General features: G+C 47.0%; 4 protein-coding genes across 10 annotated transcripts in view; all 4 read left to right on the top strand.

The window, feature by feature from the left end:
• The window catches only part of Csf3r (colony stimulating factor 3 receptor), a 16,710-nt gene extending 5,231 nt beyond the window's left edge, over positions 1–11,479 (top strand). For 2 of the 3 annotated variants that reach the window (XM_048434447.3, XM_048434446.3), the window contains 13 exons: positions 1,330–1,453; positions 1,599–1,786; positions 2,994–3,163; positions 3,250–3,403; positions 3,489–3,568; positions 3,958–4,171; positions 5,200–5,373; positions 5,741–5,842; positions 7,367–7,513; positions 7,623–7,763; positions 9,724–9,817; positions 10,005–10,086; positions 10,575–11,479. In XM_048434447.3, the coding sequence (XP_048290404.3) occupies positions 1,330–1,453; positions 1,599–1,786; positions 2,994–3,163; positions 3,250–3,403; positions 3,489–3,568; positions 3,958–4,171; positions 5,200–5,373; positions 5,741–5,842; positions 7,367–7,513; positions 7,623–7,763; positions 9,724–9,817; positions 10,005–10,086; positions 10,575–11,051 (2,147 nt within the window). In that variant the 3' untranslated portion in view covers positions 11,052–11,479. The remainder of the gene's footprint in view (positions 1–1,329; positions 1,454–1,598; positions 1,787–2,993; positions 3,164–3,249; positions 3,404–3,488; positions 3,569–3,957; positions 4,172–5,199; positions 5,374–5,740; positions 5,843–7,366; positions 7,514–7,622; positions 7,764–9,723; positions 9,818–10,004; positions 10,087–10,574) is intronic. The other variant, XM_048434448.3, reaches the window with a different exon arrangement.
• A 5,610-nt stretch (positions 11,480–17,089) lies between these two features.
• Mrps15 (mitochondrial ribosomal protein S15) lies at positions 17,090–26,971 on the top strand. The gene is made up of 8 exons (XM_048434445.3): positions 17,090–17,281; positions 17,500–17,541; positions 19,084–19,162; positions 21,174–21,222; positions 21,978–22,062; positions 24,295–24,353; positions 25,841–26,032; positions 26,240–26,971. Exons 1-8 carry the CDS (start codon positions 17,119–17,121, stop codon positions 26,375–26,377), a joined length of 807 nt encoding a protein of 268 aa, XP_048290402.1. The 5' UTR covers positions 17,090–17,118; the 3' UTR covers positions 26,378–26,971.
• Positions 26,972–28,764: 1,793 nt separating this feature from the next.
• Oscp1 (organic solute carrier partner 1) lies at positions 28,765–59,080 on the top strand. Of its 2 annotated transcripts, XM_048434443.3 has the most exons (11): positions 28,765–29,422; positions 35,267–35,296; positions 44,121–44,275; positions 47,878–48,045; positions 48,491–48,571; positions 52,147–52,250; positions 53,134–53,262; positions 54,550–54,619; positions 55,966–56,105; positions 57,947–58,010; positions 58,730–59,080. In XM_048434443.3, the coding sequence occupies exons 1-11, from the start codon at positions 29,311–29,313 to the stop codon at positions 58,853–58,855; spliced, it is 1,179 nt and encodes a 392-aa protein (XP_048290400.3). In that variant the 5' UTR covers positions 28,765–29,310; the 3' UTR covers positions 58,856–59,080. The 2 variants fall into 2 exon arrangements, with proteins under 2 accessions (XP_048290400.3, XP_048290401.3); XM_048434444.3 differs by lacking the exon at positions 35,267–35,296 and having other exon boundaries at positions 28,768–29,422.
• Positions 59,081–66,252: 7,172 nt separating this feature from the next.
• Lsm10 (LSM10, U7 small nuclear RNA associated) lies at positions 66,253–68,923 on the top strand. Of its 4 annotated transcripts, none has more exons than XM_048434442.3 (2): positions 66,253–66,319; positions 68,168–68,923. In XM_048434442.3, the coding sequence occupies exon 2, from the start codon at positions 68,192–68,194 to the stop codon at positions 68,558–68,560; it is 369 nt and encodes a 122-aa protein (XP_048290399.1). In that variant the 5' UTR covers positions 66,253–66,319; positions 68,168–68,191; the 3' UTR covers positions 68,561–68,923. The 4 variants fall into 4 exon arrangements, with proteins under 4 accessions (XP_048290399.1, XP_048290397.1, XP_048290396.1 ...); XM_048434440.3 differs by having other exon boundaries at positions 66,313–66,388; XM_048434439.3 differs by lacking the exon at positions 66,253–66,319 and adding an exon at positions 66,334–66,494.
• The last annotated feature ends 728 nt before the right edge of the window (positions 68,924–69,651 follow it).

The raw sequence follows: 69,651 nt of genomic DNA, 5'->3' as shown, positions 1-69,651 counted from the left end.
CTTGGTCATAAGAAGGGCTCACTTCCAGCTCCTCCTAAGCCCAGACCCAGTTTTCTTTCCAAATTGAGCAGAATGGAGTTTGTGTCAAGCTAAGGTATAAGGAACAAATGAAAACCAAGGCATGCTGGCACATCTTTAATCTCAACAGGGGAAAGTGAATCTCTGTGGATTTTTCTTTCCTTCAAGACAGGATTTCTCTGTGTAGCTCCTGACTATCCTGGAACTCACTCCGTAGACCAGGTTGGCCTCCAACTCACAGAAATTCTTCTGCCTCTGCTTCCCAGGATTTCTGTGATTTTGAGGACAACTTGATCTACATAGAGAGTTCCAGGGCTGCTAGAGCTACATAGTGAGACCCTGTCTATTCCACCCCCCAAAAAGGAAATTAGTTCTGGGGCTGGGGATGCAGCCCCATAGTAGACTACATACTTAAAAAGAGCAAGGCCCTGGGTTCCGATCCTAGCACCCCACTAATCAATAACAGAGCCAGGTATGGAGGCACACTTCTGGGATCCTAGTACTTGGAAGCTGAGACAGGAGGATGGCGAATTAGAAACTAGCCTGGACTGTATCATGAGATCTGTCTCCAAAAGAAAAGAGAGCAGCGATCACCATAGCCCCCGTCTGCCTGAGCACAGTTCTGAGAACAGTGGTGAACACCCTATACACAGGAAGTCACTTAGCCTTCGTATGAGTTACTTTTGAATGCTATGACAAAACACGGTGACCAAAGAAACTTAGAAGAGAAAGTATTGAGTTGGGCTCATGGTTCCAGATTAGAGTCCGTGACAGGGGAGCAAAGGTATAGAGGCAGAAATAGCTGAGAGTTTACATTTTGAAGAACTAACTAGTAGGAGACAGAGAGGACTAACCAGAAACGGGACAAATCTTTTGGGACCTCAAAGCCCACCCTCTGTGACACACCTTCTCCAACAAGCCTTCCAAAACCAGTCCACCAACCGGGAACTAACTATTCAAACATGAGTATCTGGGAAAGGGGGCATTCTCAATCTACTGCCCACAGCCCTTAAAGAAACCTAGGAAAGAAGTTGATTATCATCACCCCTCTCTACAGATGAGGAAACTGAGGCACAGGAGCAGTTCAGTCACGTGAAGATCAAATGGCTAATGACTGACCAAACCAGAATGAAACCCAGGCTATCTCTGACAAAGATGCCACCAGGCTGCTGAGGGTCTGGGATGCTAACAGTAACATAAACTGCCCTTACAGGCTCACATTGCAGAAGGAACAGTCCAGCCCAAGGAAGTAAGGCCACAGGTGTACACCCCACCCACAAAGGCTCCTAACATTCTTCCCACCCTATCCAGATCCTCCTGCCAGTCCCTCCAACTTGTCCTGCCTCATGTACCTCACCACCAACAGACTGGTCTGCCAGTGGGAACCAGGTCCTGAGACCCACCTGCCCACCAACTTTACCCTAAAGAGCTTCAGGTACATAGGGTTCCCATTGCCAGCCCCTTCCTCCAGGTCCTGGGTTGGGGCACAAGTCACTGTGGAGATGGAGAGCCAGAGGCAAAGACAAGAGAGGGTCTTGCCTTCTTCCTCTGCCTGACATGAAAGCCCGGCCTCTTGACAGGAGCCGTGCCGACTGTCAGTACCAGGAGGACTCCATCTTGGACTGTGTGCCCGAGGACAGGCAGAACACCTGCTCCATCGCCCGCAAACACCTGTTCCTCTACCAGAATATGGTCATCTGGGTGCAAGCAGAGAATGCGCTAGGGATCAGCGAGTCCCCAAAGCTGTGCCTTGAACCCATGGATGTTGGTGAGTGATACTGGGTGTGAGAAGGGGAAGAGAGCCCCAGACTGGGAGACCCAGAGGGGCCCAGGGAGGAAATGCAGAACTAGGCACAGACAGGGAGATTTGGGGAGACCTGGAAAAGGCAGAGAAGAGAGAAATGGGGAGCAGAGGCTAGGCTCATACTCTTATCTTTATTTATCCACTGGTTTTTCAAAACAGGATTTCTCTGTGTAGCCCTTGCTATCCTGAAACTTGCTCTGTAGACCAGGCTGGCCTAAAATGTGCCACCACTTCCCGGCTCTTATTTATGTACTTATTTATAGGGGTAGTGCATATATATCATAGGGCACTTGTAGAAGCTAGAGGAACTTTCTGGAATCCTCCTTCCTTCTACCTTGAAGCAGGGTCCCTCTTGTCTCTGCTGCTGTCCTTGTACTTCAGGCCTGGGAGCCTCAGGGTGACCCTCCTGTCTTTGCCTCCCAATTTGCCACAATAGTGCTTGTATTACAGATGTGCGCCATTGCACTGGGCTTTTTTTTTTTTTTTACTTTTTTTTAATTTTTATTTTTATTTTCAAGACAGGGTTTCTCTGTAGCTTTGGAGCCTGTCCTGGAACTAGCTCTTGTAGACCAGGATGGCCTCGAACTCACAGAGATCCACCTGCCTCTGTCTCCTGAGTGCTGGGATTAAACAAAGGCATGTGTGCTACCACCACCCGGCTGCACTAAGCTTTTTGACATGAGTTTTGGGACTAAACTCGAACTTGGTTTGTCAGGCTTGTGTAGTAGCACTTTGATCCAATAATCTATCACCCCAGCCTTCAACTGATTTCTTAAAGCGCCCCCCCCCCTCGTTCCCACACACACACCTACTAGGCTGTGGCTGTCCTAAAGATATGGCAGTGAGCAAAACTTCAGAAATCCCATCCTCAGACTATTACAATGTCCGATGACTTTAGAAGTTGACAACTAAGTAGATGCTTGGAGAAAATGAGGGACCAAGCCGCTGGATATCTGGAAAGAAAATGCTAGAAGCAGATGTAGCAACCAGTTCAAAGTCCCTGAGGCAGGCCTTCACCTAGTAAGAAACACAGATCCCCAGACCTAAACACAGCTGGCGAGATGGAGCCAGAGAGGTAAAGAGATTGGAAAAGATCCAGGAAGGAAGGGGGCACTAAGACAGAGCCCTCCCCAGGAGGCACGGAAAAGTTTGACAACCCAACCCCTTGCAGTGAAATTGGAGCCTCCCGAGCTGCAGGCCCTGGATGGTAGCCGTGATCTAGTCCCACGCCAGCCAGGCTGCCTGTGGCTGAGCTGGAAGCCATGGGAGCCCGGTAGATTCATGCAGCAGGAGTGTGAGCTCCGCTACCAGCCACAGCTTAGAGGAGCCAACTGGACACTGGTGAGGCAGAAGACGACCTTGCGACGGAGGTGGGGCATTGAGAGGGGGCGAGTTGAATTGAGTTAGTGTCACCTCCCGCACACCAGGTGTCCCACCTACCTTCCAGCGAGGACCAGTTCAAGCTCTGTGGGCTCCATCGTGCTCCAGTATACAGCCTGCAGATTCGGTGCATCCGTTCCCCTCTGCCTGGACTCTGGAGCAGCTGGAGCCCCACCCTGCAGCTAAGGCCCACCATTAAAGGTGAGAAGCCAGGAGTGGCCACAGAGCCTAGTCTGGTCCCCAGGGCCCTTTCCAACAAAACTCTCTCATCTCCTCCCGTCCACAGCCCCCATCATCAGACTAGACACATGGTGGCAGAAGAAGCAACTGGGTCCCGGGATAGAGAGTGTGCAACTGTTCTGGAAGGTGACTCTCTGAGACCCCCCTCCCACCCCCAACAGAGCCCCAAGGTAGGGCTCAAGAGTGCAGGGTGCCTGAAAGGCTGGGAGACAGTTTGCATGCATGTCACGCATGCATCGGAAGGTGGGTAGTGACCTCGGGGACAGATTGTAACGCGGGGTTCTGGGGTCACCTGTGCCCCAAAGGGTCCAATCAGAGAATAGTTAAGCACCTGCTACATGTACTAACTGGCTTCTTCCTTCTTTCCCTCCTAGATCTTGCCGCAGGGGGATAGAGGGATGGGGAGAAGGGCCTCAGAGCCCAGTTCCTATGACTGGCCCATACACCCCAGGTACACCCCAATTCATAACTGAGCTACACAGCTTCCTCACTGTATTCTTCCTCACCTGTCACAGCCAACACCCCTGCAGGAAGACGGCGGACAGATCCAGGGGTACCTGCTCTCTTGGAGTCCCTCGGATCAGCAAGGGCCGGAGAGGCACCTCTGCAACACCACAGAGCTCAGCTGTATCTTCTACCTGCCCTCGGAGGCCCAGAACGTGAGCCTTGTGGCCTACAACACAGGAGGGACCTCTCAACCTACACCAGTGGTTTTCTTAGAGAACAAAGGTAGAGCACCCCCCCACCCGGCAGCAGAGAGCATCATGGGAATTTTAAGGCTGAACCGCCTAGGCTCCTACCTGTCTAGTCCCACCACTTGCTAACAGAGTGACCTGGCCTGGACAGGTGACCTCCCTCCCTGGCCCCTGTTGACTCCAGAACCTGCAAGCAAATGCACTTACATGCATGGCCTCTTTGGGGCGGAGGGGGAGAAGGGGGAGCAGCCAACTTTGAGCCAACTTTTAAATTAGCATTGTTGGCCAGAACTAGGTTAATCTGAGAGAATATGCACACATACCTACACACATACACGCACACACACACACAGAGCTATGATTCCCACTTATAAGTTGTATGTGTACATATGCATATAGCTGCTGGCAGACAACCGCAGATGTCATTCTTCAGGGGCTGGCCACGGTTTTGGAGACAGGATAGCCCACCGGTCTGAAGCTCACAGATTAGAAGCTACTCTGTGGTGGTCGGTTAGCCCCAGAGACCCAGCTGTCTCTGTCCTCCCGGTGCTAGGATTATAAATGCCACAAGTCTGTTCTGCTTATTGTTTCCACATGGATTCTGGGAATCCAATTCAGGTTTTTGTGCTTGCCTTACAAGCACTTTACCAATTAAATGATCTCCCCAGCCCTGAGCTGTGTGATCCCTAATAAGCCTCTCTGCCTCACTGTATCCCCCACTTTCACTCACTGATAAAAAGGAGATACCACCCTGCCTCCCTGCCGTGATTGTTAGAGAACTCCGTGAGTCACAGACATCAAGCTGAGTGGGGCCAGGAAGTAGCCACGGAGCAGGCTCTGTGCGAGTTTGTTCTGTGTGCCCTCTTTTAACTCACACCAAGTCTACAAAGTGGGGACATCCTTGTTATCACTTCTACTTGGCAGATGAGGGGATTGAGGCTCAGGTCTTGCTGCATCCTGGATCGCAGGTCTGTTGGCAGCAGAGGCAGGATTTGAATCCATGTCCAGCACTGAGACCTGCAGTCTTTCCATGTTCGCACCTATTTCCCACTCCCTCTCCAGGTTCGGCTGTGACCAAACTCCACGCCATGGCCCAAGACCCACATAGCATCTGGGTAGACTGGGAGGCCCCCAGCATTCTGCCTCAGGGCTATCTGATTGAGTGGGGCCAGATGTCCTTCAATAAGACCTGGAGGATGGAGCCCGATGGGAACATCACTGGAATTCTGATACATGGTGAGACGGGCCTGGGAGGGGGATTGGGTCGAGGGACAAGAAAAGGGAACAGAGTGGGTGATGCTTGTCTAGATGTAGTAAGCGCAGTTGGCGCCTCTCTATAGAGGCAACCTCCCCAGAACTTTCTGAACCCTTACCTTGGGGAAGTTCTTCCTACACTCTAGCCAGATCCTTTCTTTGTCTAGCCCACACTCTGCTCCTATTCTGGTTCTGTCACACTTTCCCCTCGTGACATCCATCAAATGAACTACGAGAGATTTCTACCCTTAACCCCATGGTCAGAATCAGGCCACATAGAAAGCAGATTCGGAGGCTGGGTGGCAGAGGTTGGTCTCGACCTTAACGTCATCCCCTCTTCTCTCTGCAGAAAACATAAGTCCCTTCGTGCTCTACGAAATCTTGGTGGCCCCTCTGTACCCAGGCATCGTGGGACCCTCCGCCCAAGTCTACACCTACTCCGGAGAAAGAGGTTTGTCTACCATCAGAATCCCCTGCTCTCTCCCTGGTTGGGCCCTGGCAACTAGACGTGTGAGAAAATGGTACCCTTTTACTTCTGGCCCCTGAGAGGGGTGCTCTCCATCCTGGTTTATACTGGGTCTCCCAAAGCTAGGCAAAATTCAGGAAATGGGGTAGAAGACAGGAAGTCATGCATGTGAGAGAATCAGCAAGGGGGCAGACTCACAGCATCAATCCATGGCCCCATCAGAAATCCAGTGTCCCATCTGATAGACTTGAATGGAGTCCCCAACATGATTCAGAGGGTGAGTGGCAGAAATCAGATACCAACTCAGAAAAAACAGATGTTGCAGAAATTGGAGAAGATTTGTCACCAGACAGAACTGGATTCAAACCTAGGCTCTGCCTCTGCGAGTCATAAAGGGCAAGGGAAATCAGGTGAAATCCTGGGTGGAGGGGTCTCCAGACAAAGTGGTGTATACCTCTAACCCTAGCGACTCTGCTGAGATAGGATTACGATTTGGGAGCTAGTCTGAGCTATGTGGTGAGACCCCCATCTCAAACAAATCCAGTTTCCTCTAGGAAGGGATCTCTCTAGTGTCTCTATCTCCCTCACACACACATTTGCTTTTGTTTCGGAGGTTTGGAGTTTGACTTTTATTGTTTTTTGCTGTTATTTTAATTCATTTATGATCATGTGTGCATGAGGTGCATGAATGGATGCAAACATGCTGAAGCACCTGTGGAGGCCAGAGGGCAACTTTGTACCGTCAGTCCCCTCCTCCCACCTCCGTGTGCTGTGTTAGATGGCTTTCATCATCAGCTGGACACAATCTAGAGTCACCTGGGTCTAGGGACCCTCAGCTGAGCAATTGCCCCCAGCGTATTGATCTGTGATCACATCTGTGAGAAATCATCTTAATGGATGATTGATGTGGTAGGACCTAGCCCACTATGGGATGCACCATCCCTAATTAGGTGGTGGGCATGAGCTGTCTCAGAAAGTTAGATGAGCAAGTCAGAGAGTGAGACAGTAAGTAGCCTTCCGCCGTGGTTTCTGCTTCAGTTCCTCCTTGGATTTGTGCTCTGACTTCCCTCAACAAAGAATTATGACTGAAAGTGTAAACTTGAAATAAACTTTCCTCCCCAAGCCACTTTTGGTCATGTATAGATCACAGCAGTGGAAAAGCGAAGTAGAGCATGTAGGGTCCAGGGATTGAACTCAGGTCTCCAGTCTTGCAGGCCAAGGACTTCACTGGCTGAGCCGTTCTGTTGGCTCCTTTTATATTTGTTTTAAAACAGGGTCTTACATCATAGCTCAGGCTGGTCTCGAACGCGCAACAATCCTCCTGCCTCAGTCTCCAGAATGTTAGGACTATAGACATGTGCAACTATACTCATCTCTGTGAACTCTTTTCTCAGTCATAATGTCCAGTCATGCTACGTTCCAGGTTTTGGGTCCAAAAACTCACCAGAGCCTGGTCAGGTTTACTTGCTCTAATCACATGAACCCTTCTGCCTCTCCCACCCTCCACAGTCCTTCCTCATGCTCCAGAGCTACATCTGAAGCATGTGGGCAAGACCTGGGCCCAGGTGGAGTGGGTACCTGAGACCCCTTGGCTCGGGATGATACCCCTCACCCACTACACCATCTTCTGGACCAATGATAAGAACCAGTCATTTGGTGAGTCTATCCTCAGCTCCCCACAAACTCGGGAGGCCTGGAAGGGGTGTTCCTCAACAGATACAGAGATGGTTTGGCACCCCAAACTGACCATATGCTCCACCCACAGCCATCGTCCTGAACATCTCCTTCCATGGCTATGTCCTGGACCACCTGGAACCTGCTCGTTTGTACCACGTCTACCTCATGGCCACCAGCCGGGCAGGGTCCTCCAACAGTACAGGCCTGACCCTGATGACCTTGGCCCTAGGTAAGAGGAAGGCTGACAGTGAAGACTGCTGGGAAGATACCCCACTTTGCCTCTCCAGAAATCCTGATTTTGCCAGGTGTGGGGGCACACATCTTTAATCTCAACCCTGACAACAGAGGCAGATGGAGCTCTGTGAGCATGAGGCCATTCTGATCAATAGAGAGAATTTCAGGCCAAGCAGGGCTACAAAGTGAGAATTTCTCTCAAAAAAAAAAATTTAAACCGGGCAGTGGTGGGGCACGCCTTTAATCCCAGCACTCGGGAGGCAGAGGCAGGCGGATCTCTGTGAGTTCAAGGCCAGCCTGGTCTACAAGAGCTAGTTCCAGGACAGGCTCCAAAGCTACAGAGAAACCCTGTCTCAAAAAACCAAAATAAATAAACAAACAAACAAACAAATAAATAAATAATAAAAATAGAAAAGAGTGCAGTGCAGGGCGGTGGTGGCGCAGCCTTTGACCCCAGCACTCGGGCGGCAGAGCAGGCGGACCTCTGAGTTTGAGGTCAGGCTAGTTCGGTCTCAAATTCCAGGACAACCAGAGCTTCACAGAAAATTCCTGTCTCAAAAAAGAAAATGGAAATCCTTAGTTTGGAGAGTAATAGGGACCTGCCTTTGGGTCTGCCAGCCTGAAGGAAGCCACAGCCCCACCGGTCTACCTCAACATACTCCTGCCAGGATGCCTCTAACTTTCCCACTGTTGTTGTTGTTGTTTAGTTTGTCGAGACCAGGGTTTCTCTGTGTAGCCCTAGCTGTCCTGGAACTCACGCTGTAGACCAGGCTGGCCTCAAACTCACAGAGATCCGCCTCCCTCTGCCTCCCAAGTGCTGAGATTAAAGGTACACCACCAACGCCTGGCTAACTTTTCCACTTTGAACCCCTTTTCATACAAAAATTTTTACATAATTCTGAGTACGTAAAACATATCCAGACCAAACACTTACTGATAATAAACAATGCATTTATTTTGAAATAATTCTTTGGTATGCATATAAATTTTCATTTAATAAAGATGAAAGCAAACCTGCATGCTAATGAGATGGCTGTGCTTGCTTCTCTTACACAGATAATTAAATGTTGGCTGGGTGTGTGGTACTGCAGGGCAAAGAACATCTTCAGCCACCTTGAGCATTACTCAGAGTTAATCAATATTTTGATTTTTTTACAACCATCAATGCTGAGAAAGACACATTGCATAAATATATAGTACCAAATGGCAGATGTATGCTTAGGGCCATTTCAGAAATTGTTGAAAATTTTGGCATAATCCCAAGCCAGAATTCATCCAACAATTTCTTCTTTTCTGTGAAATCCAAGTCAGCAACCCAAACAGCAGTTCTTAAAATTAATCATTCTAATATGATACTATCCAAAGATACATTGATTTGATATTCACACGCTGAGGATTGAGGGCAGGGAAATACTGAAAGTCTTTGTTTCCAGAATTAAACTATTATGTTCCCGTGATTCTGAGGCCCATAGTGGGTGATAGTCTTGAATATGAGTCGAGATGTTTCAGACAGTATCTGCAATGTGATGGCATGCATGGTGCAAAGTGCACATGTGTGCTAATAACCAAGGCTACAGTGAACTTGCATGATGAAACACAGGTGAGCGCTGCCAGAAGCATGTTAGATGCATTAGTGTTTAGGTTTTTTAAAATTAATGTTTGGGCTGGGCAGTGGTGGCGCACACCTTTAATCCCAGCACAGAGGCAGGTGGATCTCTGTGAGTTTGAGGCCAGTGTGGTCTACAAGAGCTAGTTGCAGGACAGGCTCCAAAGTTACAGAGAAACCCTGTCTCGAAAAACCACCATCATCATCATCATAGTTTTTAGTTGTTTTCCTTTTAAAAACCTTTTACTGCTGCCAAAATTTACTATCCCCACATTCGGTTCCACCGTAGGATCATGACTCACGGTGGAAAAGCCACACACTAAACTCTTCTTGCTTTCACTCACCGCAGAGACATCTGAGCTACACATCTTCCTGGGCCTGCTTGTCTTCCTGATTTCTTTTGTCAGCTTCTGTGGGACTGTCTGGTTCTGCTGCAAGCGGAGGTGAGAGTTTCCCAGACTTCCTGTTGCCCATGGGTGGGGAAGTCCCACCCTGCCTTCCGGACTTCAGACCCCAGTCTGGGAGTCTGTCCTTTTTCACCCCTTCCCCGCTTCAGCTGCCAGAGTAGGGAAAAGGGTGATAAGCTGAGGGGGCACACCTGACCCAGACTTCACTCCCCCTCTTCTCCAGCAGGAAGAACTTCTTTTGGCCAAATGTGCCAGACCCAGCCCACAGCAGCCTGAGCTCCTGGGTGCCCACCATCATGACAGAGGTAATCATGAGACAGAAAGTAATATATACTGTGACTGGCAGATGAGGCACAGCCATTACAGAGATGCCCTTCTGAAGAACACACATCTGAGTCTCACTTTCAATCAGAGATACCCCACCTCCCCACACACACACACATGCACAACACACACACACACATACGCACACACACTCCACTTTGAAGAGGTGCAAACTCTTTGACTCTCAAAGCTTTACCACTTCACTATGCAATGGATACATGGGTGCTGTGGTGGGGTCAGGGGGTGGAAGGTGCTACAGAGGAGGGTGGGAGGTGCTACGGTGGGATGGGGTGGGGTCTTTCCTGACAGACACATGTCAGGAATGTACAGGCGTGAGGCAAGTCTATCCCTTTGTGCTCTGCCACAGAGCAGTAAGAGCGATCACCCAACTGCCTCGTCTCAGGAAGGTACAATGGATGGGGCCGGCATTTGAGATAAACCGTGCCTCATTTTATTTCCTTGTGTTCAGGAAATCTTCCAGTTGCCCAGCCTCTGGGACACCAGCATGCCACCAATCACCAAGATCACTGTACTGGAGGAAGATAAGAAGCTGACCAATTGGGATTCTAGTGACAACTCTCGGACTAACAGTCTTCCCACTCTGGTTCAAGCCTATGTGCTCCAAGGAGATCCAAGAGCAACTTCCAGCCAGTTCCAACCCTCCTCTGGCACTAGTGACCAGGTCCTCTATGGTCAGGTGCTGGGAAGCCCCACCAGCCCAGGAGTAATGCGTTACCTTCGCTGTGATTCCACTCAGCCCCTTTTGGGGGGCCTCACACCCAGCCCTAAGTCCTATGAAAACATCTGGTTCCATCCAAGACCCCAGGAGCCCTTTGTGGCCCAGTCCCCAAGCCAGGAAGATGACTGTGTCTTTGGGCCACCGTTTGATTTCCCCCTCCTGCAGGGGCTCCAGGTCCATGGAGTTGAAGAACAAGAGGGCTTCTAGGACTTTTGGGGTCCTTGAATCTTGAAGGCCCTGACCAGTTCAGAGGATAAGAGCCCTCCATTGAAATCTACTGGCCCGAAGAGAAGCAGAAAGGGCCAGTCTATTCCATCCCTGGCCATTAGTACCTCGCCTTCATCCCACCCTCCACAGGCTGCACCCCCAGGATACCCTCATACTCAAGATTCAGATAGATACTGCTTCCAGCCTGACACTCACCTTCTGTGTTTCCCATCATTTCAGCTGATTTTAGATTCTGAACTGGGGCTGGTATTTTCAGAATTCTTGCCAGACGTGGGGATACATGTCAGTCATCCCAACAGGGAAGGAAGAAGCAGGAAGCTTGCAAGTCCCAGACCAGCCTGAGCTACAAAAGAAGCTCCTGTTTCAAAACTTAAGCAGAAGTTAAATAAACAACAAACTTTTTGTTACGTTTATTTATTTTGTTGGGATAGGGGCTCTCACACAGAGGTCAGAAGACAGCTTTTGGGATACGGTTCTGTCCTTTCAGCATGTGGATCCTGGGAACTGGACTCAAGGCTCAGTGGGAAGCACCTTTGCCCATGGAGGCATCTCACCGATTCCAGAAAAGAATCCTTGAGCATGACTGAGTGTCTTTTACTTTTCAGGGTCCAGCAATCAGGAAGATATTTCTCAAAATCATTCATCTATTTCTCCCTTCCTTCCTTCCTTCCTTCAACCAGCTCCTACCTAGCATCTAAGTCCTGTGCTAGCATCAGAGATTCAAAAAGGACAGCTCAGTCCCCCATAGAGAGCTCCCATACTGGCAGTGGAGACTTGAAACTGATTATCAGGAAACAGGCAAGACTGACTTGGAGCCGGGCAGTAGTGGCGTAGCCTTTAATCCCAGCACTCGGGAGGCAGAGGCAAGAGGATCTCTGTGAGTTCGAGGCCAGCTTGGTCTACAAGAGCTAGTTCCAGGACAGACTCCAAAACTACAGAGAAATCCTGTCTCGAGGGGTGGGGGGAGAACCTTACTTGGGAGAAGTTGGAGTGCTGGGGAACACAGTGAAGCCAGGGAAGAGACTAGCCCTGCTGGTACCTATAACTCCAACACAGGAAGGGTGTATGTTTGAGGCCAAGCTGTGATGATACACAGCAAGTCAAAAGCCTCTCTCTCTCTCTCTCTCTCTTGTATGTGGGGGCTGGAGGCTGGAGAGATAGCTTAGAAGTTAAGAGCACTGGCTTCTCTTCCAGAGAACCCAGGTTCAAATCTCAACTCCCACGTGGTGACTTACAACCATCTGTAATTCCTGCTCTGGGAGATCCACTGCCCTCTTCCAGCCTTCATGGCAGCAGACACACGGTGATGCTCAGATGTACATACAGGCAAAACACTTATACCCATAAAATAAAATCTTACTGAGGAGGAAATATAACTAAAACAATATCTCAGGCCTGAGGATGTAGCTCAGTGTAGAACATTGGCCTAATAGTATGAGTCTCGCAGTTTGATTCTCAGCATAGATAGAAAAAAAAATCCCTTGCCAAACCAGAAACGTTTTTCCTAAGAAGAAAAGAATAAGAGCATCATTATTTAATACAATAAGCCAGAATGTAATTAAGGATAATTACAAAGATAAGCTTTACCCTTTTTTGAAGGACTTACTTATTTTTATGTACGTGAGCATTTGCCTGCGATAAGGCTGTGTACCACACGTATACAGTGTCCACAGAGGCCAGCAGAAGACATCTGGTTCCCTGAAACTTGTCAGATAGCTGTGAGCCACCACACTGAGCCTTTTATCCAGCCCTATTTTTAGTTTTTCTGATGTTTGCTTGGTTTTGTTTTGTTTTTCCCCTTTGAAGAACCTCCAATACTGATTTCTGTGGTGACTGCAGTACACATTCCCAGCAGCAATGTATAAGAATTTCCTTTTCAAGCCCGGCAATGGTGGCACACCTTAAATCCCAGCACTCAGGAGGCAGAGGCAGGGGAATCTCTGTGAGTTCAAGGCCAGCCTGGTCTACAAAAAGAGTTCCAGGACACCCAGAGCTGTTACACAGAGAAAACCTTTTTCGAAAAACAAAGAATTTCCTTTCCTCCACATCCTCGCCAGCATTTGCTGTCACTTATGTTCTTGGCTGGAGTGGGAGTCAAGGAAAGTCATTGTACCTAGGGCGTACATCCGAGCGCAGTGGTTGTCCTCACTGTATCAAGGGTAACATTAGGAGGTAGCAGTTGTTGGTTGGAGGTACTGAGACCTTGAAGAAATCAGTGTAGAGAAAAGGAATTGTTTTCTATGATTTACAGAGTTGATTTTCTGAAGGGGTTTTACGTCCTCTCCATGGCTTTAGTCACAAGACCATCCCGGAACACCTGGAGTGTCTCACGACCTTGGGGACCACAAAGAGTCCACAATATGGACTGAAGTTGCCGGGTGTGATGTTTCCTTCCGAGAACGTATAGATCAAAGGGCTTTGAGGAACTACCTTTACCCACCCACCCCTAAAAAAACCCAACTTTTGTGTAGCAATCAATAAATCCGCCTTTGCACGGCTGTTCAGGGTTCAGTTCATGAGGGCCGGACCTCCCTGCTGCCACAGGTCTAAACTCTGCTTGCAGTGACCCTCTTTCTGTGGTCATCTGTCACAACACAGAACACCGACACTTAGTGACAGCCATTCATCTTGGGGTGAGATGATTTCAATGCACTTTGCTTGTTTTGTTTTGTTTTTTGAGATGGGATTTCTCTGTGTAGCAGCTCTGGCTGTCCTGGAACTTGCTTTGTAGACCAGACTGGCTTGAACTCACAGAGATCCGCCTGCCTCTGCCTCCCAAGTGCTGGGATTAAAGGTGTGCGCCACCACCACCACCCGGCTATCAGTGCACTTTTCATAGGCATTTTCATTGTGGCCAGGTACGTTGAGTTTTGTTTTGTTTTTTTCCAAATGCCTATTGACAATTTTCATTTTTTCTTTTGAGGTCTGACCAGTTCATTTGCCCATGTATCGAGAGATGATTTGGTATGGAGAGTGTAATTATTGGAGCTCTTTGTATACTATGCATAATTCCATTAGATAACTAACTGGCCAAATCTTCTTCCATTCTGTAGGCTCCACACACGTAGAGACCGAAGTTTGAATGCTACTTTCCATGGTTATTGGTTTTGTTTGTATTGTTTTTGAGGCAGGATTTTATTAATTCTGGTTGGACTGAAACTTGCTTTGTAAACCAGGTTGGCCTCAAACTCACAGAAATCCACCTGTGCAGGGACTAAAGGCAGGCACCACCATGCCCATTCACCTTACTTTTTTCTCTTTCTTTCTTTCTTTTTTTGATTTACTTATTTTACATGTATGAGTGCTTTGACTACATGTATGTGAACCACATGCATGCCTGGTGCCTTCAGTGGTGAGACTAGAGCATCAGATCACCTGGAAAGGGAGGTACAGAAGGCTGTGAGCTATCATATGTGTGCTAGGAACCAAATCTAGGTCCTCTGCAAGAGCAACTGAAGGGGACCCCGCACAGCAGGGGTTCCCTCCCAGACCTGGATTAGGCACAAACCACACCCAAACACTTGTTTTCACAGAGATCCTTTACTAAGCAGGGAAGAAAAGTTAAAGTGGCTGCTTTCTGACTCCGGCAGAAAAACAGCAGCAAATGACCATGCAGGTGTAATTTTAAAAGGAGAAGAAGGGGAGGCCTGTGTTAGAATGGGCTAGGATGCAGTGGTAAAGACAGGGGATGAGGGGGAAGAGAAGGGGCAAGGGGAAGGGAGAAGTGTAGCTCGAATAATAAAAACCCAGAGACAGATATTGGAGTTCAACCTGAAGATCAGAGAAGCAAAGCAGCCAAGCCACTAGAAAGCTCTTACCTCTTTGAAATCTTCCAACTGAAAGAGAGTGAGTTCCTGTCTCATCCCGCCTTATATTCCTCTCTAGTGCTGGGATTAAAGGTATTCACTCCACCACCACCTGGCCTCTATGACTAACTAGGGTGGCTGTTTTGTGTTCTGGTCTCCGGCAAGCTTTATTTACTAAAATACAAATGAAATACCATAACAGGGAAGCGGTATTTGTTCTAGAGGGACAAAGACTGCCTCTGGATAGAGACAAAATAGAAACGACCCATAGGCAAATGGCAGTTTATAAAGGTAAAATAGAAAATTCTGTATTAGGATGAGGTATTTAATTAATTAATTAATTAATTAATTTTTGGTTTTTTGAGACAGGGTTTCTCTGTGCAGCTTTGAAGCCTGTCTTGGCATTTGCTCTATAGACCAGGCTGGCCTCGAACTCACAAGAGATCCACCTGCCACTGCCTCCAAGTGCTGGGATTAAAGGCATGTGCCACCACCCCTGCCTGGCAAGGTGTTTAATTTCAATTGGGCATATTAATTGGGTAAGCCAAAGGGGGCTTGTGATTGCTGGATTTCAATACTTTGATAGCTGGACCTTGGTAGTCAGCCTCAGGAGGAGGAAGTGACCAAATAAGGGACTAGACCTTGGAGGCTAGTTTTAGGGATACAATCTGTTTTTAGCAAGGCAGAGGGACTGGGGGATAAGGGCAAGGCCTGCCAGAGACATAAGTACAGGGAGCTTTTGTCTCTTCAGTGACAAGCATTCATCTCTCCAGCCAGCTCACCTCACTTTGTAAACAGGATCTGAAGCTCCTGGATCCAGTTAGACTAGCTGGCCATGAGCTCCCAGGAGCCATCCACTCTGCCTCCCTGGAATTCTAGGCACTATGCCTGGCTTTTACATGACTGCTAAAGTCTGATCTTGGGGCTTCATGGTTGCAGAGCAAGCACAAACAAACTGAACCATCTTCCCTGCCTCACGCCTTTCTGAGACAGGGTCTCATCTAGCTCAGGTTAGCCTCAAACCTCCTACACAACCAAAGACAACCCTGAACAACATCTAATCCTCTTGCCTTCAATTCTAAAGAGCTAGGATTACAAGCACATGCCACTACACCCGATTTGTACGTACTGCTGGGGATCCAACCCAGGACTCTTCATTCTAGGCAGAGACTCTGCTAACTGAACAACAACCCCAGCTGCCCAAAGTCACTTTAATTTTCATGCAACCACACTCCCGCCAATTCTTGAGATTATTTCCTGGGCTATTGGAGTCCTCAGAAAAACCTTGCCTATGTCTGTGTCTACTTTCCTCTGGCCCTGGTCTCAAGTTTGGGGTCAAGTCAGGGGCAGGGTATTCTCTCCTTGGCCCTTTCCCCCCTCTACCCCCTACTTCTCCTTTATATGTGCCCTTACATCCCTCATTTCACTATAATCACAACTAGCTGAATACTGAATGCTAACTACTTAACCATGTGTTTTGTATACAGTGGCCTCAATCTAAAGGCAGAACAACCTAAAAGACACATTACCATCCCCATCTGACGTTTGAGAGCACTGGTGCAGAAAGGTAGACAACACAGGGTCTCAGTAACGGTCAGTACTCTTCCAGAAATTTCCATCTTCAGTCACTGGGCTACAAAGCCGCCCAAAGGCTGGAACTTGGGGGTTCTTACAGGGTCCCTGACTCCGGGGAAGAAGGGACGAGAAAGAATATTAACCTCTGGTGTGGCCGGTCCCACAGAAACACCCCCACCCCAAACTAGGAGCCTACGGCAGTGGTTCTCAACCTTTCTAATGCTGCGACCCTTTACTACAGTTCATTATGTTGTGGTGACCCCCCCTACCATAAAATTATTTTTGTTGCTACTGTTATGCATCATAATGTAAATATCTGATATGCAGGATACCTGATATACGACCCCTGTGAAAGGGTCTTTTGACTCGCCCCCCCACACACACACACACGGGTCGCAATCCATAGGTTGAGAAGCACTGACCTAAAGTCAGTAGGAAGAAATTAAGGCTGAATGCAAGGTCAATAAGTGACATTTTAGAGTTTACACAGAGCGCTTTGCCGGGCCACCCACCAGGACAACCCAGGCAGTTCCACCCCAGTCCCTCGGCACCCTACCAATCCATCGCTCAGCCTTCGGCTGCTTTTCTCGAGGGCTCACCTCGATTGGTCGAGCCTGAACCGTTATGGCTGCGCCCATGTAACCGGCCCCGCCGCAGAGCGGTCAATGGCGGCGCAGGCCCGCGGGTCAGGAGTCACCATGCTGCGGGCGGCGTGGCGCGCGCTGAGCTCCGTTCGTGCCCAGGCAGTGGCACAGGCTCCGGGGTCTGCGCTGCGGGGCGGAGGAAGCGCCAATCTGCCCTCAGCACGCTGCGGCCTGCAGACTCCGAGTGAGCCGCCGAGCGGGGGGCAGGGGAGCTGGGCGAGGATGGAGGGTGCCAGGCACCCGGAGACTGGAGAGAGGCAGTGGCTGGATGCGAAGCTAAGGGTGGTGGCTCGGAAAGGAGTGACGAAGTGGGAGTTGGGTGCAAGTGCACGCAGTCCGTGGTAGGAGGGTCGTGTCGGGCTGCGGAAGGAAATGGGTCTCAGCTTTTTCTGTTCTGCATAGGTCTCCTGCTTGCCACCCGTGCATACGCCACCCAGAAACCAGGTAGGAGGGCTAGGCTGACACTGGACGCGGAAGAGACACCGCCGGGACAGCTTGGGGTGGACAAGGGACAGAGGTGGAGTGCAAAGTGGCGGGCCACAAGCCCCCCTACATCCACGTCGTATAGAGCCCTAACGAGGAGGCAGGAGTAAGAGTTTTCGAGTGGACTATTAGTGAAAGTGAGTGAGTTCTTGGCTGGCCACACCAGACCTTTCTAGAGTGGAACGCTTTTTATCTGCCACTCAGACTTGAAGGGTGTCGTTTCTCACCCCAAGTTAGTATGCCTTAGGGCCCTCTAACGAGAAAATGTTATTTGAGGCTAGTTTACTTTGTATGAACCAGTGCTGACATGAGCGTCAAAGGATCCATTGAAACACGTTTTTATTAGGAGTAAATTATGCTAATATATGAAAAACCCCCTTAGCCCTGTGTTCAATAAATTGTAAGGTGTAATAGTAGTTATCGCTTCTAGCGTCATTTACTTAGTGGCTGAGCAGAGGCTGACTAAAGAGGATAGATCATCTTGGTTGGACTGTACTGGGTTGCACTCCAGGGACACAGTAGGAGTGCGCATGCCAAAGCTGAGCTTTTGGTCATCCATACTAGATACTGACAGTTTCCCCAAAGCACTTTCTTGTAACTGGAGGTTTCTCCTCCCATCCGGTCCTGCAGCTGCTTTTAAAATAACCACTCAGCGGCTTAATATTAATTACTGTTTAGCCTATTAGCTCAGGCTTCTTATTAACTAGCTCTTACAACTTAATTAACCCATTTCTATTATTCTGTATTTTACCATGAGGCTCATGGCTTGTTACCTCACATCTTGCTTCTCCAGTGGCTGCTGATATCTCCCTGACTCCACCTTTTTTCTCCAGCTCTCTCTGTTTGGATTTCCCCCTTGGCTCTCTTCTGTCCTGAATACATATTCATAACATACAGAGGGGTATCCCACATGACTTTCTCTACCTCTTTATTTCATTCATTTGGTCAGCCAACCAGCAAACTTTGTTAAGTGCTTATTCTAGGCCAGACCATGAATCAGACTAGGAATTAAGTGGTTCAAAGGAAGCCAGGCTCACTCCTGTCCATGGGAGAACCTATCCCAGTATGGAACTGTAGAACCAAGTAGGTTTGTGAGAAGTGCAGCCACGGTACATGTCTTAAGAAAGACTATCTGGGGGCTGGAGAGATGGCTCAGCAGTTAAGAGCATTGACTGTTCTTCCAGAGGACCTGGGTTCAATTCCCAGCACCCACATGACAACTCACAACTGTCTGTAACTCCAAGCTCAGACAAACATGCAAGCAAAACACCAATGCACCATAAAATAAAAACAAATAAATTTTAAAAAAAGAACCATCTGTTTGCAGTGTGGCATATGAAACAGGTGCCCACAGGGCTTGCAGAAGAGAAACTGAGCATAGATCTGTTCATTGCCCTGTTGAGACCCCAGGCATTTCTCACAGATTTGGGGGGAGTGAATGAGAGGAGAGCCTGGGAGAATGAGAGTTAACCCTGTCTTCCATTCCATTCCTGTATTTGACAGTTCAGCCCAGCCGAGATGATGAGCCACCCCCTTCCACGTTCATCAGAGAATACAACAGCATCCTTCCCAGCATGGAGAAGTACGCAGGGAGAAACATACTGGAGGACACAGGGGTCCTAGGAGGGTGGACAGGGAGTGAGGGAAGGGGGACTTACAGCCTTGCCCTGTTGTTCTTGAAGTTTGATTATGTGGGGCCCTGGGTGGAGTGAGCACTGGGAAGCACCCCCAGTACGGTGGGCTCAGATGGGCGGCTGGTGCTCATGGAGCTCAACTACCCTTTTCTTCCTGGTTCTCTGAGTGAAGACCTGGTGTCAATAGATGACAAAGAACTCACATGCTCTACTGGTCTTGGTAGAAGTCTGTCTTCTCTTGACCTCACAAACGCCCCGTGAGGAAGGAAATTGAATCCTATTTGTATTGAATTATACATGGTCTGTGGTACACATCTAAGGGACAGAGTTAGCACTTAAATCCTTCTCAGCCCCTGTCCAGTGGGAGCTGGGCTGGCTCTAGCCTTGTCTACTGGGCAGTCTGGCTATGTCCAGATGTCCAGCTGAGATGGATATCCTTTCTCTGCCTTCCCCAAGACAAAACCAGAACACTCAAGCCAACAGCCCCAATTGTCTAATGCTGTCTTCAGCCCAGCAAACAAGAGCCATGTTGCCCTTGAGTCCCTGAGAAATGACTGCCCACTTCTGGAGAGCTGCATTTCTTATAGAAGTAACTGTCATTGCCATTGTTTCTTTCTTTCTTTCTTTCTTTCTTTCTTTCTTTCTTTCTTTTTTTTTTTTTTTTGATTTTTTTTTTTTTTTTTAATTTTTTAAGACAGGGTTTCTCTGTAGCTTTGGAGCCTGTCCTGGAACTATCTCTTGTAGACTAGGCTGACCTCAAACTCACAGAGATCCACCTGCCTCTCCCTCCCAAGTGCTGACATTAAAGGTGTGCGCCACTACTGCCCGGCTGTTCTTACTTTTTCTGTTTTGTTTTGGTTTTGTTTTTTGAGAAGACAGGATTTCTCTGTGTGACTTTGGAGCCTGTCCTGGACAGGCTCTGTAGACCAGGCTGGCCTCAAACTCAGAGATCCGCCTGCCTCTGCCTTCCAAATGCTGGGATTAAAGGTGTGTGCCACCACCACCCAGCTATTCTTGCTTTTTAAATCTTATTAACAATTATTTTAATTATGTGCATGTGTCAGCATGTATATATGTGCCCATATGTGTGAGTGCCCACAAGGGCCAGAAGAAGGCAATAGAGCTGGAATCACAGGAGGTTGTGAGCCTGTTGATGTGGGTGCTGGGAACCAAACACTAGCTCTTAACCACTGAACCATCTTTCCAGTGCCTATTTTTTTATTTTTATTTACTACTGTGTGTGTGTGAATGATGGGAGCAGAGACGACATCTATCCAGCTCACGTGTGGAGATCGGAAGACAGCTCTGTGGAGTCAGTTCGTTAGAGTCTTATGGTTCTGTGGTCAGGCTTAACAGCACCTTTATACATCTGATCAGCCCCGTTCTTGGTTTTTGTTTGTTTGTTTGTTTTTTGACTTTTGTTTTGATTTTTTAAATTTATTTATGTGTATGTTTTGCCCACATATATGTTTATGTACCACATGTGTGCCTAGTACATACAATGGTCAGAAGAGGGCATTGGATCCCCTGTAACTGGAGTTATATATGGTTATAAGCCACCAAGCGGGGGACTGGAAACTAAACTTGGGTCCTCTGCAAGAGCACCAAGTGCTTTTAACCACTGAGCCATCTCTCCAGGACTACCACCTTTAAGATAAGGTCTCTCTTTCCCATTTTCCCTTTTTAAACTACTGTCTAGTTTAAATGACTAGTAGCTGGACTAGCTAGATGGCTTAGTCGTCTAGTTAGAGTGTTGCTACTTGTCCAGAGGACACAAGTTTTGTTCCCAGCACCCATACCAGACAGCTGAAAGTCACCTATAACTCAGAGCTGCAGGGGGTCACACATCTTGTGGCCTCCACAGGCACCTGCACACATATAAATACATAAATTTTTTTAAAGGAAAAAGCATTTCTTCCCCTTCCCAGTACTTGTCTCATTGCTCTGTTTTTTCCACAGGGTTGATGATGTTGTGAAAAGAATTTTGTCTTTGGAAATGGCCAACAAGGTGAGTTCCTGTGCTACCCTAAGTCTTGGCCTCCCTCAGTCCACTCCCTGGGAACCCCTTCCATCCCTACAGCCCAGGCTTCCCCAGTTAGAACGTTCATCCTGGTGTCAGGCTCTGTCCAAAGCAAGCACTGAGAAGAGAGGGGGTTTTGCTCCTTCGTGGTACCGCTGACATCTGAGAAACAGTAGGTGCGCAGTAAACATGTTGTCTTTGTCACCTTTACACTGTGACCACTCTTATGGGCCCGGTTTGCAGTTTCAGAGGTTTAGTTCATGATCATCATGGCAGGGAGTATGATGGCATGCATGTAGACACTGGATCAGTAGCTGAGAACTACATCCTAATCCATAAGCAGAGATACTAGAGCAAGCTTGGTTTCTCAAAGTCCAAAGCCCACCCGCAGTGACACACTTCCTCCAACAATGCCACACTTCCTCATCCTTCTCAAGTAACACCAGTCCCCAGTGACCAAACATTCAACTATATGAACTGGGGGCCATTCTTATTCAAACATCACAGGTGTGTACATGAATGAGTAAGCAAATGTTAAGGCTATTAAGCCAACAAACTATTTCTCTTATCTCTATTTTTTACTTTGGGCTCATGAGAATATGAGTAGCAATGTGGTTGACCAAGGCCACAGGGAATACAGTTTTTCTGGGCCTAGCTGTCATAACTGCAGCCTTCCAGTCAGGAAGGTTAGTCCTTAGAGGATCATACACAAACACATTTCCTCCAATTTTTGTCTTCAACAGAAAGAGAAGTCAAAAGTCAAGCAAGAACAATTGATGAACAAGATTGCAGAAAACCCTGAGGATCCCAGAACCTTGGAGGCTCAAAGTTGGTCCAGGGGCCCTTGGAAGTGGGGGTACAAAGGAGTCTGCTAGCTGGTACCCGGTCTAGGAGGGCTCTTGATGTGGCTTGGGAAGGGGAGCACATGGAGGACTGGAACTCTGGTCCTGCCCATTGCTCTGTGAAGTCACACAGGTCACCTATCTTCTCTAGGGGCCCTGATTCCTACTCTAAAGATAGAGCTAGCTGGGGACAGGGCAGAAGACTGCCCTACATTGTGGCAAGACTGAGAATCTAGAGAATAAGAACGCACCCTGAAAACAAAGGATGAGGCTAGTAGCAGTGACTCACATCTGTGGAGTGCTGCCATGCCCTGCCATGGGACATTTCCACATTCCTATTTTAGTTTCCAGCTGGAATTAGCAATAGCAATCGTTAAATGTGAGTGAAAGCCCCTCTTGGGTTGTGCCAAGGGGTGAATTGGCGGCCCCATGCCGTGTCTATCTGTTTCCGTCCCTGTTGCCATCACCCTACATTACAGCTTTTATTACTGTCTCCCTCTTCGTGTTTTATTCACTTTTTTAAAAATTTATTTTGTTAGCCAGGCAGTGGTGGTGCACACCTTTAATCCCAGCACTCAGGAGGCAGAGGTAGGGGGATCTCTGTGAATTTGAGGCCAGCCTGATCTGCAAAGTGAGTTCCAGGACAGGCTCCTAAAGCTACTCAGAGAAATCCTGTCTCAAAAAACCAAAGGGAATTTTTTTTTTATTCTGTTAATGTATATGGGTATTTTGCCTGCATGTATGCCTGCACTGTGTGTGTGCGCATCATGTCAGCAGAAGTCAGAAAGGGGCTTCAGATCCCCTGGAACTGGAGTTACAGACTGTTGTGATCCACCGTGAGCGTTTGAATCAAACTTGGGTCCTCTGGAATAGCAACTATTCTTAACCCCACACCACCTCTCCATCTTGTAAGTTAGAAGTTTTAGTTCTAAAAACTTAATAATGAAAGCACAGAAAAAGGGTAGATATTAAGTTTATTCGTTATTTATTATTATTGCATGTAAAAGTATATGATGTGTGGGTTCATGTACACGTGTGCCACACAAGGACCCTGTCTGGACATTTGAGAACAGTTTTCACAAGTCCATTCCTTTCTCCACCATGGATTCCAGAGCTTGAGCTCAGGTTTGTGCCACAAGCACTTTTACCCACTCAGCCACCTTCTGCATGGACTCTTGACAGCTTTAGAGTCTTAGATTAATGCATTGTCTGGGATCTCTAGTACAATAATGAATCATTAACCATGATGTATGCTAGAGTTAATTCCTGAATTTAATGTTCTTTAAGTGTGTTCAAACTGCGGCCCGCAGACTGCATGTGCCTCAGGTAGCTCTGAGTGCAGTCCAATTCAACACAAAACCATAAGCTTAATTAACATATTGTGGGGTTTTCAGTTTTGTTGTTTTTAGGGTGTTTGTCTCTTTTCTTTTAAGCCACTGGTTCTCAACCTTCCTAATGTTGCAACCCTTTAGTACAGTTCTTTATGTTGTGGTTGCTACTTCATAACTAATTTTGCTACTGATATGATCATAATGTAAACATCTGGTATGCGGGATATCTGATGTGTGTTCCCCAAAGGAGTTGAAATGCACAGATTGAGAACCACTGTTTCAGACATTGTCTTACTGTGTAGCCCCGGCTGGCCTGGCACTTGTGACGTCAGCAAGCTCACAAAGATCCACCTGCCTATGCCTCCATTGTTTTTGTGATCGAATGAATCGCATTGTTCTCAGGCGTGAGCTTTGCACATGAAAACACTGAGGCACAGTGTCACAAAATAGGACGAAACTTTTGCCATTGAGAGTGCTGTGTACCAGCCAGGCAGTGTTATACCCACAATTCTAGGTAGAGTAGGCAGAGGCAAAAGGATTAAAAGTTTAGTCTGGGCTACATAGCAAGTGTAAGGTCAGATCGAGTGTCATAGTGAGTCTGTGTCAGCCACCTTTTCCCACTACCCCTCACATACACAATGCTGTTTGCTATGACGGAATAACGACCTTTATGGATTAAAGTAATTTCCTTTGCTTGAGCTTCCTTTTCTAGTAGAACTATAATCCATAGTCTTTTGAGATCTTGCAATTCAGAGTGCTTTGGCGTTTAGAAAGAGCTATACAAAAGCATTGGTGATTGTTACTCCTTTGGTTTTAAAACACGAGGTGGCCCTGGGCGCTTCCTTCCTCTTTGCCCAGCTCTCATCCTCTGTGGTTTGTGGTTTCAGTTGTTGCCTTGACTGTCAGGATCCGCAGTTATGAAGAACATATGCAGAAACATCGGAAGGTAAACCCCGGGCTTCACATGCAGCTAATCCACAGTAGCCTGAGGGAGGGGACCCTGGGACCCTGGGAATAAAGGGCTCTGGAGCCTAAGAAGCCAGTGACACCTCAACTCTAGTAGGAAGACACTCCCCTCCTGCCTCTAGAGGGACAAAGGGGGCCTTACAGGATTCTGCTAAGGGTCTTTAGTGGTCAAGAAAACAGACTGCCAACCTTGGTCACGTCAGACACATAGTGGGTGCATTTGATGAATGCATGGGTAGTCAGAATGACCTGTTCAAATCCTAGCTCTGTCAATTCTACTTAAAGTCGGTGTGACTTTAGGAAGCTTATTGGTCTGAGCCTATGTTTTCACATCTGTAAACACAGGACTGCAAGGATTACAAGAATCAGTACTAGCAGTTGGTGTGGTGTATGGCAGTGCTCTGGGATCTTAGCATCATCTCTCGTAAACCTTGGAGTTCCTTTCAGTTTCTTTCGAATCTTCCAGAGGAGCAGTCTTGCCATGGAGTGACATTATTCCTCAGGAGACACTGCTAGAAATGGTGGCTGAGACTTGAAATGAGGCAGTCTTGCCAAGGGCTCCATATTCCTTTTTTTTTTTTTTTTTTTTTATTTTTGTTTTTCGAGACAGGGTTTCTCTGTGTAGCTTTGGAGCCTGTCCTAGCACGGCCTTGAACTCAGAGATCCACCTGTTTCTGCTTCCCAAGTGCTAGGATTAAAGACACGTGCCACCACCACCCAGCATGGGCTCCATATTCTTAACCACTCGTTGCTCAGCTGAGCATGACAGAGCTGCCAGAAGTAGGAAATTGCTGTTAGTTTTGGACTCTATGTTCAGTCTGACTTTGAATTCTCCATCCTTTGCTTCAGCTGCCTGAGAACTAAATTATAGGGTATGTGCTATCACACCCAACTACTTGTAGTTTTCTAATGAGTATGAAATTGTGAACACAGACTGGTCTAGCCTTGAGTACTCTAGTAGCTGGTTGAGCATGCTCTTTAGAAATCACTTTTGCTCATTTGAGGTATAGAATTCTAGAGCCCCTCACAGAGCAGGACCTACTCAATCTTGACAGTCTGCTAAGTGCTGGAGAAACTGAGTAGATGGGATAGGGGAGAGTCACCCAGTCGGTAGACCCATATTGAAGGCTTGACCTCAGGGTCCTGAAAGTCAAACCAGCTCACACCTTTATTCTCCTGTCTGTAACTATGAACATTGACAGTGCCTCCTGCAGAACTATAGTAGTGTTTGCATAAGATTGTTGGGGTGGTTCAGTGAAATGACCATACATCATTAATGGTAAATAATGTTAAAGTTTATAGAATACTAAAATTAAGAGTAGTAAGTGTGGTGGCTTAGGCCTGTCATCTCAGCAAGTAGGAAGCTGAGGCAGGAGAATTACCATGTGTTTGAGGACAGCCTGGGGTACAGAGTAAGACCTTGTCTCAAACCAACAAATAATAATAGTGATACAGAGTCTTCTATAGGACAAAGCCCACAAACGCCATCTGCAGATGAGCATCGACCGTAGGAATAAGATGCTCAAACTCCTCCGTCGGACCAACTATGAAGTCTTCGAAAAGGCGTGCAAGGAGCTAGGGGTGGAATATACCATACCTCCTCTGCATGCCCAAAAGGTCCACCGCCGCATCCTGGCCAAGAAAGCTCTGTGCATTCGGGTAAGAATCAGTACAGTTGGCTGTTTGGTCGGTCTCCCTGGACCGAGGTGCAGAGTAGAAGGGAGAAGTTGTCTGTTTCTGACCATGGCTTAGAACTGGCCCGGTCACCAGCACATAGAGAAAGAATGGGGTTCCATCCAGATTGCTCCTATAGACCTGCCCTGCAAAAAATTACAAAGTCTTTTCCTACTCCCTTTCCACCACCAGGTGTTCCAGGAGGTGCAAAAACTAAAGAAGCAAAGAAAGGCTTTAAAAGCTGCTGCAGCAGCTGCCAAAAAACAGCGTAACCAGGAGGTACCAGAGGACCCTTCCCAAGCCCTACCAGACATGACCAGAAAAAACTAATAAAGTCTGTTCTGCCTTGAAGAATGATAGAAGATGGCCTTCCTTTCAGCCTGAGGAAGAGGACTTTGTTCTCCATTTGGCCCTGGGATCTCAGAGGCAGAGACCCTGCCTTCACCCAGTGGATGCAGTCATAGAAACATGTCATGTTGTATGTTTCTGAGAGGTAATGCTGACCGGATACCAGGGCAGCTGTAGGACTGTCTCCTAGACTGGGCCCTAAAAGATGGAGTTTACTGGGCAGAGACAGTGGCATCTTGGCAGAAGGAACTGCAAGTTAAAAGGGAAAGAAATCTAGAGGTACTCATTCAGGAACAGTGGGACTCAGAAATTCAATATAAAACATTGGAGTTAGGGCTTCAGCATGTGAGTGGGTCTGGGGTGTAAAAACATTCAGTTCGGGACTGGAGAGATGGCTCAGCGGTTAAGAGCACTGGCTGTTTGGTCTTCCAGTGGACCCAGGTTCAATTCCCAGCACCCACATGACAGCTAACAACTGTCAGTAGCTCCACTTTCTGGGGATCTGATACCTTCACACCAATCCACATAAAATAAAGTTAACTAAATTATTTATAAATAAAATAAAATTTCAATTCATACTGAAGAACTTTGGACCTCATTCTGAGGAGGGAATCCCCACAAAGAGATATGTTGCTACCAAAGAACACTCGCAGGCTGAGGCCTGAACTGGAGCAGTTTGGGAGCTGTTAAAGTAACTGAAGCCCTAGGTGTTTAATAGCCTAGGGATACAGGGCTGTGGTGCTTGAATGGCTGTAATTCCAGCACTTGGGGGAGGGGGGCAACCATCATTTCAAGGTCATCCCTGACTGCACAAATAGTTTGAGGCCAGTCTGAACTCCATGAAACCCTTTCTCTAAGAGTTTAAACTGCTCAAGAAAGCAATGTGAAAGAAAAATGGGCCATGTCAGGGTGGGAAAAATGACTCCTGAGGGCACAGGAGCCCCTTGAGATGAAGTAGAAGGTGAGTAGGTAGAAAGAATCAGAAGTGAAGATGAAGCCAGGTGGCAGCGGCGGCAGAGGCAGGTGGTTGTGAGTTCAAGGACCACCTGGACTACACGAAGAAGAAACCCTTTGCGGGGATGGGGGGCAGTGAAGATTAATGTGTGATTATCCTCTCCAGGAACAATGAGACTTTAATGAAATGGGCCTAGAGTGGCCTACAGGTCCTGTGTTATAGGTCCAAGTGACAACTTTTCAGGAGACTAGAGGGTAAGGAGAAAAGCCACAGCAGTGGATCAGGCCTGCAGGAAAGGCACTGTTTTAAATGCCAACTTGGGCACTTCATCTTGCCTGATATTCAGATCCTGAAGATGCCCCCACCCTGTCCCCTGACCTAAGACTGGGTTTCTCTGTGTAATCCTGGCAGTTCTAGGACACACTCTGTTGGCCTGGCTGACCTTGAACTCAAATTCACAAACTGATTAGGTTTCAAACCTATCTTTCTAGTGTTTGTTGTTTTTTAAAACACGGCCCTAGTCCTGGCTGTCCTGGAACTTGCTTTAGACCAGGCTGAACTCTATCTACAGAGTGCTGGGATCAAAGGCATGTGCTCTGCCTTGATTCCAAAATCCATATACTGTCTGACACTTCTAGAGAGAAAAGTCTGAGAGAAAGGAAGTCTGTTTTGACAAAACTTCAAATACTTTTGGGAGCTAGGCTGGTAACAAAATGCAGAGGCTCAGCATAAGATAAAGATGTTTATTACAGGTGGGACTGGGGAGTTAGGAAACTCAAGTTGTAGGAGACAATTTCAAAAAGGAAAGAAAAAAGGAAAACAACCACGGAGTGTGATATGGAGGATACCAGAGCAGGAAGCCATTAAAGGAAGGGGGTGGCTATCCTAGAACTAACTCCACAGACCAGGCTGGCCTCGAACTCAGAGATCCACCTGCTTCTGCAAGTGCTAGGATTAAAGGCGTGCGATACCACCACCAGGCCTGGAATATGCTGGGTTGTTTTCTGTTTGTTTCTTTTTAAATAATGTCTCCTGAAATTTAGTCCAGCAGTCAGTGTAGCAGAGCAGTGATACGAAGGAACTTAAATACAGAAAGGAACATTAAGGAATAAAAGTGAGAAAAGATTATATGAGAACAAGTATTTGGTGGCTGACTATTAATAGGACCCAGGGAGGTGTATGTGGAAGCCAAAGCTCAAGACTCAAGATTGCTGTGGTTGGAGGAGAAAATGCTTAGCAGAAACACTGAAGTCTACAGGAATCCACTGAAAAGAACCGACTGAAACTAATCCTGGAGCGGAAGGTGGAGAACCATCTGCGGAGCCTACTTAAACCATGGGGAGGGCCTGGCCGGATTGCGTCACTGAGTAGGAAATCTGGTGTGGCATCGCTTCCGGGAGGGTTTAAGAAGGAAATATAAATGACAGAACGCATCGAGATGAGGGACTGTATAGCTCAGGGTGCCTTCATGGCGCTTGCGTGATCTCATTGGTTCCTCTGAGCATCTCTAGGAGGTGGCTGACAAATCTGCCTAGAGCAGCACAGCGACGACATCGGACCGCAACTCTAGGCCGGCTGGGCGGCTCCCAGGACGCTGGGGCTGACTTTCCTTGTTCACCCGCGGGAAGGCTGGGGCCTGGCTGTGCCGCGGCACACCAAGCGGGGATGACCGGAAGCCTCGAGTCGACGTGTGGGCTTCAATGGAAAACTCAAAACAAGCGCTCCCCGGAGGCCAACGTCGTGCATCCGTTCGGACCAATCCCCTAAAGCGGTGTTTGTCACCTAGCCCAATGAGCCCTGGCTCTTGGGCCACCTCACATCAAACCGCTCTCTGATTGGTTCGTCTTTCGGGACCGCGGCGTTGCCCCAGCAACCGAACTATGGGACGCGGAGGGGCCTCCAGGCTGCCAAATCAAACCCTGGAGCTCTTTCTTCACCTGCCTTGCGGGTTTCCTGCATCATGTCCGTGCGGACTCTGCCGCTGCTCTTTTTGAACTTGGGCGGGGAGATGCTTTATGTCCTGGACCAGCGGCTGAGGGCCCAGAACATCCCTGGAGACAAGGCCCGCAAAGGTAAGCGGCACCCGCAGCCTGCTTCCCTCAATGCGCTAAGTGTCCCCATCCAGACCCTAAGCCTAGCACTTCCCAACCCTCCACGCGCCCAGCTCTCGCGCCTCCGCCTTCATACCTAAGGCCAGATTGGCACTTGGCCACCTTCCCTCCTATCCCAACAGCTAGACCCAGGCCTCTGCGCACTTCACTTTGACAGCCGGGTACCTTTCTCACAAGATGCCCATGCAGTTGGAAGACCTCAGGAGTCAAATTAATTCTCAATTCTCCAAAAGAGCATTTCCCCACAGAGAAACCTAACACCTGTATTGGACATACTCAAAGTACTTGAATCCCGATGATTTCCCGGTCTCTTGAACTTTGCCCCCTTCCAAAAGTAGTTCCCGGCTGCTCACCTGGCAATATGCCTTTGACTAGTACCACCATCCTCTGCAACCCCCACGGAACAGATGCTGATCACCCGGTGTTTCTGTCCTCCCACATACGTTAAAGACGAGTCTTGCTCAATTCAGAAGCCATTTCTAGAAATGTAGGGGCCTAAAATAATAGAGATTAGAATGAAAACATACTTCTTTACCTTTTCAAGTGTGGGAGGGGAATGCAATCGTGAAAATATTGGAAAACGTGTAAGTGCAAAAGTATGCTATGTGTAATTCACAGAGAAACGACCCCCCAGAACATGCCATCATACTTTTTCTTCTCAGCAAACTTCATTCACCAAATTTCCTGGGATTAAGCATGAACTATTATATTTCTAGGGAGAAGTGTAAAGGTTTCTATAAAGACGGTCGACACGACACTAATGAAAACACTATTCTCTCTCGACAGCTAATGCACGCTCTCTCAATTGATGTTAAATGTACATACCCGGGTACTGTTGAGTCTGACTGTATAAGCTCATGCACAGACAGATAAGAGAACTCCCTAGATTATTCCCTTTGATTCATATGGAGCATTGCTACCAGAGGGCTTTACAAAATGCAAAAGTGTCTAGTACCATCTCTCCTTAAAAGCCTACAGGCAGCTTTTCACTCCTGTCTCAATGGAGTCCAAGTCCTATGCAAGACACAGTGGGGCCCTTCCCAGTCTTATTTTCCATCATTGCTTGATTCACACTTTGAGTCCTAATCACACCAGATTCTTTAAACTGTGTCCTTCATGACTCCATGCTTGTGGTCCCTGCCCCTCCATCCTTTCCCTGGCCTGTACTATTGACTGAAGAATCATTGTCCCTAGGAAAAGGACTTCCTGTGTGCTCCCAGCGCCCTGCCTGTGCTTCTCTCTACACCTGGCTCTTTAGACTCATCTGTTCACATGTGTTTCCCTACATGTTTGTCTGACTCGTATCTGTACCACAGCATCTAGCATTCAATGCCCAGGTCAGAATAAATCGGAGCACAGTAAAGGTTTGCTGGACCACTTGGCAGTTTTATATGCCACTGTGTTCCTTCCTCAGGAGGCTTCTATGTTTCTTGCTGCCTGTGTGATGTGATTTCACTCAGGCTAATGACCTTAGTGGAGTGATAGGCTAACTTTCTCTAGGTAGTCTGTCTCCTGGAAGACAATGTAAATCAACAATTAAGAGTGTGCCCTTTGGAGGCATGCAGGTCTAGATTCCATCTTTAGCCAGTTGCATGATCTTGAGGTGTAGCCTCTGAGCCCGTTTTTCTATACAGTGGTAATAGCAATACACTCCTGAAAGCCAAGCTGTAGGGATTGACTGAACATGCATTTTATGTTCACACAATCAGTAGTTGATATTGTCTTTTGGGAGGCGGTCTGGGAAGGTTCTGTAAATAGGAGGAGTCAGGATTTAAGAACTGTAGTCCCAGGCTGAAAGAAGGGCATCTGCAGGGAAGAACACTTGCTCTACTTTCAGAGGACCAATGTTCCATCCCCAGCATCCACTGGGAAGTTTACAGGCACCTGTAACTCCAACTCCAGGGAATCCAGCACCCTCCTCTGTCTGCCCAGAGCCCCTGTACTTACATGCATATACCCAGACATATACACATAATTAAAAATAAAAATTTAGCTGGAATGAATGGCACATGTCTTTAATCCTGGCACTTGGGAAGCAGAGTTAGGAAGATCTCTGTGAATTTGAGGCTGGCCTGACCTACAGAGTGAGTTCCAGGACAGCCAGAGCTATACAGAGAAACGAGGTCTTCAAAAAGAAACCCAATAAATAAATAAACAAAATAAGATAAAAAATGTAAAACCAAGAACTGTAGCCCTTAATCCAGGCACTTGGGTGGCTGAGGCAAGAGGATTGCTACAAGTTCAGTTCAAGGCCAGCCTGGTCTATCTTGTAAATTCCAGGCTAACCAGCACCACATAGTAAGACCCTGTCTCAAAAGTCTTTCCTATATATAAGGAAAGCCCACTATTTTGGTTTTCTGAGATAGGGTTTCATGTAGCAAAGCTGGCCTTGAACTTCTGATTCCCCTGTTCTTACCACTCCTGTGTTGGTATCACGGTTGTGCGCCATTTTACCCAGAAAAAAAAATATTTAAGAGTGATAGTCTTCCTGGTTTGCCTAGATCCAGTTTTATGGACCTTCAGACATCTGTAGTAATTCATTGTCATATAGTCACTCATCCTACAGTTTTTGGCAAATGTCACATGTGAGATTCTAGGGAGAACTGGATTGGGAGACTTTCTGTACAGTTCCTGAAAGTGGGGCTATTGATGAGTCCACTCTATAACCGAGTCTAAAACTCAAGACAAATCTCTATAGTGACAGTAATAAAATATTCCTTTTGCATTGTTGAAACAAGGGTCCTGCTGTAGCTGTTCCCAGACTCACTGAGTAGCATGGATTGACCTGGAATTCTCAACAGTCCTCTTGCTTCAGCCCCTTATAGGTATAAGCCACCACTCGGACTATTGAAACAGTTTTTCAATTGTATCAATACTTCATTGAAACACCTTGATACCCACAGCTCCTCTACCATATAGATAACGCACTACCACCCGAATTTACAAGAAAAGCCAAAGCTGCTTTGCCTAGGGTTGCATAGCTGGTGGGAGGAGTCAGTCATTTGACAACTCCTGCCCATGAGACTCCAGAGCTCCTACTCCTAACCAGCTTGTGCTGCCTTACCTGAAGGGATTGGGTGGGAATTTCGTGGGGTTTGTCAGGTCAGGAGGCGAGGGAAGGCTTTGAAATGCACACACACACACATATACGCGCGCGTGCATATACCATCAAGTGTCTAAAAGAAATGATGAAGTAGTTGGCCAGTGAGGCCTGTAGGAGAGAAAGAAAGCCAAACAGCATAAGACTAGAAGCTGAGAGCGTGTCTGTTCTTCTGTCGAAGCTGGTGTTGCTGCAGGAGCTGGAGCCAGTGCCATGGTGACAGGTGCCTATACCCAAGCCTGCAAAAGCACAGACATGGTAAATTAGTCCTCGTGGATGCTTTGAAGGAAATCGTATTTCTTGGAGCTGTTTTCATTATCTTACACAACTAATTGGTCTCCTGGAGGCTGTCCCTGTTCCCACAAGGCCGGTGCAGACATTGCAGTTTCTCCCATAATGCAGCCAGAGTTTAGCGCTGCACAGAAAGGAAGTGTGCTCTTAATGGGGCTGCCTGTGAGAGTTGCATACTTAATGTTGTCTCACATTTTAAGCAATAGAGTGGGCAATAAAAGCTACCTTTTGCCTCGCTTCTTTCCCCATAAAAGCCCTGCAACTAAAACCCTGTTAAATTCTGTTTACCTTCCTTATTACGGGAGAGGAAACTGGGACACGTGACCATGTGACTGTGGAGTGGCTTTTTGTTTTTGTTTTGTTCGTTTGTTGGTTTTTTGTTTTGTTTTACTTTGTTTTCCTAAGACATGTAGTACTGAAGGACTAAATAGCAGTGGGGTTCTGTTCTGATTTTTTTGGGTGAAATTTAACAGCCAGCCCTGGAACCCATGGGTCTACATCCCATGCAAAATATAGCTGAAGTTGAATTGTCTCAAAATGAGTCATCTGGAGAGCAGAAGACAGGGCTTGTGGTCCCTACCCTGCCTCTTTAAAGAAGAAAATGGAGAGGAACCGACAGCTCTCTGGAGCCCTCTGCTGGTTCTGGGTGCCATTGCCAGCTGGAGGCACACTGCTTCCTTGTGTTTTCCAGTTCTGTTTTAACCACAGTAGGCAAGAGTGTTCCCAGACACATCTTCAAGAAGATGAAAACTCCCCATCTCTAAATAATTGAAATCCCATGATGCTAATACCACTGAGAAACAGTAGATGTGAATATACTGCCCAAGAAACAATTGCTTTAGGAAGGCCAGAGCAGGGCCTACTTCCCCAACTCACTCTCCCCAAAAGCCTGTGACTTTATCACCCTCCCCTCGGTATTGGGAGCTGAACCTAGAGCCTCATGCACACCAGGCAAATGCTTTACCACTGAGCTACCTCTCCAGCCCACCTGATTTAGAGATAGTATCTCATTAAATTGCCTTGGATTCATTCTGTAGACCCAGCAGATCTTAAATTTTTAACGCTGCCTCAGCCTCCTGAGTAGCTAGAGCTACGGTCTCTGTGCCACCAGGCCCAGCTAAGGCTGTGACTCTTGAGAGGGAAAAGGGGGGGACTTTGAGGGGACTCTGACCTCACAGTGGTACCCACTAGTCTTAAAAGAGCTGTTTGTATTGTATGTTGAGGCCCTGCCAGTGAGCGGTGAAGGCGTGCATACGTCAGTGTACTTCAGAGATCATTTCCCGAGCAATATAGAGGCAAGTGTTTCTCGAAATGTCACTAGTTGTGAAATGCTTTCCACATGCGGGTGAGAAAGGGAGGCTGTAGACAGAAATGTTCCTACCAACAGAATGGGAAAGTTAAAAAGTTGATTTTCAGGGTTTAGGGTAGAGATCAGTGGTACAACATTTGTCTGCTAAAATGCCCAAGGCCCCAGGTTCAATCCCATCTCTAGGGAGAAAAAAAAAGTCAGACTGTTGAAAAAGAAGCTCCTTCTTCTGTTTGTTCTTGGAATTATTCTTCATTGGGGAGTTAGTGTTAAAAGTCTGCTTTGAAATATGTATGCTTTTTTTGGTGGGGGACAGTGTCTCACTCTGTAGACCTGGAACTCAGAAATCTATATACCTCTGCCTCCCAAGTGCTGAGATTAAAGATGTGCACCACCACACCCAGCATAGTGTATGTTCTTACAGTGTTGGAGAACATAACTTCTGGAGCCTTCTGAGAGGAACCCCAAGATAGCTATCATCCTGAACTGGTACTTTTTTTTTTTACTAGTCATTTATCTAGTTTTTACAGCTCCTAATTTTTTAAAAAAAAAAAAAGTTTCCAATTGAAGGTGGGGCATGCACATAAGCATTAAATTCAACAGACTGGAGAGATGACTCAGTGGTTAAGAGCACTGGCTGCTCTTTTGGAGGGTCCAGGATCAATTCCCAGTACCCACATGACAGATTACAACTGTCTTTAACTCCAGTTCTAGAGGATGACTCCCCATTCCGGTCTCCAAGAGCACTAGGCACACATGTGGTATACATACATGCAGGCAAGCAGGCAAACATACACACACTCACACCAGGCAGTGGTTGCATACACCTTTAATCCCAGCAGTTGAGAGGCAGAGGCAGGAAGATCTCTGAGTTGGAGGCCAGCCTGGTTAGTGGAGCTAGTTCCAGGACAGCCAGGGCTATACAGACTGTCTCAAAAAACAAAAACAAAACAAAACAAAACAAAAGACATGAAATTAAAATCTATATATATTCAACAATTCAACAGACCAGATAGCTAGGTATGGTATTCGTAAAGCCTCCATGCAACTAATGTTCTAATGTTCTTGCTTCCTGAACTGGTGTTTTCTCTTTGTATGCTTCATATAGATGAATGGACAGAGGTGGACAGAAAACGAGGTATGCTATTTCTGGGCTGCATGCATTCAGTCTGCATCCACAGGGTCACCCAGTCGGTTGTTAGTGGACTTTAAAAGCAGGCCCACTCTTAAGTGTATGTAGGCTAGAACTAGGCGTGAGTTTCCTCAGCTAAGATATCGGGCTTACTTTGGAATGTTCTTCTCCAAAGGAATAAACACATTGTGTAAGATGAAAACTCAGCCAACTCTAGCGAAGGGGCCACGCTGCTTCTGAGGGACTTCCCCCCCACTACCATCCCTTTTGTTGTTGTTGTTGTTGTTGCAAGCTTTCAGGGACAGCTGAGGCTCTACCCCGGGTAAGTTGTCATCTGTGGTAGTCCTAAACCGTCCTTCCTATACTATCATGTAGGCAGAGAGTTTGCGTCAGGGTGAGCGACAACATCCTGAGATGTTCCCCGTAGCACACACAGATACCTGCTGAGCAGCTGAGGAAGATGAAGCATGTGGCTGCATGGCTGCCAAGAGGGGGCAGCAGGCATGGGATCATGCATGCACTGTTGCCTTATGTTCAGTCTTGTTTCCTGCTCACCTGCAGCTAGCTGCAAACCTGGAAAGGTTGAGGCTTGCTCGGAGCGGGCCTTCAACTTTTCTCGATCTTTGTATACCGTAGGTGCCTGCCTTCATTTGACACATGGGGACAGATTATGCCTATTGTCTGCCATCCTCAGTAGATTAAATTCTCTCAGCAAACCTGATATGCCAGCTGTGTATATTTGTAGTGCTTAAAAGCATAATGAGGGTAAATATGATCAAAGTACATTATATACAAATGTGAAAATGTCACAACAAATCCCATTATTATGCATAATTAATAGACACTAATAAAAACTTTTGAATTTTTGTGCATAAAATATGTGTATATTTATTAAATATATTAAAGACCCACTGAAGGCATTTTGATATCTCTGATTTTGAATTTAAAGGTGTAGGTTTGTTTGCTTTTATTATTGAAAGGAAATTTTCAATAATTTTGTCATAATTACATAGATTTTTACATTATTATGGGAGATAATTTTTTGATTTTGTAAATGTTTTCCTAATTGTGATAGGAATTTACTTAGAATGTGATATGGTAGAAAGCAAAAACAATTATAAAAGAAAATAAATTTAAAACAAATAATGCCAGGATAGGGAATGAAGAAGAATCTGGAACAATGAGCAAAGACAAAAAGGGTAAAATACCTATCTAGCAAATTTTGATAAATGGATCTAAATATGATATATTATTGGATTAAACATTCTGAACCCGTGTGTGTGTGCATGTGTGTGTCAGGGTATAGTGGCACACACCTGTAATCCTACCACTTAGGAGGCAGAGGCAGGCAGATCTCTGTGGGTTTGAGGCCAGCCTGGTCTATATAATTCCAGGGCAATCAGGGCTACATAGTAAGATACCCTTTTCAAAGAGAAAAAAAAAAGCCTTTGATGGTTTAGTGGGTAAAGGCACTTGCTCCTAAACCTGACAAACTGAGTTTGATCTTTGAGACCCCCAAGGTAGAAGGAAAGAACTGACCCTAGCAAGTTGTCCTCTAACCTTTGTGTACACACACACACACACACACACACACAAACACACACAGCTATATAATTGAACTGGGTGTGGTGGTACTCTTTTGTGTTTTCTTGGGTTATTTAATATATTTATTTATTTTTGTATGTTTGATTTTTTTCCTGCATGAATGTATGTATGCCATATTCTTGCCTGATGCCCACAAAGGTCAGAAGAGGGAATTTGATTCTCTGAAACTGGAGTTATGGATGGCTGTGAGCCACCATGTAGGTACTAGGAACTGAACTTTTGCCCTCTGTAAGAACAACCAGTGCTCTTAACCTCTGAACCATCCCTCCAGCTCCTGGTGGATACTTTGAATCCTAGTACTCAAGAGGCAGAGGCAGACAAGTGTCTGAGGGTTAAGGACCAACCTTGTCTACATAGTGAGTTCCTGGTTAACCAGGGCTACATACACTGTCTCAGATAAATAATGCTTAAAAAAAAATAAGAATACAATGAGACAGAACCCTTTCTGATTTCAGCTCCATCAACAGTGGTGTCAGCTTGGGTTTTAAACACACTCAGATTACATTTTCCTCATCAGTGGAATGTGGGAATGGGGGTAATTTAGAGTTGCCGTGAGCTTTAAATGAGGCATTGTATATAAAGTTCCAAGCCCAATGTCTCAACAGTGTAAAGACTCAGACCATTGTAGTCATGTGAAGCATTCCCTGGCTCCTCTCTTGTAGCCTTGGCTCCACGGTACGGATTTCCATAACCAAGTGATTTTTGGAGCCGGGGTAATTGGTAGAAACTGAATTACTTTCATCAAGATAATTATTTCATCAGACTGGGTCCAGAGAAGCCCAACTGAAGTGCCGGGCCGCTTTTATTATATTTCACAACCATCTTTTGACACTTCCCTTGAGCAATTTTTGGCCCGTCCTTTGATGCCTGGCAGGATTTCAGGTGTGAAGTGTGGATCTTGAGGGCTTTTCATGTGTGTAATTAGATCGCTGGAGCTTATTTTAGCCTAAGTGTTCAAAAATCATCAGCAGACACTGACTTCATCATCTGGCTACATCCAAACTAGAAGCCGCGTGTCAAGAGCCCAGTTATCAGCCCTCCTGTTGTCCCTGTGAGAACCCCTCCCCTCCCGGCTTCATCATCTCCATGATCACATCGGGCTCCCGCTCCGTTCAGATTCATGAAAAGGAGACAAAGCTCATTTGAGTGCCACAAACAGACACCGCCGTGGAAGCCCGGCCCTGGCAGGGGAAGGGATGTTCTATTCTAGCTGGAGACACACGTGCCACAAGAGCGGACTCCAAAGAACTCAGATTTCCCAAAGCCCAGTGCTGTGCAGAGGGGAAAGACTGCAGAGCCCTGGCATCAACCAGAGGAGGAACTTGTCTTATAGGAAAAGATTTCACACAGGTCAGGTCTGGCAATTTAGCCCACAGCTAAATTAGCATATGCGCGATGGTCTTTCTTTCATCTTTTCTATAAAATCATAATGTTGCAAAGGAGACAAGGGAAAGCAGACTTCTCTCCCTGGTGTAGGCAAAGTATAAATCTATTTTCCATTGCCAAGGTGAATTTCTTGGGTTTGTTTTGCTTTTGTCTTTTTTTTTTTTTTTTCAGGCAGGATGTCTAAGTGCCTGCTAACAAAGGCAGCCCACGTGTGTCTGACTGAATCTACTGCTCACGTGTGAAACTAGCGCAGTGTGCACCTCTAGGGCATGGCACCTTTGTGTCCCCGTGGTGTCTGGTGTGTGGTGCTTGGTATCTGGTGTACTGCACGCCTGCCTGGGCCAAGTGCTCCACAAAGCAAACTGGGAGAGGAAAATATGTTGTCTCTACAATCTCACAAAGAATAAATGGTGACCAGGGATCCCTGGCTGCCAGGACCCCTGCCGTGAAACTTCCCTTTCCTCTTTGGGGGCTCATGTGTGCCTGCTGTGTCCACGGGAACAGACACTGTTGTCCTCGGTTCTCAGCAGACGACCATTGCTTAGGTCTGACGCTGGAGCTGTGGTGTTACATCGCTGTTTCTCATCTCTAGGGAAGAGCTTCCTTTTTCTTTTTGCTTTGCCAAAGTCAGTAGCAATTGCCTTGGGGTTTTGTCGCTTTTAGAACCAATTTATTTGAGGCTAAGCTACTTGCCTGGATCCCTAGAGAACTGACTCTCTCTGTCAGCGTCCACCCAGTGACCGCTGACAAGGAATGGCTTCACCTGACCCCTTCCTCCTGGAAGCCCGCTCCTTTCTCTTCTCTGAGGACCTGTGGCTCTTCGTTTGCATCTGTCCCTTGCAGATTCTGCGCTTTTTATAAAGGCTGTGGTGAGAAAAAAAGTTAGAAAACCCAATTCACTGCAGGTCCTTGATTGTTTCTGTCTGAAGGATTCCTGTGTCTCTGGGCATCCCTGAGGAGGGAGTGTTAGCTGGCTGTGCCGGGCTGGAGTCCTCAGATGTGAGAGTGCCTGTGTTGGCCATGGCTCAAATTCTTCCTGTCTGAGGATCAGGACGTAGTCTAGGGTAAGATCCGAAGTGTGCTTGTCACTGTTCTGTGGTAAAACCCCTTGACCGAGGCAACTTATAAAAGAGAGTGTTTAAGTGGGATTATGGCTTCAGAGGGTTGGAGGCCTTGGTGGCAGGTAAAGGAACAGCTGAGAGCTCACACAGCAGAAAGAGAGAGAGAGAGAGAGAGGGAGAGAGAGAGAGAGGGAGAGCGCGAACAAGCAAGCACTGGGAACAGTGTGGGCCTTTGAAACCTCAAGGCCTGCACTAAGTGACACTGCTCCTCCAGCAAGACCACACCTCTGGAGTCTTCCCAAATAGTTCCAGTTTGGGACCAAGTGTTCAACCCTCTGAGCCTAGGGGAGACATTCTCATTCAAACCCCACTGTCAGTGTAGGAGGAAAATACATTCCCTCCCGCCTCTCTCTGAAGCAATTCCATTTTAAGAGTCAGGTACAAGCTGGGTGTAGTTGTGTTTGTCTCTAATCCCAACACTCTGAAGGTGGAGGCAAGGAGGATCAGAAGTTAAGGCCATCCTTAGCTAGAGGCCTTAATTCCGGACAGCCTGGATTATGTAAAACTGCTTTTAAAAAAAAACAAACAAAAAAAACAAAACTGAGCCGGGCGGGGTGGCACACGCCTTTAATCCCAGCACTCAGGAGGCAGAGGTGAGCGGATCTCTGTGAGTTCGAGGCCAGCCTGGTCTACAAGAGCTAGTTCCAGGACAGGCCCCAAAGCTACAGAGAGACCCTGTCTTGAAAAAAAAAAATGCTTTTAAGCACATCCAACCCTCAGCTTCTCTTTCAATAATAATAATAATAATGAGTTCAAGGCCAGCTTGGTCTTCAGAATGAGTTCTAGGACAGCTAGGTCTACACAGAGAAACCAAAAAAAAAAAAAAAATCCCTACTCTTTGTTGCCTTAGTTCTTTAAAAGTAAATAGCTGGAACCAACCACCAGCACTGCATTCAGCAAAAGAAAGTGGAGGTTAGCCGGATGTTGGCACATGCCTTTAATCGTAGCACCCAGGAAGCAGAGGCAGGAAGTTCCCTATGAGTTTGAGGCCAGCCTGATCTACAGACTGAGTTCCAGGACAGTAAAGGCTATACAGAAAAACTGTCTCAAAAAAAAAAAAAAAAATAGAAGAAGAAAAGAGAAAGAAAGAAAAAGAAAGTGGAGTTTATGTCTTTCAGAAACCAGCACTCATATTAAGAATTCACTTAGGTTCTGTTCATAGTTTTCAGGAAAAAAAAAAAAAGAATTCGTTTAGTGGCTGAAGAGATGGCTCAGAAGTTCAGACTATGTATTGTACTCACAGAGGACCATGTGACCCACTGCCTTCTGTAACTCCAGCTACAGGGGTCTGAAGCCCTCTTTTGACCTCAACATTCAAGGAACCTGCATTCACCCATACACAGATACAACACAGAATTAAAAATAAAAGATACAGGCTGAAAAGATAGCTCAGCAGTTAGGAGCCCGTGTATGTACTGCCCTTCCCAAGACCAGAGGAGAGAGCAGCAACGCCGTCAGGTGGCTCACAGCTGCCTCTAGCTCATCTCCAGCAGGACCAACTCCTCTGGCCTCCGCTGGGTACCTGCACGCTCTTGAACATGTCTGTATCACATGCACATGCTTACCCACGAACATGCACAGATTCACATAATTAAAAACAATAAAAAAATCTTTAAAAAAATAAAAACTTTTTGAAAAGAGCTAAGTAACCCAGTTGTGTGAATATATGCTCATCTTTACACTAAAGTAACTGGTTTAAGAATACTAGCTGGGCGGTGGTGGCGCACGCCTTTAATCCCAGCACTCAGGAGGCAGAGGCAGGTGGATCTCTGTGAGTTCGAGGCCAGCCTGGTCTACAAGAGCTAGTTCCGGGACAGGCTCCAAAGCTACAGAGAAACCCTGTCTCGAAAAACAAAACAAAACAAAAACAGAAAGCTCTGGAGGTCTAGAGAGAATGGCTCAGTGATTAGGATGTGCCCTGCTGTCACAGAGGATCCAAATTCAGTTCCCAGCACCTGTGTCAGGCGGCTTACAAGTTCCTTTAATTCCAGCCCCAGGAAATCAGACCTCTCGGGCCTCTGAGTCCTCCTGCCTCTGAGGGCACCTGCACTTTTTTTTCCCCCGAGACAAGGTTTCTCTGTGTCGCCCTGGCCATCCTTAAACTCATTCTGTAGACCAAGCCGGCCTCAAACTCAGAGATCCCTCTGCCTCTGCCTTTGAGTGTGAGTGCTGGGATTAAAGGTATGTGTCTTCATCACCACTGCCCAGCTTTTACATTTCAAGACTGATCGAGGCCAGCAGTTGGCCCAGCAGGTAAAGGCACCTGCTCAGCAAGAACAATCTATGCTTACCTGTACCTGCTGCTGGCCTCACACCAGAGCTTCTGCTCCCTGCACTAGCAGTGCTTCCCTGAGCAGTGCAAAATATGAACAGGGCTGAGGCCATGCTGGTGTGCAGGAGGCTTTCATTCTCAACAGCCCCTGAACAGGACGGGATCTATTCCGGTGCTGTGGAATCTGTATCATAGAGCAAAGAGGAATTAGGGCACACTAATGTGGAGCAATCTGAAGGGCCTATTTTGTAGACGATCTAAAAACACCGTCACCTCTAACCAGTGGGCTGCTGTGTCTATTTTCATGAAGTGTTTGTTCTGAAAAGTTGATCACCACTGTTTGCCTGACATTCGTGAAGTTTAATTTTAAGTGGAGAAACGATTTAGACTGCTTAAAAGGAAAACAATACACATCACACACATGCGCTAATCATAAAGTAAAGTATTTTTTGTAAAAGGGCCAGTGAGATGGCACAGTGGACAAAATGCTTGCCATGCGGCCTGACAACCTGCGTTCAGTCCCCACAGCCCTTGGAAAGGTGGAAGGGAAGGAGCGATGCCACTGTGCTGTCCGTGACCCCCACAGGCCCCACCACCACACCTCACACATGAACTAATAATGAAATTTTAATTAATTTATTTATTTAAGATTTATGCATTAGTTATGCATATAGTGTTCTTCTGGTATGTATGCCTGCATACCAGAAGCGGGGGGACCAGATCTCAGTATAGATGGTTATGAGCCAGTGTGTAGTTGCTAGGAATTGAACTCGGGTCTGGAAGAGCAACCAGTGCTCTTAAACTCTGAGCCATTTCTCCAGCCCCCTCTTTTTGTTTATTTGAGACAGGATCTCACCATGTAACCCTGACTGGCCTGAAAGTTGCTTTGCAGACCAGGCTGGTCACCATCTCACAGAGACCGACCTCTGCCTCTCAAGTGCTGGGATTAAAGGCATTCACACCATGCCCCACCCCACCTGAATTTTTTTTTTTAAGAATGTGTATGCTGGGTAACTGGAGAGATGGCTCATGGTTAAGAGCACTGACTGCTCTTCCAAAGGACCTGGATTCAATTCCCAGCACCCACATGGTGGCTCACAACCATCTGTAACTCCAGTCCTAGAAGACCCAACACCTTCCTCCCTTCTCTGGGGTCACCGCACATACATGGTGCATAGTCATACAGGCAGGCAAAACATCCATATACATAAAGATAAATAAGGATGTATGTACTCTCTCTCTTATGCTTATAACTATTTCTTTTTAGTAGAAAAATTTTAGATTTATTTACTTTATGTGTATGAGTGCTCTGCCTGCGTATATCCATGTACTTATGTCACGCGCATACCTGGTGCCCTCAGAGATCCGAAAAGGGCATTGGATCCCATGGAACTGGAGTCCATGATGGCTGTGGGCCACCGTGTGGGTGCTGGGAACTGCGCACAAGTCCTCGGCAAGAGCAACAACTCTGATGGCTGAGCTGCCTCTCCAGCCCCACATTCTTTTTTGTTTGCTTGCTTGCTTGTTTGTTTTGGGGTTTTTGCTTGTTTGTTTGTTTTTGGTTTTTGAGACAGGGTTTCTCTGTATAGTCCTAGCTTCCCTAGAACTCTGTAGACCAGGCTGGTCTCAAAACTCGAAGATCTACCAGCCTCTGCCTCCAGAGTCCTAGGATTAAAGGCACCACCACCACCTAGCAAAGCAGTACTTTTTTTCTTTTCTTTTCAGTACTTTTTTTTTTAAAGAAAGATTTTCTGGGGGGCTGGAGAGATGGCTCAGTGGTTAAGAGCATTGCCTGCTCTTCCAAAGGTCCTGAGTTCAATTCCCAGCAACCACATGGTGGCTCACAACCATCTGAACTGATATCTGATGCCTTCTTGACACACAGACAAAATATTGTATACATAATAAATAAATAAATATTAAAAAAAAAGATTTTCTAGAGGGTGGAGAGATGGCTCAGCAGTTAAGAGCACTGACTGCTCTTCTAGAGGATCCGGGTTTGATTCCCAGCACCCACATGGCAGCTCAGACTGCTTGTAACTCCAGTACCAGAAGATTTGACACCTTCACACAGATAGGCGTTCAGGCAAACCACTAATTAACATTAAATTTTTAAAAATTAATTAGTTAATTTTTTAAAAAGGAAGGGAAAGACTTTCCTTATCAAGACATATAGTAGTGGGGAAAGTGGTGTGTAACACCCGAGCCCAGTCTTCTAATATTGTCATCGTGGACATTTGCCCTGGGAGGTTGTCATAGAGCACTCATGAGCCTTGCTTTCTACTGGGCCCCTGGGCTTCTCCCCAAGGGGCTGATCCCACCGAGCACTCCATATCTCAGCTCCGTTGTGCCTAACTCCCACTCTTAGACAGCGCTTGCACCCACGGCTTCTTACAGTACAAGCAGCACCTTCTTTGCTCATAGGGATCCTCTCTTGTCTCTGCAGTTCTGAACGATATCATCTCAACCATGTTCAACAGAAAGTTTATGGAGGAACTGTTCAAACCCCAGGAGCTGTACTCTAAGAAGGCCCTGAGGACGGTATATGACCGCCTGGCTCACGCCTCCATTATGCGACTGAACCAGGCCAGCATGGATAAGGTGAGCAGACAGCCGCTTTGTCAGCTTCACCGCCCTCCCACTTGCTGTGGTGGTGGGCGGAATCAGATAGGCTTCTGAATGCAGCGATGTCTTGGGAGAAACAAGTACGTATAAATACAAGCTGTAGTCGGTTGTCAGGTGGAGTGAACCTCAGAAGTCGTCTGCACTCAACCCCTCTGCTGTGTTTCACCTGCCCAAAGAGCCCTGCTGCTCAGTCCCTATTCATGGGTAGGAGAGCATGCACCGCCTCAGTTCAGGGCTCAATCCCCAAGCTTCCCCTGTGGGAAGAGGGAAGAGATGGCGTTTAGGAATTCCAGTATGATCAAAGCATGATGTGATTGTATGCAGATGTCACAATGAAGTCCATTAATATAAACAATAAATATTAAATAATAACCTTATTAATTGGTTTTAGCCAGGTGGTGGTGGCGTATGCCTTTAAGACCAGCCTGGTCTACAAAACAGGTTCCAGGACAGGCTACACAGAGAAACCCTGTCTTTTGTTGTTGTTGTTGTTGTTTTTATGATTATTTAACTTTATTTATGTGCATTGGTGTGAAGGTGTGTCAGATCCCCTGGAACTGGATTTACAGGCAGTTGTGAGCTGCCATGGGAATTGAACCCAGGTCTTCTTGAAGAGCAATTAGTACTCTTAACTGCCAAGCTATCTCTCCAGTCTGAGAAACTCTGTCTTGAAAATAAAAAAATTATTAAAATGTTCCAGGACATCCAGAGCTACATAGAGAAATTCTGTCTTGAAAAATAAATAATAATAATAATAATAAAAATTTTTAAAAATAGTCAACGTGACCAAAGTCAGAGGAACCCAGAAATTCTGGCAGCCAAATGTCCTGTTGCATTCTGGAGAAGAGCCTGCAGCACAATGTGACATTAGGGTTGCACTCAGTCACAAGGGCTTGCCTCACAGACATGGTGACATGAGTCCGCACCCCAAAACCAAATGCTGGGCATGGTAGTGTGCACTTATAACCCCAGCACTGGGAGACAAAGACAGGAAACTCTCTGCAGCTTGCTGGCCAGCCAGCCTACCCAAATTAGTGAGCTCCAGGTCAGTGAAAGACCCCGTCTCCAAAGAGGTGGATGGCACTCCTAAGTATGACACTGAGGGTTAACCACTTGCCTCAGCTGGCACCTACTTAGACCTAAAAATCTAGGACACTGGGGAGAAACTAAATTAATGAGATAGGGTTTTATGTTTCCTAGGCTAGCCTCCAACTCACTATGAAGCTAAGGAAGATCTTCAACATCTGATCCTCTTGCCTCCACTTCCCATATGGTAGCCTACACAACTACGTCTAGGAATCAAACTCAGGACTTCCTGCATGCTAGGTAACCTCTACCAACTGAGCCACATCCCCACATGCCAAGTTCTAGGACTATAGACAATTGTGAAGTTAGACTTGAATAACGATAATTATTTTTCAACTTGCTCCATTGTATGAACTTTTTTTTGAAGTTCTAAAGACTAACACTAGGCGGTGGGTGGGTACACAGAATCAACCTCTGTCTGGTGTTGATACTAGAGGCCTCAGTGAGACACACCAGCTTTAACTGAGCCTTTACTGCCTGTTGTCTGCCTTTGGGAAAGTTACTTCATCCCACAGTCCTTCTCACTAACGAGGATGAAGCCCCTTCCTCAGCTTGCCCGGCTTCTGCTTGGCCATGGCCTCCTTCAGACCTCTCATGAAGCCCATGATCATCAGAAAGGTGGGGGAGAAATTCATCATCAGTGGCATCAGTTGGCACAGTAGTCATAAGCATCATTGGTAGAAACCAAGGTACTGACAAGATGTAAAAGAGATTGATGGTCCAGATCATTTTGTCCTTGGAGACAAAATTCTGTGATGCTGGGGACTGAACCCCAAGTCTCATCCATCCTAGGCACATGCTACATCCTATACCACAGAGCTACATCCCAGCCTAACGGGGCCCAACATTGGTTACAGAGGCCACAAGCAAAGAAGGCTTCTGTTTCTCATTGTCTTCCAGAAGCCCATGGCCCACGGTGTCAAAGAAGCTGGAGGTGCTGCCGTTGTCAACAAATAATCCTTGTGAGGATCGTCCATAGTGTTTCCTCTAAGAAGTTTATGGGAAAGAGCCTGGCTGGCCATTAGACTCATGAATCCCAGTTGTCAGGCTGTGCTGTGGAGAAAATGATGAATGTGTACTTTATATTTCTATTTAACCCAAACAAACAAACAAAAACTACATGCCCATTTAAAAATGGAACTAGGAAGCCAGGTGTTGTGATAGTCCCAGCTCTTGGGAGGTGGAGGCAGGGGTATCAGAAGTTCAGTGTTAGCCTCTGCTTGATAGTGAGTTTGGTCCCCGGTCTCAAAACTGTATTAATCAATTCATTAATTTAAAAATAAGAGTGGGGGCTAGAGAGATGGCTCAAAGCATATACTTAAGTATGTAACTTAAGAGCTTATACTTCCCTTGCAGAGGACCCAAGTTCAGGTCCCATGTCAGGTGGCTCAGAGCCACCTTTAACTCCATCTCCACGGGGAAACAATGCCTCTGGCCTCTTAGGGCACCAGCGATCATTTGTACACCCCTATATGCATGTACATGAACATAATTCAAAATGGTTTTTAATTTTAAAAATTTAAAAATAAAAATGGGGGTAGGCCTGGGGATTTAGTTTAGTTAGTAAAATGTTTGCCTTGTGTCTTAATTGATGTCTATTGCTGCAAAGAGACACCATGGCCATGACAGCTCTTAAAGGAAAACATTTAGTTGGGGTGGCTTACAGTTTCAAAGGTTTAGTCCTTTATAGTTATGGCAGGAAGCCTGACTGCAGACAGGCAGACATAGTGCTAGAGAGATAGATGAGAGTTCCACATCCAGATCAGTGGGCAAAGAGGGTGACAATGGGCTTGGCTTGAGCTTCTGAAACCTCAAAGCCCACCCAGTGACACACTTCCTCCAACAAGGCCACACCTCCTAAAACCTGTCACTTGAAGTATCATCTCTTCAAGCATACAAATATGTGAGCCTATGGGAGCCATTCCTATGCAAACCATCACACCCTGTGTACACAAAACCTGGGCTCCATTCAGAGCACTGCAAAATAAGGAGGGGGAGAGGAATAGTCATATAGAAAGCAAGCTACAGGGGCTGGAGAGATGGCTCAGTGGTTAAGAGCCTGGCTACTCTTCCAGGGGACCCAGGTCAATTCCTAGCACCTACAAGGTGGTTCATAATTGTTTGTGACTTCAATTCCAGAGTATCCAGCACCTTCTTCTGGCCTTTGTATGCACCGGGTATTTATATGGTACACAGACACACATCCAGGCAAACATGCATACATATAAAGTAAAAATAGAAAAGAAATGGAACAAAGAGATACTCAAATACGGTTTCATATGGTTCCATCAGGAAGACACAGAGGATGACCAGAAACCATGGTTTGCCCAGAGATATTCAGGCCACTACTGTGGAGCTTAGTTACTAACATCACCCCCTCACATTCTCAGAAGTGCTCTGGCTTGGGTGGCAACTCATGTGGTCCGCACAGTTGCTTTGCTCGGGTTCTGGTCTACTTTGATGATCCCATCTGTCCATGTGTCGGTTGACAGCTCTATGACCTGATGACCATGGCTTTCAAATATCAAGTGCTGCTGTGTCCTCGCCCCAAAGATGTGCTGCTGGTCACTTTCAACCATTTAGACTCCATCAAGGGATTCATTCGGGACTCCCCAACCATCCTGCATCTAGTGGACGAGACCTTCCGGCAGCTAATAGAAGTAAGCTTGTCACCAGCCCATCATCTCCCTGCCACAACCCTTGTTCTCAGCCAACTGTAAGGACCAGCAGGTTCTCTGATTACAATGACAGGATCAAAGCTAGAACATTTCCAAAATCCCACAGCAGCCTATTTTGTAACTACAATGGGCAATTGTCATCTTAGGCTCTCTACTAAGGCCTTTGTAGAGGGAAAACAGTGGCAGAGAACTTCCCCATACCTGAAAGGACATTGGAAGTGCTTGTCTGTTGAACTGTGGGGAGCAGACAGACACTCCAGGCCTGTGGCATGGCAGGGTCTGTCCTACTTGGGAGGGTGGGTACTGACACTCCTGCTACCAAGGTCCCTGCTTATCTGAGTCGCACCCCTAGCACCCTAACCCCGCCTGTCCCCACAACTCAGCCCGTGGTGGAAAGTGCAGTGCTTCCCTCTGCTCTGCCTCGCAGATATATGGGAGTCTCTCTGCCGGGGAGTTCCAGTTGATCCGGCAGACACTGCTCATCTTCTTCCAAGACCTGCATATCCGAGTAAGTGCCTGGAACCCCTGTGAATGACTGCTGCCCTGGCCACCAGCCAGCCCTCTGGAAAGACCAGGAGCAGGATTTTGCTCAACTAATGATTGCCCATCATGCTTTCGATCTGTGATGATAACCATTCTTGTGATAGATTTCAGCCTTTTTTTCCCACTTCCATTGAGCTTCTTTGAAATATGGGTTTATCCTTTGCTTCTGCAGAAGAACTGCCTGTCCAGGTCCCAGTCTGACCTCAGGGCTTTTCTCAAGCTTCCCACCCTCAGTGTCCCTGCATCAGATGCTGTCACATGCTGCCCTCCTGTTCCCCTTCCCTGGGCCTTCCACCTCCCTTTCTGCCTTCCCCTAACTCTCTCTCTACCTGTCTCCAAGCCTTCCTTCCCTGCCTTCGCCCATCCACCCACTTGCTAAAATCCATCCTGATCAGGTCTACTGGGCCTATAATTCCATGTCTGCAACTAAACTATTGCCTGAAAGCCAAGTGTGCCTGACTGTGGCCTCTGTTGAGGACACATCCTTTCCACTGCTCACTTGGCTCAGAACCAAAGTCACTTTGATTCCATTCTTGATCTGTCCAGTTGCTTCAAAAGTGCATAGGATTTCCCCTTGCTATGGCTCTACCTTTCTTGGCGAGCTGCTGACAGCTTGGGTTCACATACTTTTCCTTACAGTTTCGGGGACCATGACCGCGTCTGTGTGTATACGAAGCAAGTTCCTGCAGCTGAGTTACATTCTTAGCCCGCATTCATTTCTCAGTGGCTGTTGTCCCCTAAATGCCCCTCTCTCATTGTACCATGCCTACTCCAAACAGTTCTATACCTAACTTTCAGAAACATACCTCTGAACTTGTGGGGGCGGAGGAGGTGACTCTGCCAGATGGGGCTTGTTCCTTCCTAAAGTTGAGCCAACTGAGGTGAAAGATAGTCAAACCAGCCACGGCCCTGGTGCTAAACAGTACCAGCTGCACACTGAGCCCTTGACCCTGAGCCAATCACTGCTCTTAAATCCTACACCTTTACCTGGAAGTGGAAATGACAGTATGTAATTTAGAGTTTGCTGGAAGAACCCAGTGAAGGGACATATGTAATATACATGTTACATGTGTGCGCTTGTATGTGAATGGTATAGACCACTTCTACAAAGGATATGTAAGAAACTCATCATGATTCTGCCTCCTGGAGTCAGGAACTGTGGAGGACGAGCAGAAGAGAGGGGCACAGACCCTCCTGCACCTTTGGGACCTCATACTTACGCACAAATGAAAACCAAAATCAAGGAAAGGACTAGAGTGTGGTTTACGCCTGAATGTGTTTCTCTTCCAGGGGACGGATGATAAATAGATTTCAGCTCTAATGCCAATTTTATTTTTAACCCTCATGAATAATTTCATTGTATTAGCTAGGGATGGAGCCAGAAAAACATGAATATAAACTAAGATCTCTAATGTTTGTGGATGAAAATATAAAAATATGAAAGTGCAAGCAAGATGTTTTGCGCAGATTTGACATCAATTTGAACTACTGAAAACTCCACTTCACGGTGTTTCCAGGACCGTGCATATTTAGGCATTTTTATGGAATGCAGTAATATAAACAGCCATATTGATTTCTCAGTTGTGAGGAAATAAAATTCATTGTAATGAAAAGACATGCCTAATAATAATTCTATAGTGAACTCATTAAAATGTATTAAGTCACTAAATATATTGGACTTTAATTGCTAAACGGGTAAACAAGAAAACATCAAAATCATAGCCAGTCATGGCAGGCTCACCTGTAATCCTCCACTGGGGAAGTAGAGGCCAGAGGAACAGGAGTTCAAGGTCATCCTTAGCTAGGAGTCTAGCCTGGGTGGGGGGGAGGAGCCTGATTTGGAATAGGGATGAATCACACAGCTTGGCAGTCCTCTGCCAATGATCTGAACATCTGGGCTGGCTTCCCATGTCTGGTCTTTAATGGTGTTTCTGTTCCCCTGCAACTTGTGATTGCCCATACAAATTTTCTGTTTTCAAAATAGTCTTGATATATTTTAAATTTGTTAGCAAAACCAACTAAATCAAGCAAACACAGTTCTGCACTCTTGCTTTTTTAACCAAAGTAAATACAAAACTGCATATCCAATACCAAGCTTTCTATATCATGGAACCACGTGAGGCATCGTGAATGCGGCCAAAGTCCTGGCCTGTGCACAGGGACCTTGACAGAGACTTCACTAGGACCAGTTCCATTTAGGCTCCTCAAGGGTTAGTTACGATTGCCACAGCCCCACAATCCCCTTCAGCCCTCTGGAGACACTCCAGAGCTGCTCCGGAAGGCCTTGCTCCTCCACCATCCCTCTGACCCTATGATTTCACGTTCTTGCCTTCTTCCATCACGACTCTCCTGCTCCTCCCATCGTCTGCATTATTGAAAGCATCACCCTATCTTAACTCTCCGTGAATATTCCCTTCCCTTCTGTAGACTAAAGTTTCTGACCCACCCAATCCCACAGCCATTCAGTCCCAAAGAAACACATTATAAACTGTTTGGCCTATTAGTACAGGCTTTTTAAAAAAAATAATTTATTTAACTTTATTTTATGTGTGTTGGTGTGAAGGTGTCAGAGCCCTGGAACTAGAGTTACAGACAGCTGTAAACCATCATGTAAGTGCTGGGAATTGAACCCCGGCCTTCTGGAAGAGCAACACAAGGCAGGGTGAATGAGACCTCAAAGCCTGCCCCTAATGACAGCTCCACCAACAAGGTCACACCTCCTCTATCAAAGCCACACTTCCTAATCCTTTCCAGACAGTTCCAACAACTAGAGACCAAGTATTGAAGTGAGCCGAGGCCCATTCTCATTCAGACCACCACGTGGTGTTTTTACATGTATGTTTGTGTCCTGGGTCCACATAGGCCTTTTCTGTCTTCTATCTCTGGAGTATGGACCCAGGGCCTCAGCCATGCTTAGCAAGTGCTCTAAACTAACTGCACCCCCAATCCTCCAGGCAGACTAAGAAAGAATTAGCTGCCTTTTATTGAGCTCCTACTATGTGTAGGCTCTGCCTGCTCCCCATCCTTGATGCCAGGGTCTTACACATGCTAAGCCAGTGCTCTACCACTGACTTGTGTTCCTGGGTTCTGTTTTTGTAAATTTTCCTCATCTTTAAAACAAGAAAACATTTGAAGGTTTAGGGTCAAGCTTAGAAGTCATCTTATTATATGGGGCTGGAGAAGTGGTTCAGCAGTTATGAGTGCTTATTTTGGGTGACTCATAACTTAGAACTTAGAACTAACTCTAGCTCCAAGGGACCCCCTGCCTCCTGGCCTTCCACCGGCACCCACATGCATATGTGCACATACACTTATGCACACATACACATAGCTACACATAAATGAATATGAACATGTGTGTGTGTGAAGTCATTGTGTGGGTAAAGCCACTCTAAAATCTGCATGTCCATTTTGGTATGTCCCTTCCTTCATGTTACAAGCTCACTGGATAGCTTCACAAACCATTGCTCAGTGTTCATTCTCAGAACATGTGTGTCCATGAAAACATAGCAGAAAAATGACATATAATTTTTTTTTCAGGTATCCACATTTCTAAAGGACAAAGTTCAAAATTCTAATGGTCGCTTTGTATTGCCAGTGTCCGGGCCTGTTCCCTGGGGAACTGAAGTTCCTGGAGTCATCAGGTAAATCCTCAGTGGTCACTGCTCACCCTGTTTGAGGGGCCAGAAACACAACATGCCCACCCCAGGAGTGTAGCACTGCAGAGCCCCTCCAGCTCTGCTTACCTATCCCTTCTTCAGTAAAGCTCCGCTATCCAGAGGTCAAGGATGAATCCCCCCGTAGCCACTTGAGTGGAGGATACTTGGGGAGCTACCCACTTCCTAGGTCCATCTCCTCATCTCTTAAGCGATTGTTGTGAGAAGGCCACACTCTGAGATGTTTACGCAGATCTCATGCCTCTGCCCAACTGTCAGAATTCAGAATTGTCTTCATCTTTCTTTTTTTTTTTTTTTTCCTTTTGGTTTTTTTGAGACAGAGTTTCTCTGTGTAGCCTTGGCTGTCCTGGAACTCACTCTGTAAACCAGGCTGGCCTCGAACTCACAGAGATCCTCCTACCTCTGCCTCCCATGTTCTGGGGATTAAAGGCGTGTGCCACCACCACCCGGCTTGTCTTTATCTTTTGTTTGGTTGGTTTTAGGGTCCCTAGGAATAGAACCCACAATCTTGCACATGCTAAGCAAGTGTGCTGAACTATACCTCCAGCTTAGCTTCTTTTTTTTAAATTTATTTATTTATTATGTATACAGAGTTCTGCATGCCTGCACGCCAGAAGATCTCATTATAGATGGTTGTGAGCCACCATGAGGGTGCTGGGATTGAACTCAGGACCTCTAGAAGAGCAGCCACTGCTCTTACTTCTGAGCCATCTCTCCAGTCCCCCAGCCTAGCTTCTTTATCTCCAAAGAGGGGTTGAATTCCTTTTTGTCCTGCTGTGCACACATGATAGGTAGCCTCTGAGACTCCAGGGTTTAGAGAATTCCTATCATGCCATCCTTTCTATTTCAGAATGTTCAACGACAAAAGCGAAGAAGTAAAGAAGATAGAATTCAAGCATGGCGGAGACTATGTTGCCGCATATAAGGAAGGTTCTTTTGAGCTGTATGGAGACAGAGTCTTAAAACTGGGAACTAACATGTAAGCAAATTCTCCCTCTGAATGAACGTAAGTCCACAGAGGTCATGTCATTAAAAAGAAAAAAGAAAAAACAGACCTCTGCTCTGAAAAATCGCTGCTGACTATACTGAGTGTAATGGTTAAGTAAAATGCTGCCGGTCCCTGAGTGATGGCAGCAGGCAGCGGTCCCGAGACCATGGCAGACCATAAAGGCAGCCGGGTCCCAGGCAGGAAGCCACATGGCAGGTGAGAGACCGAGACAGGTAAGCACACCATGCAGAGTGAAGAGTGAAGCTGGATATTTATTCAGTGGGTTATGGAGGGATAGGAGAGAAGGGGGAAAGGAGAGAGAGAGAGAGAGAAATGAGGGAGGGGAGAAGTGAGGAGAGGAGAGAGACAGAAGCTGCCTCTTTGAGAGAGAGGCTGAAAGGAAGGGACTCAAGCTGGAAGCTGAAGATCAGCTTGCCTGGGTGGATGGGGGAGGGAGTGGGCATGGCTTGTCTCTTAAAGGGACAGGATAGACCATTACACTGAGGATGTGGCACAGCTAATAGGGTACTTGCCTAGCACACAGGAAGCTCTGCCTTATGTGCCCAATACCACATAAACTGCATAATGGTGCAAGTCTATAATCCCAGCATTTGGGATACGGAGGCAAGAGGATAAAAGTTCATCAGGATCATCCTGGGCTACATGGTGAGTTTAAGGCTAGCCTAGAGTACACGAGAGCCTGTCTGGGAGCAAAACAAACAAATCCTATTAATCAGTGGAGTAATTTCCCCCAAATATAATGCTCGTACAACCCTGACATTTAAGGGTTAAGGATCCCTAGGAACATTTCCAAAGGCAAAAGATGTATAATGTTAAATCACCATGGAGGAGAAGTAGCCAGTGTCTCTTGGCTGTAGAACGCCGTATGACCTCCCTGGTATGTTATCCATGTCCTCAGTGCTATTCTGGTTTTTTTCTTCTTCGAGACGGGGTTTGTCTGTGTAACAGTCCTGGCTGTCCTGGAACTTGGTTTGTAAACCAGACTGGCCTTGAACTCACTGAAATTTGCCTGCCTCTGCCTTCTAAGTGCTGAGATTAAAGGTGTGTGCCACCCCTGCCTGACCTCAGTGCTATTCTTTCTGGGTTTACTTCTTGGGGAGGGGGTAAAATGTGAGCAGTTCACAACTCAGGTGAGTTCTACACTCATAGCCCTTTTCTGGTGCCTTTCAATGTCTCAACAAAAAGTGACAACTTTGCTTGCTGGTTAGAAGGGAGTCAGTGAACCAGGTGGGTAACACCGTTTCCTGTTGCCACCAGGTACAGCGTGAATCGGCCTGTGGAAACCCATATGTCTGCAACATCAAAGAACTTAGCCTCAAGGACACAGGTGAACGTCTGCCCTCCCTTCTTTCTTTTCCCCTGCTTCTTTCTACATCCAAATGTCTGATTGGGGGTTGGGGGGACTTCAGCTTCCAGAGCGAGTCACCTTTACCTCGCTGTTTGCAGCCTTCCCTTCAGCCTGACAAGGACACAGGTTTCTAATTGTAGCTGTTCTCAGAGCCTTCCAGTGATCTGACTAATTAGGTAATTTGGGGATTGGTTCGCCACTATAATTAAATAAGAGCCACATACCAGGGCATGGCAAATGCCAGAGCCACGAGGCCTGTGGCTGCCGGGTCCAACGCGTGCAAATTCGGGCATCAAATCGTCCCTCTTCAGTGCCTCCTGGTTTTAAGGATGTGGTAGCCCCTTTCAACATGATGTTTCACTCCTCCGAGTTCCCTATCTACAAATTTTCACTAACTAGCCACACACCAGCTGTGGGACAAATCATGGACTGTTCAGTAATTAAGTAAGAACCGTGTCCATGGGCTGGCGATGATGTGGTCCCATCCTCTAGAAGCTTTTGGTTCCCTGGGAAGGGCAGTGCTGGAAACAAACAGCAACAAGATGGAAGCGGCGTGTTGACAGTCTGTGCCAGAAGACTGCGCTCTGTCCTTTGGGGTGGGAGCGTGGTGACAAGGCTTTCAGAGGAGGTGGCAGGGAAACAGGGCTCCAGAGTGGGCAAGAGAAGTGGGTGACAGTCGAGGTGGCAAAAGTGTCCTGTTTGCAGTAAAAACAGCAGAGGCTGAGGTTTTACTGGACTCTGATAAGAAAGGTCTTAACTCCATTTTGTTCTTTATGCAGGAGGCAGGGGGCAGGGGTCTTTGTTCCATGAAAGACAAAAGACAAAAATGTGTTTTCAGTAACTGATGGTAGTGGGTTAGATAGAGTCCCAGCCAGGCAGAAAGATGAAGTCAGGGAATGACCTAGAGTCTGTGTTCCTGAATATCACCAGCAGAGGGCAGTATGGGAGTTCCTCCGGAATGGTCCCCTTGCTCTGCAGACTTGACAGGAGCCACTTGGCAGAGGGAACTGGACTGACTGAAGAGGAAGCAGGGCCCTTCTCCTCCCCTCCCAGGAGGAAGGCAGCCTGAGAAGTGTGGGTCCCCGGGGCATTCCACTCAGCTTCAAAGCTGAAAGTCTGTGGTTTGCTTCTTTACTAGAGTCTCTCTGCTGATGCCTGGATTATTCTTCTGGCTAAGCTTGCTTTCTGTGTGGTAGTTGAGCCCAGAAATAATTTAAACTGTTATTGTTTTTGCCTTGCTGTATAATTCCTCCCTGCATCTCTGGGGTCTTGGCAGGAAATACAATCGCCCTGTGTGGCTACAAATCACATAGTTGTCTCTACAGGAAAACATTGCTCCAAACCCTCTTGCCAAAGAAGAGCTGAATTTCTTGGCCAGGCTAATGGGAGGGATGGAGATCAAGAAAACGAGCGGCCCTGAACCAGGATTCCGGTTGAATCTGTTTACGACCGATGAAGAGGAGGAGTACGTTTCAAACCTGTTCTCTTTTGCTTGTTTTGGGCAGGGTCTCCTAGAGCCCGGACGACCCCAGATTCGCTGTGTGGCTGAGAATGAACGGCCTTGACCTCCTGGTCCCCCTGACACTCAGCGGTCTCCCGCTGAAGTCCCTGAGGCTGCCACTCAGCCGCGTTCTGTAGCTGTCTCTAAGGTCCCATCCCAGAAGCTTCCTGAGGTGGTGCTTGGGGGAGGGGGGGACAACCCAGAGTTCTCCAGTGGAGAGCCATGACACTGGAGCCCAGCAGTCTTTGGATGTCAGTATTGAGCCTCCAAAGGCTGGCTGCTGGGAACCAGTTACTAGGTTATATAAAGGTGAATCAAGTGTTGAGCCAGGATAAATGTGGTACACATCTGTAATCCCAGCACCTGAAGGCAAAGGCAGGGGGCTCTCTAGTTCCAGGCTAGCCTCAGTCTCTAGACATCTTATTTCTGGTTGTAGGATGTAGGGCTGTTTCTGTTTCCCCCTTTGTGTTAAATGTTTGCAAATACAATTGGGAGTATTCCAATAAAGAATTGCATCCCCCCTCCAAAAAAAAAAAAAACCCCTGATCCTCCTGCCTCTGCTTCCCAAGTGCTGGGATCACAGGTGTGCGCCACTGCACTAATGTATAGGGAATCAAATCCGGGATTTAGCGCTCTGCTAATCAAAAATCTATTCAACCCTAAATCCATTCTTTAAAGATATGTAATATGCTGGGCAGTAGTAGCACATGCCTTTAATCCCAGCACTCGGGAGGCAGAGGCAGGCGGATCTCTGTGAGATCCACCTGGTCTACAGAGAGAGTTCCAGGACAGACTCCAAAAGTACAGAGAAACCTTGTCTCAAAATAAATAGATAGATAGATAGATAGATAGATAGATAGATAGATAGATTCTTGTTTAAATACATATGTAAATCCCTTACATGTGCTAAGAACACAGACGACAACTGCTGACCAACACAGGAACACAGATGTGAAAACCGGAAGTGAAACACCAGCAATCCATGTTGACCTGATTAAAGACTCCCTGGGGAGTAAAGAGATGGAACCCCAGAAGTCATTCCCCAAAGTTCTGATGTTTTACTAAGCAGAGCAGCTAAGCAAGAAGCTGACCAGGTGGCGCACACCTTTAATCCCAGCACTTGAGAGGCAAAGATAGGCGAATCTCTGTGAGTTCAAGGCCAGCCTGGTCTACAAGAGCTAGTTTCAGGACAGACTCCAAAACTACAGAGAAACCCTGTCTCAAGAAACCAAAAGAAAAAAAAAAGCTGACCAGGCTGGGTTGGTGAGGTTTTTGACTTAGCAGCTAAAAGCCCGAGCCTGAGACCTGAGTTCGAGCCCAGGGACCCCTATGGTGGGAAGAGAGAACTGATACCCACAAAGTGTCTTCTGACTTCTGCATTCTTGCCATGGCACATGTGCATACACTCATGCACACATACAAATATGGAGTTTAAGCCCCTGAGCCTGGCCTGCCCTCAGGAGGCTCTGGTAGGAGAATGAAGAGCAGAGCAGGAGCCATTTTAGCCGCTGGGTCACAAATGCTGTCGGGAAGACTGATCCGCACTGCAGATTGGAGGGACTGGCGTGTGGTCTGGGCCTCAGGAGTTGCTGAGCAGAGACACAAACACGTGACTTTCTTGAAATATAAGAACGTGAGGGGGAGGTAGAATGGAAAAGCGAGGGGAAATGGCAAAAAAAACGATGCAGAGGAAACAGATCATCATGTTCTCATGACTAATCTCATAGTCTCATGAGTTCTTACCATGCTAGGAAGACGAAACCCTAACATTGTATCCTGGGCTCATTTCTTCCTGCCTCATCCAGACATGCAGCACTGTCCAGGCCAGAGGAGTTATCCTATGAAGTCATCAACATACAGGCTACACAGGTACGTATCCTCATCATCATCTTGTAGAAAAACTTTGCTCTCCAAGGATGAATATGGCTCAGTGGTTAAGAGCCCCAGCTGCTCTTGCAGGGGCTACTAATCCAATTCCTGGCACCTATATGGTGGCTCACAACCATCTGTACCTCCACCTCCAGGGGATCCGATGCCCTCTTCTGGCCACTGTGGGGAAATAGGTGCTACGTGTTACACATACATACGTGAAGACACAACACTCATTCACAGAAAATAAAAATAAAATAAATCTTTAAAAAAAATTTGAGCCAGGTAGTGGTGGTGCACACCTTTATTCCAGCACTTAGTAGGCAAAGGCAGGTTGATCTCTGTGAGTTTGAGGACAGCCCAGTCTACAGAGTGAGTTCCAGAATAGCCAGGACTACACAGTATAGCCCTGTCTTAAGAAACAAAACAAAAGGCCTGGAGGGATGGCTCAGCCGTTAAAGGCTAGGCTCACAACCAAAAATATAAGAGTTCGGTTCCCAGCACCCACGGCTGTCCCTCCAGGTTCATAAAAAAAAAAAAAAAAGAGAGAGAAAAGAAGAAACAAAACAAAAAAATTAGTCTCTAATGGTTTCCTATTGTGTTTGTCCCTAATCTGGCAAAGAGCTGAGCCCCTTGACAGCATGAAACTTAAATATCTCCTGGTGCAGATAGGAGCCCTGCAAACATGTCCTCTTTCTCTCCCCTCATTTCTCCCACAGGACCAGCAACGGAATGAGGAGTTGGCCCGGATCATGGAGGAGTTTGAGATCACAGAGCAGCCAGAGATCACAGAGCAGAGCGCAAGCAAGGGAGATGACTTGCTCGCCATGATGGACAGGTTATAGAAGTACCATGGGCACCCCGTACCACTCCCTCAAGACGCTGCCTGACGAGCACCCTGGGAACAGATGGCCTGGGATCCAATGTGCTCCTGCTGGTTTCTCCCACTGAGATCTGCACCTAGTCCATTTTTATATCAGAACAAACTGAAACTCTCTCAGAGAGCATCCTCTTCTGATGCCACACACATATATGTATTTTCAGCAAAATATATTCTGTCTCTTAACCCAGACCTTCCCCATAATTTGTAATTCTGTGGTGACCATGCAAGCATCCTAGGCCAGAGGTTGAGCCCAGGTCAGTAAGGGGGCATGGCCATTAATTATCACAGCAACTTTTCAGCAGGGACATGCACCCCACAAGTGCCTGTGAGGACAAAGGAGCAATGCCTGAAATCTCTGTGCTGAGGCAGGAAGATAGAAAGTTTCTGGGCATTCTTGGCCACATGACAAGATACTTCTTTAGCTGGGCAGTGGTAGCACATGCCTTTAATCCCAGCACTCGAGAGGCAGAGGCAGGTGGATCTCTGTGAGTTTGAGGCCAGCCTGGTCTACAAGAGCTAGTTCCAGGATAGACTCCAAAGCTACAGAGAAACCTGTCTCGGGGTGGCAGAGGGGACCTGCTGTGGGGACAGGAAAGATGGCTTAGCATTTAAAAGCACTGACTGCTCTTCCACAGGTCCTGAGTTCAAGTTCCAGCAACCACATGATGGCTTGTGGTGGCTTATAATGGGATCTGATGCTCTCTTCTGGCCAGCAGGCATACATGCTGACAGAGCATTTATATATAAACTACATAAACAAACTAAAAAAAAAAAAACTGATGTGGTAGCACACATCTATAATCCCAGTACTTCTACAAAATGAAGAGTGAAGCCGGGCTCACACCTTTAATCCCAGCACTCAGGAGGCAGAGGCAGGCGGATCTCTGTGAGTCCAGCCTAGTCTACAGAGTGAGTTCCAGAGATAGGTAGATCTTTGTGAATTCAAGGCCAGCCTGGTCTACAGAGTGAGTTCCAAGACAGCCAGGACTGTTACACAGAGAAATCCTGTCTCAAAAAAAAAAAAGAAAAGAAAAGAAAAGAAAAACAGGAAGGAAGGAAGGAAGGAAGGAAGGAAGGAAGGAAGGAAGGAAGGAAGGAAGGGAAAAAATAAAAAAAGAAGCCCTAACTAAGGCAGTCGGTCATGGCAGTTTAGGAGTTATCCCGCCTCTGCCTCCTGCACATTAAGAGCTGTCACCTCTGAGAGGCAGAGTAGCCAGGCAGTGGCAAGGCAGGCTTTGCTAGGCCTAGGCCAGAGGTTTGTTCTTCCGTGCCAGTACTCCTTCCCAGAGTCTGCCTTTTTCACCAAAGACTGCCAGCTTGTCTTCTGTGACCTTCGTCTCCTCTACATTCCTAGCAAACCTCAGGCAGAACCTTAGGTTGGGTGCCAAGGAGGCATGTGTGGCATGCCTCCCCCAGGGACTCATGTGAACTGCCTCAGGTCACAGCTGCCTGAGATAGTTCAGAAAGGCCAGGAGTCCTGTCCCACAGACTCCCTTCTGGGACCAGTAACCCACAAGTTCACGGCCCGCCAACTGTCCGTTCATCCCTATAAAAGGAGTATCTGAATGGCAGAGGGTGACAAAGAAACCCAACTGAGCAGGCCACTGTGGAAAATGGAATCAATTTGAAGACCACTGAGTCCACACCCATGGGAAGTGTGGGATATAGTTTGGATTGCAAGATCAGGGAACCTGGCCAAGGCAGAGTTTCAGTCCTGGAAGGTAAGCCACCAGGTAAACATATTTCTCACCCAGTGAGAACACTTCCTTCCACCAGATAGCCAACCTTTTGACATTGCAACAAGTTCAACAACTGCACAAACGAGGTTTTTTTTGAAGCAATTTACTAAGAAAAGGAACATGGTGGTGCTGTATGACTTAAACGGTTGAAAGCACTTACTGCTCTTTAGAGGACCAGAATTCAGATCCTAGCACCCACATCAGGTGGCTCACAACTGCCTATAACACTCCAGGGGATCCGATGCCCTCTTCTGGCCCTGTGGGCACAAGCATACATGCAGTATACATGCACACACACATAAAAATTACATTTGCCAGGAGTGGTGCACACACCTTTAATCCAGTGCCCAAGAGGCAGAGGCAGGTGGATCTCCGAATTTGAGGCTAATCTAGTCTACAGAGCGAGTTCCAGGACAGCCAGAGCTACACAGAGAAACCCTGTCATAAACGCAAAACAAAAAACAAAAACTCCAAAAAGAATAAATTAGGGTTTTTAATTTTTTTTACTTTAAACAATACTTTATTGATTCTTTGGAAATTTCACATCACATCAAGCACCCTAATCCTGCTCACCTCCTAGTCCCTCCACATCTACCCATCACCTCTGCAGCAGGCACCTCCAAAAATATTAATGAAAAATAAGATACACAAACAAAAAACCCACTTCTCTCCTTCAACTTCCAACGCCTCTTCATTTATGCTAGTGGTGTCGGGAGCTGTGGTGTGTCATGCAGCAAATTAAGTTTAAGAAAAGCTGGTGGTACGCGCCTTTAATCTCAGCATTTGGGAGGCAGGTGGATCTCTGTGAGCTTGAGGTCAGCCTGGTCTACAGAGCAAGTTCCATGACAGCCAGGACTGTAACCCTGACTCAAAAAACCAAAAGAAAGGGGGGAAAAGGTACACGAGAAAAGAGTGGACGTTGGCTGCTGAGCTGGAAAAGACAACTGCTCAAAAACCAAACCAAGCTGGGTGGTGGTGGCGCACGCCTTTAATCCCAGCACTTGGGAGGCAGAGGCAGACAGATCTCTGTGAGTTCGAGTCTAGCCTGGTCTACAGAGCGAGTTCCAGGACAAGCACCAAAGCCACAGAGAAACCTTGTCTCGGAAAACAAAACAAACCAAAACAAAAAACCCAAATGCTCATGTTTTTGTTTTTCCATTTATTATTTATTATGCATGTGATGCATGAATATGGAGGTTGAGACAGCTTTCAGAGTCCAATTCTCTCATGCCACAGTGGGTCCCATGGACTGAATTCCGGTCATCAGGCTTAGAAAGACGTGCCTTTATCCACTGAGTCACAGCATTTGCTTCTTTAATATTTTAGTTACTTACAATTCTGGAGGTTTTGTTGTTTTCTATTTATTTGTTTTTTGAGACACAGTCTTTATTATGCAGCTCTGACTGTCCTGGAGATCTGCCTGCCTCTACCTCCCAAGTGCTGAAAAGATATGCAGTACCACACTAAAGTTAGAATTCTGTGTCAGGCTGCATTCATGGCTCTCCTGAGGCACATGTTTTCCCCGGGCTGCAGCTTCCATCCATCTGTCTCTGCTGGAGAAGAAATGTCTTGAACTGCCTACTACAAATATACCACGTGCATTCTGTTTAGCCTCTAAGCAGTCTGGCCCGCTGCCGAGGACACACTGGGTGAAGGCAAACAGAAGGTTCTGTGACTGTCCACGAAGTCACAGAGGTAGACTTCACTGTCACCTGGGAGTGTTTCTAGGAGATGGGCCACGAGCTGCCTAGAAACGCCAGCCTCCTCCCTCTACCTGTCCTGGAGAGATGCTGACGATCTGAAACACACCTGCCTTCTCGGTAAATACACAGAGATACAGAGATACACATCTCCGCTGATGAAGCAAGCTCCGAGTTTCATGCTTCTAGACCTGCACAAATATTGAGAAAAACAAGTTTATCTGCATGGTGGTTAAAGCACGGGAGTCAGGAAGGGATTATAAAAAAGAAAGTAGGAGCTGGTATGTGACTCAGTGGTCCAGCGCTGGGTGGGAATCCCCAGGCTCCATTCTTGTTTGTTTGGTTTGGTTTTTTGAGGCAGGGTTTCTCAGTAGCTATGGAGCCAATCCTGGAACTCGCTCTACGGTCCAGGCTGGCCTCAAACCCACAGAGATCCATCTGCCTCTGCCTTCCGAGTGCTGGGATTAAAGGCATGCACCACCACTGCCCGGCCCCAGGCTCCATTCTTAGCAGTAAATAAATAACTCTACCTAAAAATTTGATTAAGTAATATACAAGTCCCCCATTTAAAATCAGACCAAAGGGCAGCAGAGCCCAGCAGATAAAGGTGCTTGTCACACGTGCCCTGAAAATCTGAATTCAATTACAGACTGCTTGTAAAAGTGGAAAGAGAAAACCCACTCCACAAAGCTGTCCTCTGCCTTCTGCATGTGCACTGTGTCATGTGATGCACACATCATACACTCACACACAATAAACAAGCAAATGCCAAAGAGGTCCCGGGGTCTCCTGCAATGCCCAGTATGGTTGGAACTGGGACACAGGGCTCTGGTCTCATCTCTGCCCCCTGTTCACCATGTTTGTTGTCTTGGGCCAGTTACCCACATCAAAGCATCTGTATTCTGACTGTAAAAAAGAAGCAGACCTAGTTCTGTGACTCCAACCCAGCCGGCCCAAGTGAATGTACTAAACCCCAGGTGAGACCCAGAGGGTTAGAACATTCCCAGACAGTCCTGTGCCCTGCATTCCTCTGGTCTGTCCTGCCATATCTGGAATTTAAAGCCAGCCTGAATTACACGAGACACTTTTTATCAAAAGAGAAATGGCAGAGCAGGGTATTAGGGGGAGATGACTCAGCGGTTGAGACCTCTGGATACTGGATGCTCTTCCAGAGACCTGGTTGGGTTCCCAGCACTTACATAATGGCTCACCACCATCTGTAACTCCAGTTCTAGGGGATCTGACACCCTCTTTAGGCCTCTTGTGCACAAGAGGGTGCACAAGAAATGTTCAGGCAGGCACATTCACATAAAAGAACTGATCTGAAAGGGAGTGAGTGGAGAGAGGGAGGGACAGAGGGACAGGTGGAAGGAGAAAAGGAACAAGTTGCCTTGATTACTGAAGGTTCCCAGCTTCAGTAGTAAAAAATAATAATGGTAGTAAGCACAAAGAGAACCTACTTTTGGTAAGGTCTACGTGAATTTGTCCCCTGGTGACTTCTAAGTACCAGCAGGACGTGAGGATATGCCACAGAGATAGCTGGAGAAAGGACATCTGTTAGGGCAGTCTGGGCTGAGTGCCGGGTACGCGACTCAGAGTGGCAGAGTAGGCAGCATGGAGGCAGGCACTGGGCCCAGGTAAACCTGAGGGAGCCCTGTCGGCAGCTCTAGAGGTAACCTGGCTTAGCAGTTGACCTGTAGTAGATTTACTGCACCGATAACCCTTCGCCCTTGATTCTGATGGGAATAGTTGTCTACAGGTCTTCTTGTTTTGTTTTTCAGGAACTTGGGAGCCACTCAAACGGGTTGAAACCACCGATCCTCCCCCTAAGCCTGTTCAAGTGTCCAGTGGATGACCTTTGAATTTGGACCAAACCCCATACAGGGAAACTTTAGAATCTGATCACTCCTGTGCAGAACACCAATCATTTCATATTTTTTCCCCCATTGCCTTCCCTACAGGTCAAGCCATCCTGTCTAGAGAAGGCAGGTTTGAGAGTGCGGGGCTCTGTCTCATATTTGGGTGCCCCATGAATAAGCTTTTTCTTTTTCCAAAACTCATAATTTCAGTGATTGGCATAACACACAGCGAGTGAAGCAGGCCTTACTCAGTGACAATATGATCAGATAGAGAAGGGAAGGACCAGCAAGGTGGCTTGTGTACATAGTCCTAGTGTTTGAGAGGCACAGGCCAGAGGATCAGGTTCAAGGTCTTCCAGGACATAATGAATTCAAGGCAGCACGGGCTACAGGAGGTCCAATCAGTCTCAAAGCAAAAATCTCATTAAAAACAAAAAATTCACTTTGTTTTTGTTTTTAGAGACAGGGTTTCTCTGTAGTTTTGAAGCCTGTCCTGAAACTAGCTCGTGTAGACCAGATTGGCCTCAAACTCATGGAGATCTGCCTGCCTCTGTCTCCTGAGTGCTGGAATTAAAGGCATGCACACCACCACCTGGCTATATTTCACTTTTTAAAAAAAATTATTTATAATCTTATTTTACATGCATTGGTGTGAGGGTGTCTGATCCCCTGGATCTGGAGTTATCATTGTATGTTGTAAGTAACTTAATGGATGTGAGTACTGGGAACCCAACTTAAGTTTTCTGTGAGACTAATGGGTGCTCTTGTCTGAAACAGGGTCTCTCTATATAGTCCTGGCTGTTCTGGAATTTGTTCTATAGACTAGGCTGGCTTTGAACTCACAAAGATCTGCCTCTTAAGCGCTTGGGACCACTCTTGACTGGAAAATAACTGTTTTTTTTAAAAGTGAATTATTGGGGCACTCTCTCTCTCTCTCTCTCTCTCTCTCTCTCTTTTTAAATAAAGATGTTATTTTTAGGAACTGGAGAGATGACTCAGCTGCTAAGAGACTCTGCTCTCTCAGATGACCTGAGTTCAGTTCCCAGCACCCATATCAAGTGGCACACAGCTCCCTGTGACTGCGGTTCCCGGAATTGATGCCTTCTTCTGAACTCTGCAGGGCAGTCACCTCTCACACATGGCATACCTTCACACACACACACACACACACACACTGGTAAATTAAAATTAAAATAAATCCGCTGGGCAGTGGTGGCACATGCTTTTAATCCCATCACTCAGGAGGTAGAGGCATGCCTCCTGAGTTCTAGTCACACTGGTCTACAGAGTGAGTTCCAGGAAAGCCAAGAATACACAAAGAAACTTTGTCTAGAAAAACAAAACAAAATAAAAATTAAAAAACAACAAAAATGTAAAAATTAAAATAGACCTTACTAGATTTTTTTTTATTTATTATGTATACAGTATTCTGTCTGCATGTATGCCTGAAGGCCAGAAGAGGGCACCAGACCTCATTTCAGATGGTTGTGAGCCACCATGTAGTTGCTGGGAATTGAACTCAGGACCATTCAGAAGAGCAGGCAATGCTCTTAACCACTGAGCCATCTCTCCAGCCCCCTAGATTTTATTTTTAATTGTTAATTAGCTACAGGCAGTTGTGAGATGGGTCAAACTTAGGCCATCTGTAATAGTAAAAGCACTCAATTGCCAGAATTTAGCAGCTAAACCATTTCTCCATAGCCCCGTGTTTTTCTTTTTGAGACAAGGTCTAGCTATGTATCCCTTGGTGTTCTGGAACTGTCTATATAGACCAGACTGGCTTCGAACCCACAGAAATCCACCTGCCTCTACCACCGGAGTTGGAATCAAGGAGTGCGGCACCATGCCCGGCCACATTCCTGCAATTTTAGTCAGGTGAAGAACATTTATCTTTTTTTTTTCCTATTATTTTCTTAAAGATGCTCTGTCCCACGCAACGCCATCAGTTCAGCAAGCTACTAAGAGTCACAAGTCCAAACCCCCAGCCTACAAAGCAGGCAAACCAACGACGGAGGAGTGGGTGGGGTGTGCGGCGCGCGGCCTCCTGGGACTTGTAGTCCGCGGCCTGCGAGGCGCACGCTCTGACGTGCTGGAGCTCCTGCGGTTGCCATGGCTTCTCTGAGCCGAGGTGGGTGGCGCAGCTACGCGCGGGCGGGCTTTGGTGGCGTCGCGCGCGGAAGGCGGAAGACATCACGCGGTGGGTCAAGCGGTCTACTGTGGAGACCAGGGCGCGCTGGGACCTGGGCGGCCTCTTCCCCTGGGGCAGTGGCTGCGGACTCTTCTTCCCACACTCCTTACTCGCGGTGAGGAGAAGGGCGCGCTCGGCACCCTGGTTTCCCGGGTGGAACTAAGACGCTTGACTTCTAGTGGCCAGCCCCAGGCCTCCCGTTCTGGAAGTGGCAGAGCCGGAGTTAAAGCCTGGACCTGTCTGGAAGTCTCAAAGACTGTTCTTTTGGATTTTGTTTAAGGCATTCTGGTCTGGAATTCGGAGGTCCACTCTGCCTCCTGAGTGCTGGGATTAGAAATATGCGTTTTAGTTAGGTTTAACCTGTTTTGTCTGAAACACTGTGGCATTCTATAGTCCAAGTTAACCTGGAGCTCACGATGTAGTCCAGGCCGGCTTGGAACTTGGGGTGTTCCCACTGCTTCAGCCTTGAGAGTGACAGTATTACAAGTGTGTGCCACCATGCTTGGCTAGATTACGTATTAGCAGGTACCTGGCTGTAGTGATATTTCATTTGTATTTTAATAAAGCTTGCTTGAAGTTCAGAGAGCAAAACAGCCACACTGATCAGCCTTACAGACCAGGCAGTGGAGACACACGCCTTAAATCCCAGTAGCCACACTAGTTTGTCATAGAAACCTGGTGATAGTGGTGCACACCTTTAATCCCAGCCCTGGAGAGGAATATAAAACGGGAGGAGATAGCTCTCACACACAGTCTTATTCTGAAATTCCTGGAGGCAGGATCATCATTTCAGACTGAAGTAGAGGTAAGAGCCAGTGCCTGGCTGTTTTACTTTTCAGTTCTTTGGGTTGAACCCCAATTTCTGTCTCTGGGTTTTTAGTATCAGTGCTACACCTGGCAGAAGGACATACATGAACTGTGACTTACAGAGTGGTTCCCAAGCTCATCGGCACATTAGCATTGTCTGGGGAACTTTAAAAATAAAAACAGTATAAATCGGGCATAATGGGTAGGCCTTTAACCCAGCACTGTAAAGGCAGAGGCAGGAGCATCTCATTGAGTTCCAGGCCACCCTGGTCTACAGAGTGAGTTCCAGGAAACCAGGACTATGTAGAGAGACCCGACCTCAAAATAATTTCAAAATAGGATACCCTAAACCAGTTAGTGGTGGCACACGCCTTTAATCGCAGCACTTGGGAGGCAGAGGCAGGTGGATCTGAGTGAGTTCGAGGCCAGCCTGGTCTACAAAGTGAGTTCCAGGAAAGCCAGAACTACACAGAGAAACCCTGTCTCAAAACAAAGGATACCTTGAAGATGTGGTGGTACACACCTTGAATTCCAGCACTTGTGAGAGAGAGGCAGGTAGATTTTTGTGAGTTCCAGGCCAGACTGGTTTAGGTATCAAATTCCAGGCTAGTCAGGGCTGTATAGTGAGACCTTGTCTAAACGGTTATGATGGCACACACCTTTAATCCCAGTGCTGGGTCGTATCTCTGAGTTCAGTGCCAGCGTGGTCTATAGAATGAGTTCCAGAAAAGCCAGAGCTGCGTAGAGAAATCTTGTCTTGAAACAAACAAGCAACAAAACAAAAACCCTTGGCCTCTCCTTCCCAAACAAATGAATCTAGATCTCTGGCATGTGTGGGATATGGAGGCCAGGCAAAAACTTTCACAGGTGATTCCAGTTCACAGTGAGGCCAATATCAGTTCACAGTGAGGCCTCTGGACTCCAGTGTGGAATTTAAGGGCATGGCCAAGGTGACTTCAATCTATGTGTTCCTGTCCACAGTGAGCAGCCAACCAATGTGGAACGATGGCACTGAGCCACTCCGTGAAGGAGCGAACCATCTCTGAGAACAGCCTGGTCATCCTGTTGCAGGGCCTCCAGGGCCGTATCACCACCGTGGACCTTCGGGATGAGAGTTCGGCCCGAGGACGAATCGACAATGTTGATGCTTTCATGAATATCCGCCTGGCCAATGTCACCTATACCGACCGCTGGGGACATCAGGTTGAGCTGGATGACCTCTTCGTGACAGGTCGTAATGTCCGATACGTCCATATCCCAGATGATGTGAACATCACTGCCACCATCGAGCAGCAGCTGCAGATCATCCACCGCGTGCGCAACTTTGGCGGCAAGGGTCAAGGTCGGCGAGAGTTTCCCTCCAAAAGGCAGTGAGGCTGTGTCCTCACTGAACTTCCAGCACCACCTCAGGGTCCTTCAGTGTTCTGAGCCAACTCCCTGCCATCTTTCCCTACCAGTGACCTGGTGTCTATGAGACACCTATCGCGGCTGCCTTTCATAGGGTTCCACTTTCCAGACACACTCTGGGATCCAGAATTCCTTCTGTCTGTGGCCTTGGGGTAGGTGACAATCCCTCTTTTTGATCCTTTGCATCTGGAATCTCCATTTATGGATTGACCGCGTCTATCAAGGAGCAATCAACTCTGCCACGAGGATTATTGTGTTTGGAGTGAATCACCTCTACCTCCCCTCTTCTCTTGGCATTTGTTTCTTTTCTCATAAAACCAAACTCACATATGTCTGTGCCTGATGCTGCCTGGTGTCTGCTGGGCTCTTGTGTAGTAGCAGGGTGCAGGTTCCAAGCTGGGGAGCACACCAGGTTTACTTAGAATGTGGCCCAAGCAGTAGGAGCCTAGGTTTCCCCCAGGTATCATGACGGAATCTAATGGGAATGCCCGTTTGCCTTCTGGTGAGAGTCCCTGGGGAGGGGGCTGTCACTGCTGTTTCCTGAAGCTGAGAGTCTATGGTATCCTGGGCCTTCCCCTCAGGCTGGAAAGTTCATTTTACAAGAAATTGGTCTCAACCAGACATAGTGGATTACAGGTATAATCCTGGCTCTCAGGAGGCTAAGACAGAAATCCTGTCTCAAGAAACAAAAACAGACCTTTTGTGGCAGTGCATGCTGGTAGGATTTTCTGAAGAGGCTGAGGCAAGAAGATCACAGAGTTTGAGGCCAGCCTGGGTTGTAACACATCTTTTATTTATTTATTTTTTTTTTTTTGAGGTCTCTCCGTAGCTTTGGAACCCGTCCTAGAACTCCCACTGTAGACTAGGCTGGCCTTGAACTCACAGAGGTCAGAGGTCACCTGCCTCTGCCTCCTGAGTGCTGGGGTCAAAGGCGCAAGCCACCACTGCCCGGCACGTGTTACGCATTTCAGCCAGCAGGTGGTGGTACACCCTTTTAATCTCAGTACACTGAGGCAGAAGCAGGTAGCTCTCCTTGAGATTGAGGTCAGCATGCTCTG

The sequence above is a fragment of the Myodes glareolus genome, chromosome 3 (genome assembly GCF_982192425.1).
Source record: "Myodes glareolus chromosome 3, mMyoGla1.1, whole genome shotgun sequence".
NCBI classification, from domain to species: domain Eukaryota; kingdom Metazoa; phylum Chordata; class Mammalia; order Rodentia; family Cricetidae; genus Myodes; species Myodes glareolus.
The sequence above is the reverse complement of the archived record's forward strand: the minus strand, read 5'-3'. Positions and strand labels throughout refer to the sequence as shown.

Excerpts from the sequence above, each read along its gene's own strand:
- Oscp1 (XM_048434443.3), top strand. The coding sequence starts at position 29,311 with ATGTCCGTGCGGACTCTGCCGCTGCTCTTTTTGAACTTGGGCGGGGAG. Across the intron at positions 44,276-47,877 it reads ACCAGGCCAGCATGGATAAG|CTCTATGACCTGATGACCAT; the intron begins GTGAGCAGACAG and ends GTCGGTTGACAG. Across the intron at positions 58,011-58,729 it reads TCAACATACAGGCTACACAG|GACCAGCAACGGAATGAGGA; the intron begins GTACGTATCCTC and ends TTTCTCCCACAG.
- Lsm10 (XM_048434442.3), top strand. The coding sequence starts at position 68,192 with ATGGCACTGAGCCACTCCGTGAAGGAGCGAACCATCTCTGAGAACAGC.
- Mrps15 (XM_048434445.3), top strand. The coding sequence starts at position 17,119 with ATGGCGGCGCAGGCCCGCGGGTCAGGAGTCACCATGCTGCGGGCGGCG. Across the intron at positions 19,163-21,173 it reads ATCCTTCCCAGCATGGAGAA|GGTTGATGATGTTGTGAAAA; the intron begins GTACGCAGGGAG and ends TTTTTTCCACAG. Across the intron at positions 24,354-25,840 it reads ATATGCAGAAACATCGGAAG|GACAAAGCCCACAAACGCCA; the intron begins GTAAACCCCGGG and ends AGTCTTCTATAG.